Below are 70,746 nucleotides of genomic sequence, written 5' to 3' on the forward strand. Positions count from 1 at the left end.
TGAGTTGTGGACTATTCCCCGGGTTGTCTGTAAATGTAACTGAGGAAGGCCCGCGTTTAACAGTTCACCTAAATCACCCCGTCCACCCGACCCTCTCTGGGACCCCAGAGTGTGGTTCTGCACAGTGTGCTAGGGCATCGCTTAGGTACCCGGACACCCAGGAACTCAGGCGGGGTCTCCCCATACTGTTTGCTCCCCGAAATGCCCACCTAGTCCTGATTCTATCTCTGTTGTTTTATTATTTTCTTGTGCATTTTAAAAAAAAATTTTTTTTAATGCTCATTTATTTTTGAAAGAGACAGAGCGTGAGCGAGGGAGAGGCAGAGAAAGAGGGAGACACGGAATCTGAAGCAGGTTCCAGGCTCTGAGCTATCACCACAGGTCCCGACTCGGGGCTCGAACTCATGAACCGGGAGATCATGACCTGAGCTGAAGTCAGACGCTCAACCAACTGAGCCACCCAGGCACCCCATTTTCTTCTGCATTTTAATCCCCACCCTCTCTCTTATTTTCCTCCCTACTGCAGACAACTCTTCCAGTTTCCAAGAACTACTCGTATGAGCACTTTTACTCATTTTTAGTACTTGTTTTCTAAGATGCTATCACGGGAGCATAAGTTTAGTAATTTTGAGAGAGAGAGAGAGAGTGAGTGAATGGGGCAGGGGTGAAGGGCAGGGGGGAGAGAGAGAGAATCCGAAGGAGGCTCCATGCTGTCAGCACAGAGCCAGACTTGGGGCTTGATCTCCTGAATGGTGAGATCATGACCTGAGCAGAAACCAAGAGTCAAACGCTTAACTGACTAAGCCACCCAGGTGCCCTGGGAGCATAGGTTTGTAATGTGCATAACTGAAATGGTGTTTCAGGCCCCATTGTGTTTATTGTTCCTATACCCAGTTTATAAAACTGTAACAGAGTGTCCCTTTGCTTCCTGGGAGGGTTTATACGGAGCTCCCCCGGCTCTCATCTCATTGAGCAGGATGGAAATTTCTTCCCCTATCCATTTCCAGGACACTGGTTGCTTGCTTGTGTTTTAAACAAACCTGCAATTAATTTGAGAAAGTCCTTCTAGGGGCGCCTGACCAGCTCAGTCGATAGAGTGTGCAACTTTGATCTTGGAGTCATGAGTTCAAGCCCCATGACGGGTGTAGAGGTTACTTAAAAATAAAAAAATAAAAAGTCCTTCTAATTGCTCTCCAGCAGGCTACCCCAGTCTATAACCTCTATCCCTGACCAATCCACACCATTTACCAGCTTTTGATCATTGTTTCCTTTCTGAAGGGCATACAGACAGGTCCCTTCCTTCATGGTGTTCATTTTTTTCTTTACTTTTTAAAAAATGTTTATTTTTCAGAGAGAGAGGCAGAGTGCGAGTGGGGAAGAGGCAGAGGGAGAGGAAGACACAGAATCCCAAGCAGGCTCCAGGCTCCAAGCCGTCAGCACAGAGCCCAATGCGTGACTTGACCTCATGAACTGTGAGATCATGACCTGAGCCGAAGTCAGATGCTCAACTGAGTCACCCAGGCACCCCATCCTTCGTGGTTTTCAAAATATCCTTATTCTGTATATATTTTAGAATAGTTGAGAATTTCTTGCATATTATTCTCTCTCTCTCTCTTTTTTTTTTTTTTTTTTAGTTTATTTATTTTGAGAGAGAGAGAATGTGAATCCCAAGTAGGCTCTTTGCTGTCAGCAGAGAACCTGACCTGGGGCTCAAACTCACAGACCTCAAAACTATGACCTGAGCTGGAATCAAGAGTCGGACGCTTAACCGTCTGAACCAACCAGTGCCCCTTTATTATTCTTTTGTATGATTTTTGGGCAAAACTTTAGCTAGTCCCCTCTGACCCACCTCAAGAAAGCCCAGTTAGCATTCTGATCAGAACTGTTTAGAGTTTACAAATGAATTTGGAAAAAGCTGCTTCTCATTAGACTTTTCCATTCATGGCTTTGTTATATCTCCCTGTATATTCAAATATTTAATGCCCCCCCATAACAGTTTACCATTTTATGCAGAATAACCTTGAAGATTATTTGCAGATTTGTTCTTAGAGTCTTAAACCTTTTTTTTTTCCCTAGTTACTGGTGAATAGGTCTCTCTCTCTCTCTCTCTCTCTCTCTCTCTCTCTCTCTCTCTTTTCTAAGTAATCTCTACGCCCAACTTGGGGTTCAAACTCACTACCCTGAGATTAAGAGTCCCATGCTGTACTGACTGAGCCAGACAGGCACCCCTACTGAGGTGTGACTACATTATTTTCTTTGACTAATCTAGGATTAATTTTGCCCCATTCACGCATAAGCATGTTTTAAAATTTATTGTTACATCATATATATTTTATAAAGTCAAAAAAAATTTTTTTAAGTTGATTTATTTAGGGGTGCCTGGATGGCTCCGTCAGTTGGACCTCCTACTTCGGCTCAGGTCATGATCTCGCGATTTGTGAGTTCGAGCCCCGCGTCGGGCTCTGGGCTGATGGCTCAGAACCTGGAGCCTGCTTCGGACTCTGGGTCTCCCTCTCTCGCTGCTCTTCCCTGCACGTGCTCTCTGTCTCAAAAAAAAAAAAATAAACACTTAAAAAAATTAAAAGAAAAAAAAGAGTTGGATGCTTAAGTAATATAAAGTCAAATTTTTATCATCCTTATGTAAGTATGCATTTTATAAAGACTCCGTTTTCTTCTGGTTTTGTGGATGTGGGTAGTTTCTGAGCTGCTAGCTCCCCGGCACCACCCCCCCTCACCCCTGTTCTGTCAGCCCAGCAAAGGACAGTCTCTGCAATAGATTCTGATTTCGGGGAAGGGTTTCTGTGTTCTCTGAGGATTTTGTCTAATTCTGTTTGTTCTTCAGGACCCTAATGCTTTCCCTCTGCTTTTTTCTCCCTCCCAGACTTAGTCTGCAAAGACTCGGGTTGCCCTTTGTTCCCTCCTTCTCCCCCGGATGCAGAGTCCTGAAGGAGCCACCCGGATGTGCGTGCGTTCACAGGTGAGAACCCAGAACACAGGGAAGGGACTTGTCTGCTGGGGAACCTCCTGCATTTTCACAATCAGGGTGGACTTTTCCTTTTATCTCTTCCGTGCAATTTTTTCCTGGACCAGACTTGCTCACTGCACAGGCTCAGAAGGAACATTTAGAGATTTGGATGTATTCTCTTTTTTCTTCTTAGCTTGTGTTTTGAAGTTTGGCCATTGTCTGCCTTCTAATTAACCCAACTTCCAAATGTGCCACATAGCATCGTACATCAGAGTCACTCACCATGCCGTCTCTTAAGTCCCAGGACTTATTTTTGAAGTTTGAGCATTTTGACCATCTCCATCCAGTTCTTTCCCCACCTACCACTTCTGTTAACTGCAAATCTGTTCTCTGTATCTACGTGTTCAGGGTTTTTTTTAAGATGCCACCTGTACATAAAATCACATGCTATTCATCTTTGACTTCTTTCATTTGGCCTAAGTGCCTCCAGGTTCACTTAGGTTGTTGCAAATGGACACATGGACAGTTTATAGCTGAAAAACATACTGTTATGGGTAGAGACCACATTTTCTTTATCCGTTTGTCCATCGATGGTCACACAGGCCGTGTCTGTGTCTTGCCTAACGTAAGTAATGCTGTAGCGAAAACGGGGCTGCAGATCATGTTACGAGACAGTCCCGGATAGATTCCCGGAAGCGGGGTTGCTGGACTGTGGTACTTTTATCTTTCACTTTCCGAGGTGAAACACCATACCGTTTTCGGGAGCGGCTACACCAGTGTGCATTCCCCAAAGCAGCGCAAGCGGGTTCCCCTTTCTCCGCGTCCTTGCCAACATCTGCTGTTGCCTGACTTGTTAATGTTAGGCATTCGGACAGGTGTGAGGTAGTATCTCATCGTGGTTTTGATTTGCGCTTCCCTGATGATGAGTGATGTTGAGCATCTTCTCATGTGTCTGTTGGCCACCTGAATGTTTTCTGGGAAAAATACCTGTTTCAGTCCTTGTAATCAGACTGTGTCCTGTTTCTTCCTTTTTTTTTTTTTCTTTCTTTTTTCTTCTATTGAGTTGTAGGAGTTCTTTGTTTTGTCTTGTTTTTTTCAATGTGTATTTATTTTTGAAAGATAGAGACAGAGCGTGAGTAGGGAAGGGGTAGAGAGAGAGGGAGACACAGAATCTGAAGCAGGCTCCAGGCTCTGAGCTGTCAGCACAGAGCCCCACGCGGGGCTCGAATTCATGAACCGTGAGATCGTGACCTGAGCCGAAGTTGGATGCTTAACCAACTGAGCCACCCGGTTGCCCCAAGTTATAAGAGTTCTATATATACTTTGGGAATATTTGCCCCCATTTGGTCCATTGCCTTCTCATTTTGTCGATGGTTTCCTTTGCTGCTGCTTGCTTTTTAAGTTGATGTAGTTTCACTTGTTCATTATTGCCTTTCCTCTCGGTGTCAGATCCAAAAAATTCATTGACAAGACAATGTCAAGGAGCTGACCCCCTGGTTTCCTCTAGGGGTTTTATGGTTTCAGGGCATTATTCCATTTTGAGTTGATTTTTGCATATGGTAGACAATAGGAGCCCAGTTTCATTCTCGTGCACGTGGCTGTGTAGTTTCCCCAACACCCAAATGTGGGCTTTGAAACAAATGATGCTGGGATGTCTGATTAGCCACTCGAAAGAATAAAATTGGGCCAAAACTGTACACACCACACACGAGATATACATTCCAAATAGATCAGGGATCTAAATGTAAAAAAAGAAAACCACAAACGTGCAAAAGAAAATGGGTGAATTCCCGTATTTACTGGAGGTAGGCTGAAGTTCTCTCTCTTTCTCTCTCTCTTTTTTTTTTAATGTTTTTTAATGTTTATTTTTGAAAGAGTGAGAGCAGGGGAGGGGCAGAGAGAGAGGGAGACACAGAATCCAAAGCAGGCTCCATCCAGACTCTGAGCTGTCAGCACAGCTCAAAACCACAAACTGGGAGATTAACCTGAGCTGAAGTCAGGTGCTTAACCGACTGTGCCACCCAGGTGCCCCAAGGAAGTTTTCTAAGTATGACTCAAAATCAACAAGCCATAAAAGCTTCATTAAAAAGGAAGGGAATTGAGGGGCGCCTGGCTGGTGCAGTCGGTTAAGTGTCCAACTTGGGCTCAGGTCATGATCTCATGGTTTGTGGGTTCGAGCCCCGCATTGGGCCCTGTGCTGATGGGAACCTGGAGCCTGCTTCAGATTCTATGTCTCCCTCTCTCTGTCCCCTCCCCCACTTGTGCTCTGTCTCTCTCTGTCTCTCACAAAATTAATAAGTGCTGGAAAAAATTTAGAAAAAAAAAGGAAATTGTGACACATATTATAACAGGAGTGAAGCTGGAGGAAAGACTCAGTGAAATAAGCCTTTAGATCAAGGACGTGATGATTCTACTTCTGTGAGGTACTCGGGTTGTCACATTCCTGGTGACCGATGGTGGAATGGTGGGCGCCAGGGGTTGGGGGGAGGGGAAATGGGGGGCTGCTGTTTAATGGGGACAGAGATTTAATTTTGCACCATGAAAAGAGGTCTGGAAGTTGGTTGCACAATAATGTGAGGGACCGAGCTAACACACTGAACCATACACTTAAAAGTGGCTGCGATGGTTTTATGTAGCTTTTGCCACAATTAAAAATAAGTAAATTTTTAAAAACCTTACATGGCCGGGGCGCCTGGGTGGCTGAGTCGGTTAAGCGTCCAGCTTCGGCTCAGGTCATGATCTCATGGATCGAGGGTTTGCGCCCTGGGTTGGGCTCTGTGTTGACAGCTCGGAGCCTGGAGCCTGCTTCGGATTCTGTGTCTCCCCCTCTCTCTCAAAAATAAACATTAAGAAAAAATTTTCTTTTTTTAAAAAAGAAGGAAAAACAGACTGAAATCTGCTAGGAAAAGGGTCACTCCCCACAACCTTCTATGACCGGGTTTATTATATTCCGACATTACAGATAAGAACGCTGGAGATTCAGAAAATCTGGAGCAAAACCCAACTTTATTTGCAAATTGACCACCCCAGTATGCAGACAGTTTCTTCTTATGGGAAAATTAACATGTCAGATTGGGTCCAGAGGGCTCTGGTTTCCGCAGGATTTTTTTTTCCTACCAGGGAAAAGAACACAGAGGACTGAATGTTTCTAACCCGTACATTTGGGTGTGGAAGCACACCCGAAGGGAAACGGGGGTGAGAAGAGAAGGTGGAGGGATCCCCTGTGAATTCGGTGTGACCTACGGCGGTAACTGTTGAAATCTATGGGCTTAACCATCCTGACGGCTTTTGGGAACCTCCAGCCTGCTCCTGTGGTATAGGGATAGCCTTCATCGGGACCAGCTAGCAGGATGCAGGGAGGCAGAGTTGTTCCGCACAGGACCAGCTAGCAAGCAGGGGGCTCCGGCTATCCATCAGACAGGGAGAGATACTGATAAAGGCAACTGAACGTGTTGGAACTCTCCTCCAGACACCCATAGGCTTCCATGACCTGGCTTATGTCGTAAGGGGCGGAGGACAAGGCGGGGACTGTAGCCACCAGCCTGTCCAGCTCAGGATCACCCTGTGGAGAAGCCCCATCTGGGTTCCCGGTGCCTGGCCCTGAGCCATCAGAAACTCTGGGGAGAACAGGCCGCCTGTGGGAAAGGCGTCTGGGTGCCCTGGGTCTGTTCCTCTGGGCTGCGGGGGTGGGGGCTGGGATCCCGGCTTCTTGGTCTTTCTGGATACTCTTTCTCCATTTAACCCGGCGGTTCTTAAACCAAACCTGTGGAGAAGACAGAGGACACAGGTCCCGGAAATTGATCCTTTGTCTTCCTTGGAGAGCAGGTTCTTGTGGGGGAGGGGCTTCTGCCCACTGTATCTGAGGCGGGGTAGGAGCCGTGTCTCACCCGTGGCCAGGGTGGCGAGGATGGAGAAAGAAGAAGAAAGAAGGGAACGAGGCAGGGCTTGGACCCCAGAGCAGGAGTGGGGAGGCAGCGGCCATATGCCGTGAGCTCTCTGTGGGGTGAAGGGTCAGGACTTCAGAGGACAGAATAGAGTATGGAGTCTGGCCTCAGAGTCCTTGAGAAGGGTCTTTGGTAGTCTTTGGGAAGGATCCACACAAAAAAAGGAGCATTCCAGGGGCCTTTGGATGGCTCAGGCAGTTAAGCATCCAGTTTCGGCTCGGGTCATGATCTTAACGGTTTGTGCATTCAAGCCCCAAGTCAGGCTCTGTGCTGACAGCTCAGAGCCTGGAGCCTGCTTTGGATTCTGTGTCTCCCTCCCTGTCTCAGCCCCTCCCATGCTTGTGTGCTCTGTCTCTCTCTCTCTCTCTCAAAATAAATAAATAAACTTAAAAAAAAAAAAAAGGCATTCCAGAAGGGATCTGATATGCCCTCGGTGTGATTCTAGCTGGAGACCTCTGGCTGGTTTCTTATCTGCACCCTCACTGAGCAAGCCCCAGGGACAAGCCTCAGCAAACAGTGGCCCTTCTTCTCTTTGGGGCTTTGTGGAAGGCACAGTTTAGGACAAGTGCTCCACACTTAGAGAGAGTTCCATCTTTACAACTTAGCGGGCTTGAACCTGGGGGAGCTACCTTGCCATTCTGAGCCTCCGTTTATCTCCTGTGTCAATGGGTCTGTTTCTGAGGGTGAGAACACAGAACGTGTCTAGCACAGGAGTCAGGTTATTAGCACTTGCTCCCTAAAGGGAAGATTAGTCGTGATTATTTGGTCATGGGGCAGAGAGAAGGGAGAGGGAGGGAGCAGGCATGCAGGAGAAGGGTCTGGGGAGCACGCCCCCCTCCAGAGGGTCAGACCTGCACCACGGTGTATTGTAAGTGAATCTTTGAGGCCAGCAACTCCTGGGTGACATAATCTGGGAACTGGGTGAGGCTAAACAGAGCCTCCAGTTCCGCCTTCTGATGAGAGGTGAACGAGGTACGCTCTCGGCTTCTCCTCTTCGGTTTGGCTGTGGAGAGGGGGACGTTTGGTTAGCCCGCACCTGCCATCTCTCCATGCACGATGATCACAGACTCTAGAATGCAGTCTGTCCCCTTACTGTCCCTGTCCCCTTACTGTCCCAGCTGTTTGCCCTGGCACTTTGTTTTCCACTCAGCTCTGACTCCCTTGAAAATCTGTTCTAAACAAGAGAAGACCAGGCCCGACCCCCAACCCGGGCGGTTCAGTCAGTTAGGCACCTGACTCTTGATTTTGGCTCAGGTCATGATCTCATGGTTTCGTGAGTTCAAGCCCCCTGTTGGGGCTGCTGACAGTGTGGAGCCTTGTTGGGATATTTCTCTCCTCTCTCCTGTCTCTTTCTCTCTGTCTCTCAAAATAAATAAACTTAAGAAAGCGAGAGAGAAGACCAGTTTTTGAGTGCTCTGTCTACTTTCTGTCTCCCACTGCTGGAAATTGGCATCCTTTTTGCTTCGTTAGAGGCCACAGTTTGTTCTTTTTGATTCAAGGAAGCAACGTCTTCTAGATGTCTCACTATCCCCTGTTTGTTTATTTTTTAAAAAATTTTTTAATGTTTATTTATTTTTGAGAGACAGACTGAGTACAAGCAGTGGCGGGGGCGGGGGGTGGGGAGGGCAGAGAGAGAGGGAGACACAGAATTGGAAGCATGCCGCAGGCTCCAAGTTGTCAGTGCAGAGCCTGATGCGGAGCTCGATCCCACGAACCATGAGATCATGACCCGAGCCAAAATCAAGAGTTGGGCATTCAACCGACTGGCCCGCCCAGGCGCTCTTTTTTTACCAAATTTGGCCCAACAAAAAGTTTAGACTCTGAGACTTTATTAAGCTCAAAAGAAAATTAAATAATCACAGTTCCACCCAAAATATGACATGGGGGATAAAATGGGTACAGTCTACTAATTTTTAAGGAAAGATAATTCCACGATCTAATAAATTATTCCAGGTGAAACAAGGGGATAACTTCCCAACTGGTGTTGGGAACCCATCACCTTCAGTGGTGTGCTCGAGTCGGCTCATACTGGCTGGCAAACCTCAATGCGTTGGCAGCTTGAAATCCACCACTTTTGAAGTATTTTGGGGAGAGACAGCATGAACGGAGAAGGGGCAGAGAGAGAGGAAGACACAGAATCCAAAGCAGGCTCTAGGCTCTGAGCTGTCAGCACAGAGCCCAACGTGGGGCTCGAACTCACGGACTGTGAAATCATGACCTGAGTCAAAGTCGGACGCTCAACAGACTGAGCCACCCAGGCACCCCTTGAAGTATTTAAATCACTGTAGTTGGCAAATACAAATTAGGGCCCCTCATGGCCACCTCCAGCTTACCTGCTCTCTGGTCCGCCATTTCTGCTTGGCTATTGGGGAGTCGTTGTTCAAGTGTGCTATTCTCAAACGTTCTCTGAGTGGGAACAGAAGGGGTGTAAATCCAACCATGCCCTTCCTACATTTCTCCAGACCCACCCTGCCTCTTCTGAAAGGCCACTCCCTCACTCAGTCCACTCAATAAAAGCTTCCAGAGCCCAGTGTAAAGAACACGGGGGTGCAATGGGGCCCCAGCCAGTGGCCGCATTAGTAAGACCCCAAGACAGTAGGGGAACAGTAAGTGCATATATAAAGAAAAGACCAGTTTGGCTGGATTTTGTCATGATACTGGCATGATATGAAATGTTTTTATGGGACTAATTCTGGAAATATTCTTGGGTGTCACAACTGAGTGGGGAGGAGGAGAGAAATACTACTGACTTCTAGAAGGTAGAAGCCAGAGATGCTATTAAGCATCCTACAATGCACAGAACAGCCCCCTACAACAGAAAATTATCCAGTCCCCGATGTCAGTAGTGCCTGGGATGTGAAACCGTCATTGAATCAGATCTTTTTGCCAATATTTAAATTTGAAGTATTTCCTACAATACCTCTGCATCTATTGAAAGTTGTGTCATATTGTTAGCAATGAACCTGCTACGTCGATGATCATCACATACACTTTATAATACAAAACCAGTCCTGGGTTGCTAAGGTCCGCATCCCCCCCTGCCCACCGTCGGTCATTTGTTAATATTAAATTGCTATTTTTGTTAATCATCATTGATCTGGACCAAAATTTTGCTTAATTGATTTCACATCTGCGTTAAGAAATGTGTCTGCCCATAATTTTCTTTTTCATAATATTATTTTTTATTTTTTTCTTCATAATACTTTTAAAATTTGATGTCCAGGTGACTCCAGGCTCATGAATTTTTGTGTGATTTTTCTTTCTTTTTCAATCAGTGACGCTATCTAGCTATCGTGAGGATTAGGAAAGAGGTAGGTGAGCTGAGGGGAGCCTTTGCTGTATTGTGGCCTCAATTATTTTTAGAAGTGCAAGGTCTGAGTTCAATTCAGTTAGTTAAGTACTTCAAGAATTGACAACCCACAGCCCATTGGCCAAAGTTGATGTTGGCCCTTTGTTTACATTCTATAGTCTGGTCTGCAAAACAGAAAATATTAACTATCTGCCCCTTTACAGAAAAAGTTTGGTGATCCCCTGGTCTACTTCATTATAGGTCAGTCAATGGGGTCATTGTTTTTCTTCCTTTTCTTTCCTTTTTTTAAAAATATTTTTCCAGAAAATTGTCCAATTTTTCTGTTTTTGCATTTATTAGCCAAAAAATTTTATATTCCTTTTCATACTTCATTTTAAGCTTATTTATTTTGAGGGGAGAGAGCATGAGCAGGGGCAGGGGGAGAGAGAGAAGGAGAGAGAGAATCCCAAGCAGGCTCCACCCTTGTCAGCACAGAGCCGGAAACAGGGCTCAAACCCACAAACTGTGAGATCATTACCTGAGCCAAAATCAAGAGTTGGACACTTAACTGACTGAGCCACCCAGGTGCCTCAAATTTTCATATTTTATTTTTAATAGTCTCTAACACATCTCTTTACATATCTCTATTTTTTTAATTTTTAAAAATTTGATTTATATGTATTTTTTCTAATATGTTTTTTGGTGCCTTTTTCTATGTTCTTGTTCAGTATTTTATTAGCCCTGAAAGAGCTCATTTTATTCATCCTTTTTTTTTTTCCAGTGTGAGCATTCTCATATTTAATAGCATCTTTAAAATAAGTGTCACCACCTGGTTCCAAAATGAAATCTGTAAATAGTAATATAAGTTTGAATGAGGCAAGTGTATGTTTGCAAGGCTCATTGGACCGAAGGAATCTCTTTGGCAGGTAACCTTGTAGAACTAAGGGATTTTTGTTTATCAGAGGCTGTGAGATCTCTGTAAGGAAACCACAGTTTCTCTCCAGGTCCTTTTGATACCCCTTTTGATCTGTCCCAGTGAAGCTATTGGTTTACTTTTTTTTTTTTTTTAATGTAAGTTCTGTACCCAATGTGGAGCTTGAACTCACAACCCCAAGATCAAGACTTGCATGCTCTACCGACTGAGCCAGCCAGGCGCTCCTTTGTTTTCCTTAAGACATCCTCATACCTTTTAGTAAAATCTTCAAAGCAGATTCGTAGTTTATTATGAAGTCTGACGAGTCGGGGGTCACTAGCTATTTCAGATAGAATCACCTGGGCAACTTCCACCAGCCCCTGATTACCTACAGATCCCTAGGGTGCCGTCTGAAATATTTTGGGGTCTGCTGGATCCTGCAGGGTTGCAAATACCTACTGTTGTGTTTTCTGCATATCTTCAGTACCAGCTTTGGTTGGATTAAGATGATCTCCTCTTTGTGAGTGACACCGATCCTTGTCTTAACATAAGGGAGGAGAATGGTCAGAATGGGGCTTCTGTTTGAATTGTTCCGGAAGTTCCCCACGGCCATGACCGTCTGAAGGGAAGGGTATACGGTAAAGATCATAATTGTCGTCAAAATCTGTGATTCTGTCCTTCATCCCATGTGTCAGAGTATGGCTCCCTTTGGGTAATCCAAATACATGCTTCATTAGGATCTAATCTGAGTAATCCTTGGTGACTTCCACCACAGGCTCTCCAGATCTCCACAAAGTTGCTGCACTCTGTGAGAGATCTCTGCACATGCGTTTATTGCAGGCTGTGCCGTCCAAAAATCCCAAACTTGGTGCCATAAAGACCAACACGAAAACAGGAACTCTCTATTGTGCTCTTTTACTTTAATTTCTGTTCTTATTTTATCACTGCCTACTTTCCCATTTTAGTCATCACTCCTATGTCTTTGGGTTTATAAAAGCTTTAGTGGCGCCTGGGTGGCTCAGTTGGCTAAGCATCGACTTTGGCTCAGGTCATGATCTCGCGGTCCGTGAGTTCGAGCCCCATGTCAGTCTCTGTGCTGACAGCTCAGAGCCTGGAGCCTGCTTTGGATTCTGTCTTCCTCTCTCTCTGCCCCTCCCCTGTTCATGCTCTGTCTGTCTCTGTCTCAAAAATAAATAACCATTAAAATTTTTTTTTGAGGCTTTGGCTATAAAAACTCTAAAGTACAATTACTTTGCTGTCCCATGGTCCTACATTTCTCATTTTCTTTTGGTTTCCAGGTGGATGGGGGCTCCCATCTTTGAGTTTACTCCTGTTTGGTGTTTTTTTTTTTTTAATTTCATTGTGTTACTTTTTTTTTATTGTAGTAAAATATACATAGCATTTACCGTTGTTTATCATTTTTAAGTGTACAGGTCAGTGCCAACACGTACGTTCACACCTTTGTACAATGATCACCACTGTCCGTCACCAGAACTTTTTCATATTCCCAAACAAACTCTGTCCCCATTAATAAAACAATAACTTGACATTTCCCACACACACACACCCCCACGCCCTGACAGTTACCATTCTACTTTCTGTCTGTATGAACTTGACCAATCTAGGTACTTTGTCTAAGTGAAATTGCACAATATTTATACTTTGGGGAGCAGCTTGCTTCACCTCAGTGTTTCACAGGACATCTTCAGGGCTCATCCATATGGTCGCATGTGTCAGGATTTCCTAGCTTTTTGAGGCTGGATAATAGTCTATTCTATCGTATCTATACATCACATTTCGTTTATAAGTTCATGCCATTGATTGCTATGTGGATTGTTTCTATCTTTTGGCTATTGCATTTTAAGTTTATTTATTTATTTTGGGAGAGAGCATGGGAGGGGCGGAGAGGGAGAGGGAGAGAGAGAGAGAATCCCAAGCAAGGTCCACAGTGTCAGCACAGAGCCCGATGCGGGGCTCAAACTCACCAACATGATCTCAAGTGAGATCATGACTTGAGCTGAAACCGAGAGTCGGAAGCTTAACTGACGGAGCCACCCAGGCTCCTACCCTCCCCCCGCTTTTTTTTTAGAGACAGCGTGAGAGGGGTGCCTGGGTGGCTCAGTTGGTTAAGTGTTGGACTGTGGGCTCAGGTCATGATCTCGCGGTCCGTGAGTTCGAGCCCCGCGTCGGGCTCTGTGCTGACAGCTCAGAGCCTGAAGCCTGCTTGGGATTCCGTGTCTCCCTCTCTCTCTGTCCCTCCCCCACTCGTGCTCCGTCTCTGTCTCTCTCTCTCTGTCAAAGATAAATAAACATTAAAAAAAAAGAATAGAGCATGAGAAAGCAAACAGGGATAAAGGGCAGAAGGAGAGAGAGAGAGAGGGAGGGAGGGAGAGAATCTTAAGCAGAACCTGACTCGGGGCTCAATCCCAGGACCCTAGGATCATGTCCTGAGCCCAAATCAAGAGTCAGACGCTCAACGTACTTAGCCACACAGGCATTCTGCATTGCATTTTTGTTATATGCATTGCTTTGGAAAATAGGGTCCATGTGATATCACTTGCGTGATGTGTTGAGGCTTCTTTAGTATGCTGTTATTTTTAGTAAGATTGACTGTATGAGGGAAGAGATTATGAATTCTGTATTCATAATCCATAAGGAATGGTTACCTCTGGAGTAACCAAATTGTACTCAGTCACCTACAGAATGAGAGAGGCTGGGAAGGGGTAAAGGTAGGGGGGGCTTAGACAGGAGTCTCAAGGGAAATGTTTGATTTTAAAAAACATGGAAGCTCCCAACATCCACGTTTATAGGAATGTGCAGCAATATTGAGATGACGTAATAGGAACAGCAATTCTGTTTGCTCGTTTTGGGGAGGAAGGCTTTTTTTTTTTTTCCTGCTGATTGATTACTCTATTGCTATAGGTGTTAGGTTTTGGGCCAGGGACCATTCTTCCAGGAGAGGAGACTCACCTGGCCCCCAAGCACTAAATGCTGAGAACACCCTGCCCAACCCCTCCCGACCCCAGAAATGTCTCCAGACCTCACCAATTATCCCCTGGGGAGAAAAAAAAAAAAAACACCCCTGATTGGAAACCACTGTTCTAGGTGATTAAAAACCCAGGGTCTTCTTTATGTATCCCTTTTACCCTTCGTGGTACGTCCCAGAAGTTCAATAAACATAATACATATTATGCTTAAATATTTGCTGAAGGAATGACTGATTCCCAGGAATTCCCAGGAGGTGAAATTACTTTCCTTTGAGGATTTGGCATTTCCCTAGTCCTGGTGACGGACCAAACAGAAAAGTAGTTTCAGAAAACAGGTGAGGGTGTGTCTGACCCAGACCAGCTCCAATCAGAGGGGCTAGGGTGGGTCTGGGCGGAGAAGGAGAGAAGGGAGTGAGCTTTCGGTTTATATAAGAGCCCAGCAGCCCAGACCTCCCTGCCTGAGACTGGTCGTGGCCTTCCTGCTTTCTTCTTTGTGAGTATCAGCTGTCTCTTTTTTTTTTTTTTTTCCCCCTTCCTTCCCCCATCTCCCATCTTGGAGATGTTTCCCTTACTTCCTGCATTCTGATCATGCACTGACGGCTTTTCCCCCGCCCCTTGGCCCCTGTTTCCCCAGCTCCCAAGCTCCCAAGCTTTCTCAAGGACTCTCCCCATGTGGTGTGTTCGCCATCTTTCTGGGGTTCTTGCCTACAGGTGCCCCGTGGGTGTAGCTGGGGTTCATTTTTCAAGGGTGTTTAGGGTAGGAGTGGCCTTCAGGGTAGTAAGGCTGTTCCAATCATCCATGTGAAGGCCTAACTACAACCGCCCCCAAGTTCCTAAGTTACCCACCACCGTGGTTAAATTCCTTGGGCCTGGGGTGACGGATACATACATGGGCAGTGTTCTCCTTAGCTGAGCTATTTCTGTGCTAATCGGGCGGTTTGCGTGAACTTTGACTTCTAATAAATCTTCACTTTAGTGTACCGCTTCCCAGACTTCTAGGGTCAAGGTGGGTTTAATCCAACCCTGCAAGCGATTTCTGCCTGGCAGGTGGGATGGTTGGCGTTCCTTAAACACAGTCTGTGGTACTCAAACTGTGGGGGCACTTTCTGTTCTAAGTAGGAAAGTGCCGCCATTTTTTGAGTGTCACCGATTGGGAAGATCCCCTCGGAACCGTGGGGTGGGTCCTTAGAAACCCGTCGGGTTCTTCCGAGCCCAGTCCGGGCTCCCTCTGGGCAATGCTCTGCTCTCCCGTGGTACTCAAATGTGGAAGCACTCTTCAGACAAATCAGTGAAAAGTGCTACTATATTTGGGTGTCACTGGTGGGCACCATCAGCGGAGTCCCTCTTGGTGTCGTCAGACTGTCACAGCTTATGTATCAACTGCTGAGCTCTCCAAGGCAAGTGGGGTGTCGGGGCAGAGAATGGGCTGGAGATCTACCTTTGGTTTTTGCGAGGTCAACACCTATGACCTGGCCATGCATAGCGCCCCTAATGCGTTCATAACCTGAGACTTTTTTCTGCACCTAGATGTCCCGGTGGTGCCTCCAGCTAGGAGGCAAATCCTTCGCAGTGCTCAGACTGGGATACACAAAATGGGGGCACTTCCCGTTCTCTGTCTGGAAAGTGCTCCCATTTTTGTGTGTCCTTGTCTGAGGAAATCCTCAACGTCCTAGAGCTTGGAAAGCTGAACTTCCCAGCCTGCTGTCCTGGACCCAAGCTGCGGCTTCCAGCCCACCCATCCCTCCAGCAGGCTGGCTCCCCCCACAGCCATTTGTTCTAATGGAGTGTGGTGTACAACCTTTAGCCCACGGGTAGCAAGAAGCCAAGGACCGGTTTTCCCTCTGATGCCTGTGAATGCCTTTTCCCTCTGAATGCCTTAACCCCTTTATTCTACGTTGAGTCCCAGTTCAGGCTCTTAGAACGAGCAGAGGAGGGGCAGAGAACGCCAAGCGTGGTCTGCTCTGGCAACGATGCGAGGCAACGCGAGGATTAGGACCCGAGCTGCAACCGAGTCCACATGCTTCACCGACTCAGCCACCACCCAGGCTCTCCGGTCCTATTTTAGCCTTAACATCTCCAAATGGTGAAACACTTCAATAAAATAACCATGATTTTGTGTGGGTTTGTGGCTTTGTTTAGAAATGGGCCCTTGGCTTTTCGGCAATGTGGGAGGGAAGGGCTGGATCATCTCTGCTCCCCCCGCCCTTACACCTTCAGTAAAGGAAGTCTTTGACCTTAAAACAGGTTTTGTAGAACATGAGAAACCAATTGAGCCCTGAGAAGTCCTGGACTTCCCCACCATAGTTATAGGGACATGGGTGAAGTGTCCTCCATTCAGATTGGCTACAGGCAAAGCCAAGATTGCACATTGGGAAAGAATCACAAGGAAAGGGGGTGTATCTTAGAGCTAAACGCCTAATTGCGGGTTCTTCAGTGAGTGGGTTAATGGTACCAAGCGAACACTAGCTTGGTTGCTCCTAAGACCTTGAGGATGTCAGGGCGGCTTCCATTTCAACACTTGCCTCCTAGAGGGCTGTGCCTGAAATTGGCTCACACCAAGGAGCAGTCTTGCCCCAGCATTCTAGACCTTGTCAGACCAGGATCCCCTCCCACCACTCCTCTTCCAAGGCATGTTAACATATTCCTACAGCCCCAGACATGTGCATAGGTCTTCCTGGAGGCCACCTAAGGGCCTGGGTGGTGAGTGGGCCAGGTTTCTCCTTGTTCAGCTTAGCAAAGGGTCTGGGGCATGGTTTGTGGGGTTGTAAGGGGCTGGAGGACAGACCAGTCAAGGGCGCTCAGGAAGGAAAGGCCTTGGTTTCAAGAGTCAAGTGTTAATGAGACCCTGATGTCCACAGGAATGTCTGCAGAGTCGGAGTTAGCTCCCTTTTCCAGGCCTTCATGGGCTCCAGGGTCACTTTCCTCCATAAGCTCCAGGTGCTCCCTGCTAAGTTCCAGCCTTAGGCTAATGTCTTCATTTCAGCACACGCATGGTGTCCTTGGGCGTTCCTGGGATCAATCAACTGGCTTGGATTGAGTCCCTCTCTCCAGTCCCCAACTAGGAAAGTGGTTTCGCCCGTGTCCTCTGCAGCATGGGACAGGTCACAGGCCAGCCTACAGTGGGCTAATCCCGGTGAGGTATCCGGCCATCGGGCAGGACCGAGTGCAAAGCAGGACTGCAAGGGAGTGGGTGGCGGGGCTGCTGGCCTGACCGGTATTCTCTGGCACCCGGCCCGGCCTTCAAGACTGTCTAGCACCCTCACGGCACCGCTAATCCTCAACTTTGCCACAAGTGCCATTTCGGCTGCAGGCCCGGCTGGAGGGGGCTGTCTTGTGTGTTACAGGATGGATCCCCAGCATTTGGGGAATCCTGACATTGCCAAGTATCCCAGGGAGGGGTGCAAAAATTGCCCTCGGCTTAGAGCCCCTGCTCGAGAATCCTCAGGTCCTGTCCATGACCGTAGCATCCCCCAAACTGAAGCTCCAAGCTCCAGGCTCCAGGATGCCGTGACCCAGTCCCCAAGCAGACAGGATCCATCCTGCATGGGAGCGCTCATCACCGTTGACCAGCGGGGTCCTGGGATGCTCTCCCGCTGCCCTGCCTTCAAGAGGAGAGCTAGAGCCATTCAGCAGCCAACGTCCAGGTGAGGTCTTGTGCCCCGAAGCACATCCAGCCTTCTGTGCGTCATTTTGTTCAGGTCCATCCCAAATAACCTGAGGACACAGCGGGAAAGGTCATCCCAGGCCCAGGCTGCGGCATTCCAAGGTAACCTCAAATCTCTCACACGTCCTGCCTTGTTAACATAATCCCATCATCCGGTACTTGGTTGGGAACCGAGTCCCATGGGGAGGTAGGCTGGACTCTGAGCTACCACACTATCCCAAGTCTCTAACCTCTTCACTGGTTTAATTTGTGGCCATCGTTTTTTTTTTTTTTTAAATGTTTTTCTTTATTTTTGAGAGAGAGAGACAGAGCATGAGCAGGGGAGGGGCAGAGAGAGAGGGAGACACAGAATCCGAAGCAGGCTCCAGGCTCCGAGCCATCAGCCCAGAGCCCGATGCGGGGCTCGAACTCACGGACCGGACCGCGAGATCGTGACCTGAGCCGAAGTCGGACGCTCAACTGACTGAGCCACCCAGGCGCCCCAATTTGTGGCCATCTTTAAGAAGAAGCAGCCAGGGTTCCCCCCTTTTATAGATGGGGATATTGAGGAGCGAAGAGGCCGGAAGGCCTCCGCATCCCACACTGCTTGCATACATTAGTGCATGAAGGAGACGTTTCCGAATCTTTTGGCCTACTTGCCCATCTCCAATGGGCGTCTCGATTGTTGACCCTCACTCCCAACTCCAAGCCCCAGGCCCCGCCTCCTTCAGAACCAGAAACCCGTCTCTCACCAGAGCACTCGAAGTTTGCAGCCAGGATGACTCAGCCCTTTGCACAGCAGCCTGACCCCCGTATCCCCCAGGGCGTTGTTGGTCAGATAGAGCTCCGTCAGGGTCTGGCTGACGCCCAGGGCGGAAGCAAGATGCTCACAAGCTTTGGCTGTGAGGCCACAGCTATCCAGCCTGTGGAAGACAGTGGTGGAAGCAATATAAGGAGCTGCTTTGGGGCAGTGTCTTCAAGGGGATTCAGGGTGATGGTTTTAGGAGACCGATTTCAGAGAAAGCAGAGTGGTGCCCAGCCAGTCCAGGTTAAGGCCAATGTGCTGGAAAACATTTAAGGGAAGCATTTAAGGATGGTTCTCAACTCACAACTTCATCTCCATAGGTTACCCACTGATTTCGCAGTCCTACCCATTCCCCTTTATGGTAATTCGATCCCCGTCTGTCAATGAAACCCCGGTCTCAGTCCGGGGTTCACACTGTCCTTGAGCTCAGGATCCAGGCCTAAGTCGATTGGTTCCCCTGTCTCCAAGTCACCATGAATGGTTTCAGTTGGACACAGGGCCCACCCAAAACCAGTGCATCAGACCCATACTTGATTTCCCGAGCTTTCTCTTTCAGAACTTACACCCGGTAAGAAGTTGTGTTTCGTCAACAAGCAGGATCAAGGCAAAGCTTATTTGAGAAAGGAGCCAATACAGCAACGAGGGGGGGAAGATAATGGAGATCAAGAATCCCAAATGCCTAGATCAAGCCATACCTGAAGCCAATTTTCAGTTACATAAGTCAATCTCTCTCTCTCTTTTAGGAGCCAGTATGAATTGGGCTGCCACCTGCCCAAACAATATGCCATCTGATTCTCTCTAATTTCCAATCTGCCTCCCACTGTGTTTCTTTCCTGAATTCTCTGCCTTTCCGGTAACAATAAGAATGGGTAGCACCTACTGAGGCACAACGGTGTGCCGAGCACCTTGCTAAGGGCTTTGCGTTTACTTCATTTGTTCCTCACAGCAACTTTTGAAAGAAGTAGTATCACAGCAGGGATGTTAAGTGGAAATATTTTAATCTTAGTTTGGCTGAGGCTGTGAGGCGAGAGATGCCAGCTCCCAAAACGAGGTACAAGACAACAGCTCGGGACTCGCAGAGGAAGAGAAAAAACCAGCTTGCTGAGGAAGAACCACCCACGTCACAGGTGCAGGGGGGTCAGGAGAGGAAGATGAGGGTGCAACCTGTAGACGGGGTGTGCAAGGAGGTCGGTCGCCACGGGCAGGCGCCTCCCCGGGGTGGGGGTGGAGGGTCCCTGTAAGAATGCGCATATGATCCCCGGGAGAGGTGCCTGCCAGATGGGGGGTGGGGAAAGTGCTGTCCCTGAGCCCCATCCCCCCGCCCCCATCCTGATGCCCACCTACCCAGACCAGCACATAAGCCAGAGCCTCGGAAATGACAATAGAAACAGTCCCTCGGGGTGGAAGCCAGGCGAGTTTTGGGGACAAAGAAGGAGGAGGAGTGATAATTCACATTTGACTGAAATTCACACTGGAACAGATTGACTTTTTATTATATAAAGGTCACTGAGAAGCCAAGAATCTGCCCAAGTAAATGTCAGCGGAGAAGAGGAAAGTTTACAGAAAATGTTTACAGGCAACGATGGAAGGTAAAGTGAGGCATTTTTATGTTTGCCTCCTGCAGAGAATAAATTACCGCCTGAGCTCTCTGCGGGTTTTCTCTCCACCTCGGGGCTCCCGCTGGCCCTCTTCCAGAGCGGGGGAGGGATGTCCCTCCGATAGAAGCACAGGGCAGAGATCCGCCCCCAGCCGGAGACCGCCCCCGCCAGGCCACCAGTCCCGACGCCCAGGGCTCAGCTCACCACAGTTTCTGGAGTCTGCAGGTGGGGTGTCCCAGCCCCTCGCACAGCGGCCACATGCCCCTGTCGCCCAGGTCATTGAAACTCAGATCCAGCTCCCGTAGGTGGGGGTTGACCTGGAGCACAGCACCGAGACCCTCACAGGCGGCCGAGCCCAGCCTGCAAATGCCCAACCTGGAAGACAGAACGCACAGAGGCGAGCTGAGTCACCCCAAAGGCGTCCCCGGGGAGGGTTTCTTTCTGTCCAGCTGCCCGTGCAGAGAGGTGACCAGACACCATCCCCCCCCCCCCCCCCCCCCCCCCCCCGACCAACCACCACCGGAGGCAGAAAAAGGGAGAAGCAAGGGGCAGGTGGGTGGGAAGACGGGAGGCAGAGAGAAATAGCAAAGAGGGAAAGAGGAAGGAAGGAACACAGGGAGATGGTCCAGAGGAAGGATGATATTCAGTATGGGTTGGGTATCCATCCAATGAGTGTTTGTGTATCAGGTTCCTCCAGCTGCTGTAACAAGTTTCCACACCGGAGGCTCACAGGTAGACACTGACGGTCTCACGGCTCTAGAGGGAAGCCTGGCCCCGCCCCCCGCCCCTGGCAGCCGAGAACCTGGTCCAGCCTCTCCCCAGGCTTCTGGTGTTCACCAGCCATCTTTGGGGTACACCTGTCCTGCACAAACATCACCCCGTCTCTGCCTCCATGTTCACACCGCGTCTTCCTCCACATGTGTCTGTGTCCAAATTTCCCTTCTTCATGAGGACACCTAATTAGGGGCCCCTCCCTGCTCCAGCACTCATCTGAACTAATTTTATCTGCAAAGACCCTGGAATGGGGGGGGGCGGAGCTATATCCTTACCCAGTTTCTTTTTCTTTTTTAATTGATTTTTAATTTTTTTTTAATGTTTTAATTTTTTTGAGAGAGAGACAGAAACAGAGCACAAGCAAGGGAGGGGCAGAGAGAGAGGGAGACACAGAATGTGAAGCAGGCTCTGAGCCCCATGCAGGGCTCGAACCCACGAAACTCGACATCGTGACCTGAGTCAAAGTCGGACGCTCAACCGACTGAGCCCCCCACGTGCCCCAACGTGGGAATTTTTTTATACAGATGAGCCCATAGCAGTAAGTGGTTTATAAGGGTCTTTCTTTTTTTAAATTGTATTAATTTAGTTTAAGTAAATTAAAATATACATTTTCTTACACCCAACATGACGCTCAAACTCATGACCCTGAGATCAAAAGTCACATGCTCTTCTGACAGCCAGCCAGGTGCCCCAAGAGCAAGTAATTTAAGCATAACTTCGTCTGTTTCTCATGATAGCCACTGGGAGGAGAATGCTATTACCATCTGTTGTTAGGACACGTGGGGTGCCATGCACTGCTCAAGGTCACAGAGCTGGGGTTCACTTAGCCACTGTCCTTGCATACTGTTGCAATCAAAAGACTATTTGGGGGGACTTAAGAGAGTCAAAAATGCTATGTCAGAGGCACCTGCGTGGCTCAGTCAGTTAAGGGTCCGACTTCAGCTCAGATCGTGATCTCATGGTTTGTGAGTTCGAGGCCCGTGTTGGGCTCTGTGCTGACAGCTCAGAACCCGGAACCTGCTTCAGATTCTGTGTCTCCTCTCTCTGCCCCTCCCTCACTTGCACACTCTCTCTCTCTCTCTCTCCCTCCCTCTCTCTGTGCCCCTCCCCTCTCAAGCATGCATGCATTCTCTCTCTCAAAAATAAATCAATATTTTTAAAAAGTGCTATTTCACTGTATAGTATTTTTTTTTCCAGATTTTCAGACATTCCTGCCTGTCCTTAGATATGGCTCCCATAGGGCGAAAACCTGAACTCTCCTTTCCTTTGAGGGTGTCCGTGTTTCCCTCAGGCAACATGTAGATCTATAGACATATAAACATCTGGTTGACCTGCTGTGTGTGGACAAGGGAAAGAACCCAGCCTCAGCCAATAAGAGCCACATTGGGGTAAGTGGAGAAATGCCTTCTAAAACATTTTTTTATAGGGACACCTGGCCGGCTCAGTCAGAGGAGCATGCGACTCTTGATCTCGGGGTGGGGAGTTCGAGCCCCACATTGGGAAAAGACAGGAGTAAAAAATAAATAAACTAAAAAAAAAAACAACCTTTTTATGCATTCTAAAATGTAATGGCAGAATAAATGTGTATGAATAGCTGAAAATTTGCAAGAAGAAAACGCAAAAGGGGCGCCTGGGTGGCTCAGTCGTTTAAGCGTCCGACTCTTGGTTTAGGCTCAGGTCATGATCTCATGGTTTGTGGGTTCAAGCCCCACATGAGGCTCTGTGCTGACAGTGCAGAGCCTGCTTGGGATTCCGTCTCCCACCCCACCCCCACCCTTGCCCCTCCCCTGCTCAGTCTCTCTCTCTCAAAAATAAATAAGTAAACATAAAAAGAAAAAGAAAATGCTAAGGACAGGATTTCCTTACTTTATTAAATGGCTTTGCAAAAATTAAAGAAAAAAACTGAACCCCACCTCACCACACAGGTAAACACAAAGAAGAAACTGAGAACACCCTTGACATTGTACCGGCAAAAGATTTTCTTTTCTTTCTTCTTTTTTGTTTTAAGTTTATTTTTTTAGTAGTCTCTACACCCACCGTGGGGCTTGAACTCACCCCGAGATCCAGAACTGTAAGTACGTTCTTCTGAGCCAGCCAGGCACATGGCAAAGGAATTCTTGGACTCCTCACAAGGATATAAATCATAGAAATGCACACGGATCTGACCTCAAAACATACAGATTTGTGCCTGAGGAAAGCATCCACAGACAATTTGACAGGCTGAGGACCTACCGAGCAGACGTTTCCAAGATACGCACTCAACGGAAGATTAATATCTAAAGCGGGGAACATTCGCAGAGCAAGGCAAATATAGAACACGTACCAAAGACACAAATAAATTATGCAATTAGGAAATTCACAGAACAGGGAAACCAAAAAAGCCGATAAGCACACGAAGAGATACTCAACACTGAAATGCCGTTTAAGAACATTTTACACCCACCAGGGTGTTAAAGATAGAAAGTTGAATAACCATCAAGATACCAGCAAAGTAGCTTTTCCTAAATAGCGGTCGGAAGTGTAAACCTCATCTTTCTAGAGAGCTATTCAGATCAGGTGGAGATGTCAAATTCAGTCTGAGTGTGTGACTTGACTCCAGGTTGGGGGTGGGGGCTGGGGGGGGCATTCAGGAAAGGACACACAAGAATGAACATCACAGCAGAGCTGGGGACGGGAGCACGGCTCCGTACTATCCGGTGCGTGCAAATAACTGAACGCAGGTGAGCTCAAAGGGACGCCTTAGATATGTCTGCACCAAGCACATCCTCAGTTATAAAGATGAGTGGGGGAGGGGGAGAGGTTGGTGCGCTGTATCATTTACATAAAGACAGGAGTGCCTACAGAGGAGCTTTGGGGAGCGAAGGAAGGAGACTAAATTAAAACAGGGGCCTGTGGGGGGCGCCTGGGTGGCTCAGTTGGTTAAACATCTGACTTTGGCTCAGGTCAGGATCTCAAAGTTTGTGAGTTCAAGCCCCACATGGGCCTGTCAGCACAGAGCCCACTTAGGATCCTCTGTCCCCCTTCTCTCTCCTCTCCCACCCCATGCATTCTCTCTCAAAAATAAACATTTAAAAATTTAAAAAAATTATATATATATATTTAAAACACACACAGCGGTGTGTGTGGTTCCATAGTGATAGTGTGGACCGGATGCAGTAGAGAAAAGAATGAAGAAATGGGGCATTTGTCCAAATGTAACAAAAGCAATAGAAGCCAGGCTGTGCACAATGTCTTGAAAGAAAAAAAACAAAACAAAACTTCTAGCGTGAATGACATCAGATAATAGATGAGACTTTTGTAGGACAGACAGAGTCTCCTTTGGGACTATAGAGAAAAATGACTTTTTTTTGGAAATTGACAGCCTTCTGCATTTTCTTTTTGTTCCTCGGTTTATTCAGCCATTCCTTCTTTTTTTAAATTTTTTTTTTTCAACGTTTATTTATTTTTGGGACAGAGAGAGACAGAGCATGAACGGGGGAGGGGCAGAGAGAGAGGGAGACACAGAATCGGAAACAGGCTCCAGGCTCCGAGCCATCAGCCCAGAGCCCGACGCGGGGCTCGAACTCGCGGACCGCGAGATCGTGACCTGGCTGAAGTCGGACGCTTAACCGACTGCGCCACCCAGGCGCCCCAATGTTTATTTATTTTTAAGCGAGAAAGAGAGACAGAGCTTGGGCAGGGGAGGGGCAGAGAGAGAGGGAGACACAGAATCGGAAACAGGCTCCAGGCTCCGAGCCATCAGCCCAGAGCCCGACGCGGGGCTCGAACTCGCGGACCGCGAGATCGTGACCTGGCTGAAGTCGGACGCTTAACCGACTGCGCCACCCAGGCGCCCCAAATGTTAATTTTAAAAAATAGACTTTATTTTTATTTTTTTTAGTTTTTAAGGTTTATTCATTTTTCAGATACAGAGACCCAGCATGAGCGGGGGAGCGGCAGAGAGAGAGGAATCCGAAGCGGGCTCCAGGCTCTGAACCGTCAGCCCAGAGCCCGACGCGGGGCTCAAACTCACGGACCGCGAGATCGTGACCTGGCTGAAGTCGGACGCCTAACCGACTGCGCCACTCAGGCGCCCCTACCGAAGTCTTTTTTTTTTTTTTTTTTTTTTTTTTCAACGTTTATTTATTTTGGGACAGAGAGAGACAGAGCATGAACGGGGGAGGGGCAGAGAGAGAGGGAGACACAGAATCGGAAACAGGCTCCAGGCTCCGAGCCATCAGCCCAGAGCCCGACGCGGGGCTCGAACTCACGGACCGCGAGATCGTGACCTGGCTGAAGTCGGACGCTTAACCGACTGCGCCACCCAGGCGCCCCTCAGCCATTCCTTCTTGTAAAAATATATTAACTAGGGGCACCTGGATGGATCAGTCGGTTGGGCATCTGACTTTGGCTCAGGTCACGAGCTCATGGTTCACCTGTTTGAGCCCCGAGTCAGGTTCTGTGCTGACAGCGTGGAGCCTGGAACCTGCTTTGGATTCTGTGTATCCCTCTCTCTCTGCCCCTCCCCAACTAGCACCTGGTCTCTGTCCCAAAAATAAATAAAAGCTTTAAAAAAATAAAAAATATATTAACTTTACTAGAATTAATATTTAAACACTGACTCTTGATTTTGGCTCAGGTCATGATCTCATGGTTCATGAGATCAAGCCCTGCGTCGGGCTCTGTACTGACAACACAGCCTGCTTGAGATTCTCTCTCTGCCTCTCTCTGTCAGTCTCAAAATAAATGAACTTACAAAAATTTTTTTAAATAAATAAAATAAATTTAATTGAGCGTAAGCTCAAATTAAATCCCCAAACTGAGAACCCAGACCTTATTTAGGGGTTAAGGAAGGAATCCATGGGGATGAAGCATTTGTTTGGAGTCCTAACAGATAAAACAGATGTTATCCAGGAAACAGGAGGAATAGCAAAGTAGGAGGGCATCCCAGGAAGAAAGGACTGTGTGTGCAAAGGTCCTGTGGCAGAAAAATCTTTGAGGCAGATGTAGCTAGAGGTTAGGAGAAGAGGGAGTGACCCCAGTGAGCCCAGATAGAAGAGCAGACTCAGACGATGGTGAGGAACACAGGACTCACCGGAGGGTCTGGAGTCTACACTGGGGATGCCTGAGGCCCTCACACAGCAGCAGCACCCCGGGGTCCCCCAGGTCATTCAGGCTTAGGTCCAGCTCCCTCAGGCTGCAGTTCACACTGAGGATGGACGTAAGGTCCTCACAGGCAGCAGCAGTAAGGTCGCAAATCTTCAACCTGTAGGAAATCCAATCCAACACGTATTATGAGTGTTTTCTATACAATGCTAATTTTATCTCCCCTACCCCCAATCTTAAAAGTAATGCATTTTCTTTTTTTAACATATTTTTTTTAATGTTTTATTTCATTTTATTTTTGAGAGAGACAGAGCGTGAGCAGGGGAGGGCAGAGAGAAAGACACAGAATCAGAAGCAGGCTCCAGACACTGAGCGTGTCAGCACAGAGCCCGATGCGGGGCTCGAACTCATGAACTGTGGGATCATGACCTGAGCCGAAGTCGGACGCTTAGCCAACTGAGCCACCCAGGCGCCCCAAAAGTAATGCGTTTTCAAAGGAACAATTCATTGTTTAAAAATGGGCAAAGGGGCGCCTGGGTGGCGCAGTCGGTTAAGCGTCCGACTTCAGCCAGGTCACGATCTCGCGGTCCGTGAGTTCGAGCCCCGCGTCAGGCTCTGGGCTGATGGCTCAGAGCCTGGAGCCTGTTTCCGATTCTGTGTCTCCCTCTCTCTCTGCCCCTCCCCCGTTCATGCTCTGTCTCTCTCTGTCCCAAAAATAAATAAACGTTGAAAAAAAAAAAAATGGGCAAAAGTGTGAGTAGACATTTCTTTGCAGAAAAGAAACAAACGGTCCAAAATCACATGAAAAGATGCTCAGCATCGCTAATCATTAGGAAAACGCGAATCAAAACCACCAGGACGTACCACATCACATCCATTAGGACAGCTATTGTAAAAAATAATAATAACGTTTTTTACGAATTTCAAAAGGCCCCTGAACACCACGAATGTTGGCAAGGGTGTGAAGGAATTAACTTTATGCACCGTTGGTAGGAAGGAATAATGGTGAAGTGAGTGTGGGAAACAATACAGCAGCTCCACAAAAAATTAAACACAACCCTATGCTCCATCCATTCCGCTTCTGGTTACATAGCCCAAAGAATTGAAAGTAAGCGCTCAAAATAATATTTGTGGCTCAATGTTTACAGCATTTTTCAAAATAGCCAAAAGGCAGAAGCACTCCAAGTGTCCACCAAGGGATGAACTGAATGGATTCAACTGTGGTATATCCACGTAATGTGATGTTATTCCGCCTTAAGAAGGAAGGAACTTTTAACGCAGCGATGTGAATGAAAGTTGAAAAGATACTAAGTAAAAGAAGCCAGTCACACACACACACACAGGGCACACAAATATTTTGTGATTCTAGTTACATCAGGTACCTACAGTGGTCAGATACCATAAAGACAGAAAGTAGAATGGAGGTTATCAGGGGCCGGGGCAGGCAGATGGGGAGGCGGTGTTTAATGGACAGTCTCAGTTTTGCAAGATGAAAAAGTTCAGGCGATGGATGGTGGTGATGCTTTGCGCAACAGTGTGAATAGCTTAATAGTCTTTAAGTGAATAGTGAATAGTGAAAAGTGAATAGTGAATAGTCTTCATAGCTTAAGACCATGAAGCTGTATGCTTCAGAATGGCAAAATAGAACGCATGCCTGGCTGGGTCAGCCGGTAGAACACACGGCTCTTGATCTCTGGGTCGTGAGTTTGAGCCTCACGTTGAGTGTGGAGATTACTTTTTATTTATTTATTTTGAGAGGGGGCGGGGCAGTGAGAGGGGGAGAGAGAATCAAGCAGGCTCTGCGGGGTCAGCACAGAGCCCGACGTGGGGCTCGAACCCACGAACCGTGAGATCGTGACCTGAGCTGAAATCAAGAGTCGGACGTTCAAGCGACTGAGCCATCCGGGCGCCCTGAAATTACCTAAAAAATGATAAGATGGTAAATTTTATGATACGTGTATTTTATTTTCTTTTTTCAGTGTGACGCATTTTCTTGGCTAAACTAATCCAGAAAATACGGAACAGCATTTCTGTGCTCATCGTGTGTGATTCCTCAACCTGTCTTTGATGCTCCGCCATAAATTAGCAGTAATGTGTTTGGGATGCACCTGAACTGATAGAAGTACAGAGCAGGAAAACACTATTGCCCCAAAACCAATCCTCAAAGGTGTCCTCCGTTGACATTTAGCACAGCGTCTTCCTATATATTGAAAGAGAAGACACAGACGGAGTCCTGGATTTACCACGTGGGACCCCGGACCCAGCTGTGCCTGAAACCAGTATTTCCCTCTGGACTTCTCGGTGACAGAAACCAACAAACTCACTCTCGTCTCCAGCCACACTGAGATGAGGTGTCTGTCCGGACAACCACAGGGATTTTTGTGGATGCCTTTATTGTAGGGAGCTCTGTGGCATTTGACACTGAGGTGAGTATTGCCTTGATGCTTATTTATTTATGATTTATTGTGGTAAAATATATGTGACACGGGGCGCCTGGGTGGCTCAGTCGGTTAAGCATCCGACTTCGGCCCAGGTCATGATCCCACAGTTCAGGAGTTCGAGCCCTGCATCGGGCTCTGTGCTGACAGCTCGGAGCCTGGAGCCTGCTTCGGATTCTGTGTCTCCCTCTCTCTCTGCCCCTCCCCTGCTCATTCATGCTCTGTCTCTGTCTCTCTGTCAAAAAAAAAAAAAAAAAAAAAAAAAAATATATATATATATATATATATATATATATATATATATATGTATGTATAAGTGACATCAAATTTACCATCCTAACCTTTTCTTTTTTTGGCCCCGTGAAGAACTCACCACAGGATCTGCAGTCTACACACTGGATACCTCAAGCCTTGGCATAACAGCCTCAGACCCAAATCCTCCAGCGAATTCCCCGCCAGGTCCAACTCCACTAGATGCTGATTGGTGCTGAGCACAGAGGCGATCTCCTGGCAAGCGCCGGCCTCCAGCTCACACTTCCTCAACCTCGGGAGGGAAGAGACGTTGAAGAGGCTGCCATCTTGCTTTCCTGGCTCCTCCCCTGGCCCGTCCAGTCACCCAACACGAACCTACACACGTCACCACGGCTCAGAGATGAACAAGAGGCCATCGTCTCCAGCAGGAGTATCCTGTCTAACGAGGCAAAGGGCTAAGCAATTACACTCCAGGGAAGGCAGTGCCACGGAGGCAGGAGTGAGCCACAGCTCACGGCAGGATCTCCAGAGCTCAAGGTCTGGGTGGGTCTGTCTCTGCCACTCACTAGCTCTGCACCCTCAGGCAAAGTGTCTGCAAGTCTGTTTCCTGTTTCACGTGGTGCCTTAGGTTCACTGCCTGTAATATAAGGATGGTGGTTGCACCTGCTTCCTAAGTTTCTCAGGAGGAGCACAAAATTTGCTAAGGGGACAGGATGCAGAACCACGCCTGGCATACAATAGGTGCTGGGACGGTGAGCTACTGTCTATTAGAACCATCGTGGTAGCTCAGTGGGTTAAGCGTCCGACTCTTGGTTTCAGCTCAGGTCATGATCTCAAGGGTCCGTGAGTTCGAGCCTCAAGTCGGGCTCTGTGCTGACAGTGTGGAGCCTGCTTGGGATTCTCTCTGCCTGTCTCTCTTTCTCCTCTCTCTCTCTCAAAATAAATAAATAAACATTAAAAATACAATACAATACAATACAATAAAATAAAATAGGGGCGCCTGGGTGGCTCAGTCGGTTGAGTGGCCGACTTCGGCTCAGGTCGCGATCTCACAGCTCGTGAGTTCGAGCCCCACGTCGGGCTCTGCGCTGACTGCTCAGAGCCCGGAGCCTGTTTCAGATTCTGTGTCTCCCTCTCTCTCTGACCCTCCCCCGTTCATGCTGTGTCTCTCTCTGTCTCAAAAATAAATAAATGTTAAAAATAAAAAATTTAAAAAAAATTTAATAAAAAAAAAGAGAAAAAATAAAATAAAATAAAATAAAATAAAATAAAACCTAACTCATGTTTGGCAACCTGTGCACAGTTAGGGAAGACTCTCTGGGGGGTTGGGATGGTTCTCAAAGGCTAAGTAGGAGTTCCCTCAGAGGAATGAGATGGGACGTGGTAAGAGATCATAGAAAATATATATACTGATCTCTGCCCCTGTTCCCAGCACAGAGCTCCTGAATCCCTGTAATTCCTAAGTGGTAAGAACACCAGGATTGCGTCTTGGGATGGGTGGGCTCCCGGATTGGCCTGGGCACCAGAGAGGCCAAGCCCTGATGAGAAGCTTAGAACGTTCAGCCCTGCCCCCCCCTCCTCCAGAAGGGAGGGGCTGGAAATGGAGTAATGATCCATTCACCACAGGAGGAAGGCTCCCTAAAACCCCAATAGCGGGGCACCTGGGTGGCTTAGTTGGTGAAGCAAACAGACTTCAGCTCAGGTCATGATCTCACAGTTCGTGGGTTCGAGTCCCGCTTCGGATGAGCCCCACTTCTCCCTCTCTCTCTCTCTCCCTGCCCCTCACTCACTTGTGCTCTCTCTCTGTCTGTCTCGCAAAAAACAAACAAGCAAAAACAAACGATAGCACATGGTTGGGAGATTCCAGGCTGGTGAACACGTCCACCCCATCCTCACCGGGAGGGCGGTGCACCCAGCCCCGTGAGGACAGAAACTCCTGCTCTCGGGACCCTCCCAGACCTCCTCCCATGCACCTCTCCCCCTGGCTTTCAACTGTATCCTGTATCATACAGGATCAATAGTTATCATCAACCTAATAAACTGAGAAACCTAAGTGTTTCTCGGGAGTTCTATGAGCCACTCTGGGAAATTAATCAAACCTGGGGCAGGGGTTGGGATAGAAGCCAGGTGACAACTTGGATTTGTAACTGGCGTCTGAGGCTGGGGTGGAGACGTGGCAGGGGGGTGGTGGGGGAGCAGTCTCGTGGGGGGGAGCCCTCACCTGTGGAGCCTGACAGCACCTCCGGGCAGACGGAGGCAGAGTGATTTATATAGGACACCCCACTGGTGTTGCATAGTTGCTTGCTGTGGGAAATCCCACACATTGGTGACCAGAAATATCAGAAGCAGTGTCCTCTGTGGGAGTGGGGCAGACCCCCAGGGGACGCTAGGTGGCTTGTCCACAACCGTGGCCTTGCGGCGAGAAGGGACGGCACGGCTAAATGTCACGAACTCACAGGAGCTCGGCGTGAAGACCCCTCGGGGTGTCGCTGACCAGTAAGGTGTGGGGTCTGCGAGGGTGAGTGGCCTGGGCACTCCCCACAGTGGACGTGAGATGGGTGGGGTACAAGGAGGCCAGGGAGGGGTTCCCTAAAGCTCAAAGGGTCCGGGGCAGGAGTCTACGGTCTCCGGGCAGCCCTACGGCACAGACCAAGGACCGGTCCGGGGTGCAGACTCACTGAATCGCCTGCAGCCTGCATCTGGGATGCCGGAGCCCCTGACACAGCATCTTCACACCCGGCAGCCCGAGCCCATTGCCGCTCAGGTCCATCCTTCTTAGATTCTGATTGGCCATCAGGGCGGCCGCGAGGTCCCGGCAGGCAGAGGGAGCCACACAGCATCTCTTGAGCCTGGGCACGAGGGAGGGGACAAGAACCAGGTCACTTCCTGTGGTCAGAGGGTGGGTTCTGCCCCTCGTCCTTTCTCTCCCTCCTTCTTTTGGTCTAGACCTGTTTCCCCCTTCCTTTATTTTTTATTTTTTTATTTTTATTTTTTAACATTTATTTATTTTTGAGACAGAGAGAGACAGAGCATGAACGGGGGAGGGGCAGAGAGAGAGGGAGACACAGAACCGGAAACAGGCTCCAGGCTCTGAGCCATCAGCCCAGAGCCCGACGCGGGGCTCGAACTCACAGACCGTGAGATCGTGACCTGAGCTGAAGTCGGACGCTTAACCGACTGAGCCACCCAGGCGCCCCCCCCCCCCTTTTAAAGTAAAAGAAATAGGGGCACCTGGGTGTGACTCAGCCCGTTAAGGGGCTGACTGTTGGTTTCGGCTCAGGTCATGACCTTCCAGTTTGAAAATTCAAGCCCCGCATCGGACTCTGAGCCGACAGTGCAGAGCCTGCTTGGGATTCTCTTTCTCTCTCTCTCTCTCTCTCTCTCTCGCTCTCGCTCTCGCTCTCTCTCTCCCCCCATTCATGATCTCTCCTCTTTCAAAATAAATAAATAAACTTAAGGGGGGAAAAAAAAAGGGGAAACTGGACACAGACTCGCACATGTGAGGACACGGGGAGAAGACAGCCGTGTGCAAGCCAAGGAGCGGGGCCTCGGAGGAGACCGACCGTGCCCACACCTGGGCCTGGGACTTCTGTCCTCCAGATCCCCTAGGCTGTGGGGCTTTGCTAGGGCAGCGGAAGCAAACACCACCACATACTCTTTCTGACTGAGCCCCGTGAAGACGGGGTGTATGTGGGGGGCCCATCAGAAGCCCGCAGACCCGCCTGGACTCACCTCAGGCTCTGAAGTTTGCAGCTGGGGTGTCTGAGCCCTTCACACAGCAGCCTCACGCCCCGGCTGCCCAGGGCGTTGTGGTCCAAGAGCAGCTCCCGCAGATGTGGATTCGTGCTCAGAGCCGCAGCGAGCTGCTTGCTGTAGGCATCTGGCAACACGTTCGTCTCGGGTCTGCGTGAAGGAAAGACAGGACAGAGCGGAGCTGGGCCAGACTCCGAGCAATGATTATGTCACGCTCGTGTGTCCCTTTCACGATTTACAAAGTGTCATCTTTCTGTTTTACGTTAAAAAAAAAATTTTTTTTAGTGTTTATTTATTTTTTTAAATGTTTATTTATATTTGAGAGAAAGAGACAGAGGGCAAGTGGGGGAAGGACAGAGAGAGAGAGAGGGAGACAGAATCTGAAGCAGGCTCCAGGCTCTGAACTGTCAGCACAGAGCCCGACGCGGGGCTTGAACTCAATGAGCCATGGGATCTGACCTGAGCCGAAGTTGGACGCTCAACTGACTGACCCACCCAGGCACCCCTCTTTATGTTTTACTTTTTTTTTTTTTCAACGTTTATTTATTTTTGGGACAGAGAGAGAGACAGAGCATGAACGGGGGAGGGGCAGAGAGAGAGGGAGACACAGAATCGGAAACAGGCTCCAGGCTCTGAGCCATCAGCCCAGAGCCTGACGCGGCGCTCGAACTCACGGACCGCGAGATCGTGACCTGGCTGAAGTCGGACGCTTAACTGACTGCGCCACCCAGGCGCCCCTATGTTTTACTTTTTAAAGGTACGCTCTGTGCCCAACGTGGCTTTTGAACTTCCAACCCTGAGATCATTAGTCTCACCCCCTTCGACTGAGTCAGCCAGGCGCCCCCTACATTTGCATTTAAAATATTCCGCTCTAGGGGCACCTGGGTGGCTCAGCAGGCTACGTGTCTTCAGCTCAGGTCATGATCTCACAGTCTGCGAGTTCCAGCCCCACGTTGGGGTCTGTGCCGACAGCTCAGAGCCTGGAGCCTGTTTCAGGTTCTGGGTCTCCCTCTCTCTCTGCCCCTCCCCCGTCATGCTTTGTCCTTCTCTCTCTCAAAAATAAATAAACATTAAAAAAAATGTTTTTTAATTTTCCACTATAGGGGCCCCTGGGTGGTTCAGTCGGTTGAGCGGCCAACTTTGGCTCAGGTCATGATCTCATGGTTCATGAGTTCAAGCCCCGCATCAGGCTCTGGGCTGAGAGCACAGAGCCTGCTTGGGATTCTCTGTCCCTTCCCCACTCACACTCTCTCTCTCTCAAAAATAAACAAAAACATAAAAAAAAAAAAAAAAAGAATGGCCTGACTCACATGATACAGGGTAAAACATGCAGCCAGTAAGGTCTCCTGATTTACTTCTGGCTGTATAGTCTGTCTTAAAACCTATGCTTAGGGGCGCCTGGGTGGCCCAGTCGGTTAAGTGTCCGACTTCGGCTCAGGTCACGATCTCACAGCTCGTGAGTTCGAGCCCCGCGTCGGGCTCTGCGCTGACGGCTCAGAGCCTGGAGCCAGCTTTGGATTCTGGGTCTCCCTCTCTCTCTGCCCCTCCCCCGCTCATGCTCTGTCTCTCTCTGTCTCTCAAAAATAAATAAATGTTAAACAAAAATTTTTTTTAAAACCTATGTTTATAATATATTTATAATTATTACATATAAGGTTATACTCATATGCAATTATATATATTTATATATTTTATGTAAATATATATAAATACATATATAATGTAAATATATAATATAAATAAATATATAAAATTGTGTGACCCCCCAAACCCTAGAGGCCTTAACTATGACAGAGTTATATGTACCGGTGGGTTTAACAAATCATTGCACACAGAGTGTCCACACTGTTACGAAAACATCACGGTGTAAAAGTGACATCAGCACCTGTTGATTTCTGACCCTGTACGCAACCAACCCACTGTTGAGCCTTTACACGAACCCAAAAAGGCAGGCATTGAAATCCCATTTTCCGCATAGAAAGACTGAGGCTTGACAAGCAGAAGGGACTTGCGCAAAGCCGCACAGCTAGGGAGCAGTGGAGCTGGGATTCTAAGCCACGTGCGCGTGACTCCAGACCCCGGGCTATTGGCCACCATGACCTTCTTGCGTCCCGGAGCACAATAACGTAAAGTCCTGGGCACATGGCCCCACAGAAAAGCATTTAGTGTGCATTTATGGCATCTAGGTCAGTGCGGAAGCTGGTTAGCAGAACTGTGATTCCACATGGGATGAAGATTCGTGAAGAGCCAGGCAGCACGGTCACCGGAAGTAAGCCTCCAGTCAGAGTGAGATGTCAGCACATCGACCCTGTTATCTGTATCCCCTGGTCCTAGACACCTCTCCTTCCTGGATTGTCACACGGCTTAAGTCAGAAGCAGACGTCTGTCAAGCCGACTGGGAGACCCTGTGAGCCGACCCCCACCCACTTACACGTGATTCATGCACAGCTCAAGACCCCTGCCCCCCTGCCTCGAGGAGGGGTGGGAGGTACGTCTGAGTCCCATTGGTGACGAGCTGGATGGGGTTCCCTTTGTCGGCTGCCTCCCTTCCTTGTCTTCTCGACTTACTGGGACCACCTCCCAAAGAAAGTCCTCTAGGGGACCAGAATATGCCACCCCCAAATACGCCACTTTGGCATAAGGATTATTTTGAGTTTGAGGCAAACGAGATGCAGAAAGAAATCCCATTCCGACCACTTGTGAAAGTGACGACTCCCATAGGGCCCCTCTCCTGGGGAAGTTTTATGGCCACGAAGGTGGAAAAACCTCGAGCTGAACGAGTCTGAGAAGGGTCCCTGATGCCCTGCCCCACCACCATCTGGCTCTTCTCTGAGAGCAGATCAGTCTCCGGTGTGAAGAATCTCCTCCCTCCACCAGAATGAAGGGAGGGATCCTGATGACCAGAGAGTGAATTCAGGACCAAGAAGCCTAAATAAACAAACCTTATTACTTCTTCACTATTGACTGCCCCCAGCCCAGAGTGCTTTGTCTTATCAATTCTTTTTTTTTTTTTTTTTTTTAAGTAAACTCTACGCCCAATGTGGGGCTCAAACTCACAACCCCAAGATCAACAATCACACACTCCACTGACTGAGCCAGCTGGGCGCCCCTAATTTCACAGATTTTTTTTTGTTGTTGAAGTTTTTATTGACTTGTTTTTAGACACACAGAGAGCGTGAGTAGGGGAGGGGCAGAGAGATAAGGAGACAGAGGATCCGGAGTGCTGTCAGCACAGAGCCTGAAGTGGGGCTTGAACTCACGGAACCGCGAGATCAAGACCCGAGCCAAAGTTAGATGCTTAACCGACTGAGCCACCCAGGCTCCCCCAGAGATCTTTTAAGGTAGCTCTCTCTACGTAATGACATTTATAAAGCTGATTCAAAATTCAGCTTGACATGTCCTCAGATGGCTTGTCAATTCTTTGCAAGTTGATTGTTTTTTTTATCTGAATGTATGAGAGCTTCCGGCTCTGATGCAGGCTTTCAAGCACATGTAAAAATTCATTAAAACGTGTCTGCTTTCCTCCTGTGAATCTGTCATATGTCAGTTTAATTCTCAGGCCCAGCCAGAGACCCAAAGAGGGAGGAGGAGGATTTTCCTCCCCTACAGCTCCAGGACGGACCTGTACAAATACACCTTACCCCATCTGTTTCCCCCGTATTTTTGCCTTCCCACAGTTAACCTCCAGAGAAGCTCACTGTCCTTTTCCTTTGTCTTGCCATATCTCTAAAAATGTATTGTTCTTGTGTTAGGACACTATAAAAACCCAGGTTCTAGCCAGCCCTTTGAGTTACTCATCTCTGGGTACTCCCCCGTGTAAGTGCAGATGAACTAATAAACCTTTTGTGTGTGTGTGTGTGTGCCCAACCTGGGGCTTGAACTCATGACCCCAAGATCAGAAGTCACATGTTCTACCAACTGAGCTAGCCAGGTGCCCCGGAATTAGTAAACACCTAACGAACTTCTCTTTGTTTTTCTCTGTGAATCTGTCTTTTGTGAGTTTAATTTACAGGCCTCTGTTCTGCACCTAAGAGGGTGGAAGGAAGGAAAAAGGATGACTTCCCTCTCTTATTCTACTTACATTCAAATCCTTTTGTCTAAGGGTTATTCCTTGGGGAACCCAAACCAAAACAAAGTCTTAGTGGGGCACCCGGGTGGCTCACTTCGTTAAGCATCCGACTTCGGCTCAGGTCACAATCTCACGGTCCGTGGGTTCAAGCCCTGCATCAGGCTCTGTGCTGACAAGTCAGAGCCTGGAGCCTGCTTCAGATTCTGTCTTCCTCCCTCCCTGCCCCTCCCCCACTCACACTCTGTCTCTCTCAAAAATAAACATTAAAAAAAATTTTAATTAAAAAAAAATATTAGCCAAAAAGCTCAAAGAGTCACTTCCTGAGATCTTCCTTCCTTCATCCACCGCCTTCACACCGCCCAGCCCTCCCTGTCGCCGCCTATCACCCCGCCCTGTTTTATTTTCCTCATAGCAGTTCTCTCTATATGAAACTACCCTAATGATCGAGTCTTGTTTGCTCGTTTGCCTGTTGACTTATTTACTGCCCTTGGCTCTCTCCCTTCCCATGAGGATGTTAGTCCTGGCAGGGGGCAGCAATGGCGTGTTCACCGCTGTCTGGACTCTGTAGGAAAGTGCCCGTGATAACATTTGTTGGCTGGAAACACTGTCCTTGACAGGGGCCCCAATTTAGTCCTAACGAGTCCTGTTTAGGAGCAGGACACTAACCTGGACACTGTTGACAACGTGAGGACCAGACCATCCTGTGTTGTGGGGGGCCGTCCTGGGCACGGTGGGATGTCTTTTTTTTTTTTTTTCTAATGTTTATTTATTTTTGAGAGACAGAGACAGAGAGAGAGCATGAGCGGGGGAGGGGCAGAGAGAGAGGGAGACCCAGAATCCGAAGCAGGCTCCAGGCTCTGAGCTGTCAGCACAGAGCCCTACATGGGGCTCCAACCCACAAGCCGTGAGATCATGACCTGAGCCGAAGTCAGACGTTTAACCAACTGAGCCACCCAGGCGCCCCCCGTGGGATATCTTTGTAGCATCCCTGGCCTCTTCCCTCCAGATACCACAGCAACCTCCCCTCCCCCCACCTCCTCTAGTGGTGACCACCCAACCCTTCCCCGGACATTGCCAAGTGTCTCCTGGGGTGGGGGCAAAAATCATCCCCAGCTGAGATCATGAACTTGGAGAGCGAGCCCCACCGGGTACTTACGACGGTGCGGGTAGCACCTGGGGCCCAGAAGTCCATTTCCCGCCATCGTGCTCTTCCGGGCTGTAGGCAGCCCCGCGCAGGCGCACGGTCAGGGCGTTCCTGCAGTTTTTCACGCACAGGGAGGCAATCACGTGCTCCATCTTGGTGGCGATGTTGCCGACGACAAGCACTCGAAAGTGGCTCAGGGCTTGTTGGATAAACTCCTCCTCCTGGATCTCGTACAGGCAGCTGAAGAGCTCCAGGGAGCCCTGCTGGAGGGTGGAGCCCTCGCTCCGAGCTTTGCTTTGGATCCAGGCCAGCAGCTCCAGCTTGACGTGAGGCGAGACCTCCCAGCAGAGACTCTTCTCCAGGTAGCTCCTTGTCTCCTCGTTCAGGAGGCCAAACAGGAAGCGCACGGTGAGCCCCAAGAAGCTCCTTCCCGAAAACCCGTACTCCGCCAACAGCCTCGTCACGCTCTGCTCTGGGCTGGACCCGGTCTCCCCGGCGCCCAGGATGTAGTACATGGCGGCAAAGAATTCCTGGAAGCTGAGGTGGATGAAGCTGTAGAACTTTTCGCAGCTGATGTCCTTCTGGAAGATGTTCATGTTGAGGAAGGAGGAGACATCCGCCCCATCGAGGCCATGCTTCCGGAGGTCCTGCTCCTCAAAGAGGATCTTCTGATTCCAGACGCCGTCCGCCGCCAGAGAGCACAGCGCCCTCTGGTTGGCGGGGGGGTGCAGGGTGGGGCTCCCCGGCTTGGGCTGCATCAGACTCAGGAGGTAGAGCAGGTACACGGCCGTGGTGGTCCTGGACGTCTGTCGTAGGAGCCCCCCGTCCTCCAGCTGCTGCTTGAGGCAGGTGCACACGACCCAGCACACCATGGGGACAAAGCACAGAGTGAACAGGGGCTCGTTGTCCCTCATGAAGCTGAAGACTTGAGCGGCCTGCTCTGCATTGTGGAAATACTTGTAGCAGTACTCCCGCCTCTCGGCCTCCGAGAAGCCCAGGATCTCCACGTGCCTGGGATGCTCCAGCAAGCGCTGGAGCTTGTCCAGAGCCGTGGGCCTGGTGGTGACGATCATGGACAGCTCAGGCAGCAGCTTCTTCCCAAGCAGGCTGCCGAGGAGAAGCTCCGTGGGCCGTTTCTCCTCCCAGCAGAGGCACCAGGGGCCCTGAGGGTGGTGGAAAGAGGGTTTCAGCTCGTCGAAGCCATCGATGATGAACAGGAGGCGCTCGGGGACTCGGACAAGCTCCTGGAGGGGCACGCTGGGCTCCGGCCAGCAGCTGGAGATGAGGTCCCGGGCGCTCTGCTCCGAGGTGCTCTGGTTCATCTCCCTGCAGTTGATGTAGAAGAGGTAATCAAACCTGCCTTGGAAGAGCTTCCCGTCGGCCCAGTCGAGCATCACCTTGTGGGCCAGCATGGACTTGCCCATCCCGGCCGCTCCCTGCAGGACCACAGTGCGCGGGGGCTCGGGGCGCTCCTCGTCCGGCTCAAAGAGGGTCTCCATCTGGATGAGGCTGGCCTGGTGCCCCACGGCTCTTGCCTGTCCCCAGCCTGTGTCCAAAAGCTTCTGCTGGGCCCACATGGGAGTTGAGTGCTCCTTCACCAGGAGGAGGCGGGTGTACCTGCGGCTGAGGTTGACGCATTCCCCGAGGCGCGCATTTCGGTCTTGCATCAGCCGAAACTTCCTGCGGACGTAGTCCTTGTAGGTTTCCCGGGGATCTAAGGGAGGGGAGTGAGGAGGGGGGTCCATGGGAGACTCATCAGCCACTGTTCGTGGATCGGCGGGCGAAAGCAAACCACGGTCTCTTGGTGCCTATTTGTTCTGCAATATCCTCGGGTTGCTTTTCTGGATGGAGCCTGGGGGGCTTGGTACTGTTCTCATGGGAAGCAAAGGCACTAACAAGGGAAACTGTCCTCAGGCACAGGAGTCTATCCTGGCGACTCAAACGGGGTGTCCACGTCCTGGAGCACCTCCAGCACCTGCTGATGGAACACAGCAAGGGCACCTAGAGGAGGCTGTCAGCCTCAGCCACGGGTTCACTCGAGTCCTCCCGGGGAAGACACTGAAATCCCACATGGGCCCACAAGGAGCTGGTCGCAAATGGGAAAGTGAGCCCCACTCCCCAGCTACAGAACCCCGAACTGTATCCCTACCAGGACTGCTGTCTGATTTGCCTGCACGCTGAAGTTTGAGAAGGCAGCGCTCCCAAGGTTTCTGCCTTTGAAAAAAGGCCGGTGTGCATGGACACTGGAGAACTTGTCTGCGCCCTAAGCCCCTTGCTAAATGTCTCTTTGGGGAAATCTACTTGGTATAGATGTGAATGCACGATCTAGAACAGTGGTGCTCACCAGGATGATTGTGTCTTCCCCTAGGGGGTTTCTAGCAAGGTCTGGAGATATTTTGGGCCCTAGCAACTGAGGGGTGGGGCACCAGCTACGACCATCCTGTGGGTGGAGGCCAGGGTGGCTGGGGGGCTAAGTCAGTTAAACATCTGACTCTTGATTTCGGCTCAGGTCGTGTCTCACTCACAGTTTGTGAGTTTGAGCCCCACATTGGGCTCTGCAGTGACAGTGCAGAACCTGTTTGGGATTCTCTCTCTCTGCCCCTCCCCTGCTATCTCTTCCTCTCAAAAAAAAAAAAAAAAAAAAAAAAAAGCAATCATCCTTTTGTATTTGAATGTCCCCAGAGGTCCATAATATTGGACCTAAAGGAATGGTTCCTGCCTAAAGGAAGGTTAAAAAAGAGATCTAAATTTGATCCCGGGACTCTCTCAAAAGGAATGCATGCACTCTTTTATTTTGAATTCTAGGAAAATACACATAACATAAAATGTAGGAAGGTTAAAAAAGAGATCTAAATTTGATCCCGGGACTCTCTCAAAAGGAATGCATGCACTCTTCGGCCAGGTCACGATCTCGCGGTCCGGGAGTTCGAGCCCCGCGTCGGGCTCTGGGCTGATGGCTCAGAGCCTGGAGCCTGTTTCCGATTCTGTGTCTCCCTCTCTCTCTGCCCCTCCCCCGTTCATGCTCTGTCTCTCTCTGTCCCCAAAATAAATAAACGTTGAAAAAAAAAAAAAAACACTAACTCCCCATTCCTCCCCCACCCCCAGCCCCTGGTCCACTCTCTGTCTCCAGTGTGACTTATTTAAGTACCTCATATAATTAATGTGTATTGATAAATATCAATACTTCTGAGTTTATAAATATACCATTTGCACTTCTCTTTCATCAATGGTGATTCTATTTCATGTAGAAAGGTTTTTTTTAATTTATTGTATTTATTTATTTTTTTATATTTTATTTTTGAGAGAGAGAGAGAGAGAGCACTAGTGGGGAGAGACAGAGAGGGAAGGAGACACAGAATCTGAAGCAGGCTCCAGGCTCTGAGCCATCAGCATAGAGCACGATGCGGGGCTCGAACCCACGAACCGTGAGATCATGACCTGAGCTGAAGTCGGACCCTTAACCGACTAAGCCACCCAGGCACCCCTACATTTTTTTTTTTAATTGAACAAAGATAATTGTGACAGTAATGCTTGGATTTTGTAGAAGTCCTAGTCTTTTCCTGTAGAGAAAGGGCTCTTATTTTCAGACATGGGGAATATTAGGAAAATAGAAAAGTTTAAAATAATGATGAGAACGAAAATGGAGTTACCACATATTGGCCATGTGCTATGCCCAGTGCATAAAGACACCCTTGAAAGATGTCCAGAATCATTTGTGTTCTTGTTGACAATGATACTCTCTGTCCAGCAGCCCATACTCATTTCTTCTTCACCAACAGTCCCAATTTTATTTTTTTTTTAATTTTTTTTTTCAACGTTTATTTATTTTTGGGACAGAGAGAGACAGAGCATGAACGGGGGAGGGGCAGAGAGAGAGGGAGACACAGAGTCAGAAACAGGCTCCAGGCTCTGAGCCATCAGCCCAGAGCCCGACGCAGGGCTCGAACTCACGGACCGCGAGATCGTGACCTGGCTGAAGTCGGACGCTCAACCGACTGCGCCACCCAGGCGCCCCAAATATAATATATTTAATTGTAAGTTTATATAAGTGATTATTATTTTTTAAAGCTTATTTATTTATTTTGAGAGAGAGAGAGAGAGAGAGAGAGAGAGAGAGAGACAGCATGAGCGGCGGAGGGGCAGAGAGAGAGGGAGAGAGAGAATCCCAATCAGGCCCTTCAGCGCGAAGCCTGATGCAGGGCTCAAACCCACTATCCATGAGGTCATGACCTGGGCTGAAACCGAGAATTGGCCACTTAACTGACTGAGCCACCCAGGTGCCCCTATATAAGTTATTTTTAAATTTTTTTTTCAACGTTTATTTATTTTTGGGACAGAGAGAGACAGAGCATGAACGGGGGAGGGGCAGAGAGAGAGGGAGACACAGAGTCAGAAACAGGCTCCAGGCTCTGAGCCATCAGCCCAGAGCCCGACGCAGGGCTCGAACTCACGGACCGCGAGATCGTGACCTGGCTGAAGTCGGACGCTCAACCGACTGCGCCACCCAGGCGCCCCAAATATAATATATTTAATTGTAAGTTTATATAAGTGATTATTATTTTTTAAAGCTTATTTATTTATTTTGAGAGAGAGAGAGAGAGAGAGAGAGAGAGAGACAGCATGAGCGGCGGAGGGGCAGAGAGAGAGGGAGAGAGAGAATCCCAATCAGGCCCTTCAGCGCGAAGCCTGATGCAGGGCTCAAACCCACTATCCGTGAGGTCATGACCTGGGCTGAAACCGAGAATTGGCCACTTAACTGACTGAGCCACCCAGGTGCCCCTATATAAGTTATTTTTAAATTTTTTTTTCAACGTTTATTTATTTTTGGGACAGAGAGAGACAGAGCATGAACGGGGGAGGGGCAGAGAGAGAGGGAGACACAGAATCGGAAACAGGCTCCAGGCTCTGAGCCATCAGCCCAGAGCCTGACGCGGGGCTCGAACTCACGGACCGCGAGATCGTGACCTGGCTGAAGTCGGACGCTCAACCGACTGCGCCACCCAGGCGCCCCTTTTTAGATTTTATTTTGAAGTAATCTCTACGCTGAAAGTGGGGCTCTAACTCACAACCCAGAGATCAAGAGTCACATGCTCCACTACTGAGCCAGCCAGATGCCCCCGGAGCTGATGCCTGATACCAGCCATATGCTGTCCCTTCACAAGCCCCAGAGGATGAATCACAGTTTGGCTAAACCAGTTATGAACAATCTCATTCCCTGTTGCCAGTGGCTGGTCTGGGAATGTGCCCCAGTTCCAACCAATGAGGTGCAAAGGGATGACCACCGGGAAGCGGGAAGCTTGTTGAAAAGATTTTATGGGTGGATGGATGGGTGAATGGGTGGCTCAGTCAGTTGAGCAACTGACTCTTGATCTTGGCTCAGGTCACGATCTCACAGTTCATGAGTTCGAGCCCTGCACTGGGCTCTGTGCTGACAGTGTGGAGCCTGCTTGGGATTCTCACTCCTTCCTTCTCTCTCTGCCCCTCCCCTGCTGTCTGTCTGTCTCTCTCTCTCTCTCTCTCAAAATAAAATAAATTAAAAAAAAATGATACTCTCATGAAGAGGAAAATCTTTTGTCTCTCTTTTTTTTTTCCCTGCTTGGAATTCACTTGCATGAAATGCTTTGGTTGCCATCTTGCAACCATGAGGTGACAAATCTTAGGACAAGTGTAACAGAGGAAGTTGGGGATTTGATGGTGTTGCTAACTGGCCACATAAGGCAGAGTTTATGTGCAGAAACCACCCATGTCAAGATGTCTTATTATGCTTTTCTTTAATGCAAACATTAAATTTTTTTTTTTTTGCTTGATCTAGTCCATTGGACAGTCTGATACGTGTAGCCTTGTGTATTCTACCAGATACACGGCTCATGACTCACCTTTCCTTGGAGTTCCAGGAAAGACTTCCAGACAACATACTGACTGGCTCTCCAGTGAGGATGAGCCATCAGGTGGAGTATCTGGAAGAGAAATTTTGGAAGATCAGCTAGCATATATCTGGCTAGCTCTCAATAATATTAGCTACTTTGAACGCCTGAAGCTAATATAACTTATATGTCAATTAAAAAAATACTAGTTACTATTACATCAGACTGTTTACATGATAATTCTCTGTCCACCCACACCCCAGAATGTTTGGAATTCACCTCACATGCATTACTGTTGAAAACACTTGCTCTCCATAACCCACTCTCCTTCCTGGGTACACATTGTGGGGATCAGCACCTCCATCGATCCAACAAATCCTTTCAGGCAGGAAGTTGTGAGTCAGCTTGGATTTCCTCCCTCTCCTTCAGTCCTTGCCCACACCTCATCCATCTATCCATCCATTCATCCACCCATCTATCCATCCACCCATCCATCCATCCTTCCATCCATCCACCCATCTATCCATCCATCCACCCATCCACCCATCTATCCATCCATCCATCCATCCATCCACCCATCCACCCATCTATCCATCCATCCATCCATCCACCCATCCACCCGCCTTCCATCCATCCACCATGATCCATGCCATCATCCAGCCCATCCATCCATCCCTCCATCCATCCACCCATCTCCATCCACCCATCCACCCATCCATCCATCCATCCACCCATCCATCCATCCATCCATCCACCCATCTATCCATCCACCCATCCATCCATCCTTCCATCCATCCACCCATCTATCCATCCATCCATCCATCCATCCATCCATCCATCTATCCATTCATCCACTCATCCATCCATCTCCATCCATCCAGGGACCCATCCATCCATCCATCCACCCATCCACCCACCCATCCATCTATCCATTCATCCACTCATCCATCCATCTCCATCCATCCATCTCCATCCATTCAGGGACCCATCCATCCATCCATCCATCCATCCATGCATCCACCCATCCTTCCCTCCATCCCTCCCTCCCCCCTCCATCTATCCATCCACCCACCCATCCATCCATCCATCCCTCTACCCATCCCTCCATCCATCCACCCATCCATCCACCCATCCATCCACCCATCCCTCCATCCACACACCCACCCATCCATCCCTCCACCCATTCCTCCACCCATCCACCCATCCATCCACCCACCCATACATACATCCATCCACCCATCCCTCCATCCATCCCTCCACCCACCGACCCATCCATTCACCCATCCACCCATCCATCCACCTACCCATCCTCCCATTCCATCCATCCACCCACCCACCTACCCCATCCATCCATTCATCCAGCCATCCAAAAAATATACCTATTTTGGGCACCAGTGTTATCCATGCATTTTCCTAGCATTGGATACATAGCAATAAGCGAGACACAAGGTCTCTACCCCGTGGACCTTACTCTCGATGGTGTGGAGAGTTGAGCACATAAAAAACAAACTTTTCAGGAGAGCCTGGGTTGCTCAGTCAGTTGAGCATCTGTTACTTTTGGCTCAGGTTGTGATCCCAGGATCCTGGGATTGAGCCGTGCATCGGGCTCTGTGCTGAGTGTGGAGCCTGCTTAAGATTCTTCTCTCCCTCTCTCTCTCTTTCTCTCTTTCAAAAAAAAAAAAAAAAAGCAAACACTTCACAAAACTTCAGATAATGATGGAAATTGTCTTTACAATGAAATAAGAGTACATGACAGAGTAATTAAGAGTAGTTTTTAGTTTGGGTGGACAAGAATGGCTTTTCTGTGGCTGTATTGTAAGATCAAATATTCCAAGTGCTTCCTGGACATCTTTGATCTCACAGGACCTCAGAGTGTAAGCCTCAGTGTGAGTTCCCGTGCTCTGGTCAGGTGTGTCCCCACCTAGTGACACAGCCTGCCCCCTTGGCTTGTGTTCCTACTAGAATTGGACCAGCTGCCTCATCCCCACCTCCTAGACCGACTGCACCTCACTGGTCCTCATTCTCCCGAGTTCCAGTTCCCTGCTGGCCCGTGAAATTATCCAGACAAGCCAACATTGTCCTCTTCCAACAATCCCAAAGCCCCCACGCTCCTCTGTCTACAAAGGCTGCCTCCTGCAGCCCCTTGAGGTTCACTACCTTCCTGAAATCAACCCAGTGGGACTCCCATGGTGCAGCTGTGAGTGTATGAGACAAATGTTAGTCTCATCTGTACTGTGTTTGGTGTCTGTGTTCAGCCATCTAAAACTACTTAGGGTGGGATATGTCTCCTTCACCAGTGGGGTGAATAGGGGGTGATCAGATCAGAGGATAAGGTACTTAATCTGAGATCTGAATGGCAAAGGGCCAGATATGTGAGCAGGGCCATTCTAAGCAGAAACAAAACAAAACAAAACCAAAACAAAACAACCTAAGGCAGCAAGTATAAAGGTCCTGGGGAAGAACACAATGACACAACAGCAATGAGCTTGGGGTAAGTGCTGGGTGGGTTTGGAGAGACTGGCTCAGCAGGCCTTGTAGGAACACCTTGAGCAATTTGGATTACAATCTACTCACAACAGGAGGCTACTGGAGGCTTGAAAGCAAGGGAGGGGGTGATTTAATCCATGGTTGTAAAGATTATTGTGCCTGCTGAGTGGGGAAAGCCTGTAAGGAGAGGTGAGGGGTGAGGGGCAAGCATAGCAGGTGGCAGTCAGCCACATGCAAGGTGGGTCACCCGCTGGGCGCTGGGCACAGAAGTGGGGGGGAAATGCTTAGAGCTGTAAGTGCTGGGATTTGACAAAGCCTGGATGTATGAGGTTTGGGCAAACAAGGGCTCCGATATGATGCCCCAGTAAAACCAATCAAAAGTGATAGGAATCAGACTTCGCACTTATTCGGATGGCAACTTTAGAGAAGCAAAACAGGGGCGCCTGGGTGGCTCAGTCGGTTAAGCATCTGACTCTTGGTTTCGGCCCAGGTCATGATCTCATGGTTCATGGGTTTGAGCCCCACATCGGGTTCTGGGCTGACAGTGTGGAGCCTGCTTGGGTTTCTCTCTCTGTGTGCCCCTCCCCAATTTGCAGGTGCTCACTTTCTCTTTCTCTCTTTCTCAAAATAAACAAATGAACATCAAAAAAACAAAACAAAAAAGCTAGAAACAAAGGAGGCACCGGGCTGGCTCAGTCCGTAGAGTATGCAACTCCTGATCTCAGGGTGAAGAACTTGAGCCCAACATTGGGCATCTCTAGGGATTACTTTAATTTTTTTTAATGTTTATTTATTTTTGACAGAGAGAGAAACAGAGCATGAGCAGGGGAGGGGCAGAGAGAGAGGGAGACACAGAATCTGAAGCAGGTTCCAGGCTCTGAGCTGTCAGCACAGAGCCCGACACAGGGCTTGAACTCACGGACCGTGAGATCATGACCTGAGCCGAAGTCGGATGCTCAACCAACTGAGCCACCCAGGTGCCCCTCTAGGGATTACTTTAAAGAAAAAAAGAGGGGCGCCTGGATGGCTCAGTTGGTTAAGTGACTGACTTCAGCTCAGGTCATGATCTCGTGGTCCATGGATTTGAGCCCCATGTTGGGCTCTGTGCTGACATCTCAGAGCCTGGAGATTCAGATTCTGTGTCTCCCTCTCTCTCTGCCCCTCCTCCTCCTCTCTCTCTCTCTCTCTCTCTCTCTCTCTCTCTCAAAAATAAATAAGCATTAAAAAAAAATTTTTTTTTAAAGAAAGGACTCAGTCTGGAGAAATAGTTATCAGTTCTTAATGCTGGGAGAAGTTTAGATGGAATGGGAGAAGGGAGGGGCTTTACACTTGTACATTATTTGAATTTCCAATAAGGAGTTTGTAAAAGGACGCCTGGGTGGCTCAGTGGGTTAAGCGTCTGTCTTTGGCTCAGGTCACGTTCTCACAGTCCGTGAGTTCAGGCCTTGTGTCCGACTCTGTGCTGACAGCTCAGAACCTGGAGCCTGCTTCAGATTCTGTGTCTCCCTCTCTCTCTGCCCTTCCTCCACTCACGCTCTCTCCCTGTCTCTTTCTGTCTTTTTAAAAAAAATTTTTTTAACGTTTATTTATTTTTGAGACAGAGACAGGGCATGAATGGGGGAGGGTCAGAGAGAGAGGGAGACACAGAACCAGAAGCAGGCTCTAGGCTCTGAGCCATCAGCACAGAGCCCGACGCGGGGCTTGAACTCACGGACCAGGAGATCATGACCTGAGCCGAAGTCGGACGCTTAACTGACTGAGCCACCCAGGCGCCCCTCTCTTTTTGTCTTAAAAATGAATAAACATTAATTAAAAAAAAAAAAAAAAAGCATTCCATGTTTTATCTTGGCAGCTCTTGCCTGGAGGCAACTGGTGGTTTCCTGAGCCTCAGTTTTCTCACCTCTATGATAGGTGTAATAATAATCACATCTAGGGGCGCCTGGGTGGCTCAGTCGGTTGAGCGGCCGACTTCGGCTCAGGTCATGATCTCAGGGTCCGTGAGTTCAAGCCCCGCATCGGGCTCTGTGCTGACAGCTCGGAGCCTGGAGTCTGTTTCGGATTCTGTGTCTCCCTCTCTCTGACCCTCCCCCGTTCATGCTCTGTCTCTCTCTGTCTCAAAAATAAATAAACGTTAAAAAAAAATAATCACATCTATCACACAACATTCACAACACAGCGCGCATCATTACGCAACGTGCATGCCTTGTTATAGGAGGAAATCAGAAGCGTCTGATCAGCAGCCCAACTATCTCTTAGGACAGACGACACGCCCCTCGAGGACGAGGGGTGGGACAGGGCAGAGGAAAGAACTCACAAAGAGGGTATTGCCTCCAGGGCTCTACGGATAAGTAGGAACTTTCCCCGGCAAAGACCTTGGAGCCTGGGCATTGCGCACCCAACGCGGCCCCAGCAAGGCCAAGGGCAGAGGCGAGAAGCCAAGGAAGGGAGCTGTCGGGGTGCGGCCTGACCGCCCAGCGCCTCCTTACCCCTCACCGGGTCCTCTCTCTGTCCTCTCTCCCACAGGTCCCGCCGGTGGATGCGCCGGAAGAGGCCCAGCGCCAGGGGCCAGGCCGCGCCCGGCCCGCAGTGAGCCACCAGCAGCTGTGCGGTGTCCAGGGGCCCCGCTGGCTCCAGCTTCCCCCAGGGGATCCTGCCCCCCTCAGCCTCCGGCAACGCGCCCAGGTACAGCTTGAACTTCTTCAGCTCCACGGCCTCCAGCTCTTCCAGGTAGGCCGAGAGGCGGCAGAGGCTGTCGCTAAGCGGGGCTCGGGGCATGGGGGCGTCGTGAACCCCAAGGGACAGCAGACGGAGCCTGGAATGTGTCCACACGAGGTGTGCGATTCCAACATGCCCACCGTCTGATCCGCCGCAGGCGAGACCGGAGGAGCGAGAGAGGACAGTCCTTGTGATGAAATAGAGCTTCCTCACCCTGCAGGTGACGTCTGGGCCCCACGCACCGGTGGGTGTTCCCTTCCAAGAAGAGGAAGCTGGGCAGATTAGGAAATCCCAGGAGTTGTCCACCGCGAGAAAGAATTTCACTTCTGCTCCCTCTTCCCGGCTCCCCACACTCCTTCCTACCTCTCCCTGCCCGTGGGCCTTTGCAGTATCCTCAAGCTAGTCACTGCCCTCCTGGTGGTTAGACCCCCCATTCTGCTGGTATCAGGCTTGGACAGGCCACCTGCATGAGCAGATGGCCCGTGAGCAAGCGTGAGTGTGAAACATCAACCCGTGTGGGCAAACCTCTCTTCTAGGTGGAAACGTTACAAACCTGACCGCAGGGGTCTGCTATTTTCTCTTTTCTCTGTCACGAGACTGCCATATCCCAGGGGGGGGACTGTGTGGTAAGTAGGCAAAGCAATGGTCCCCCCAAGGTGTCTGTGTCCCAATCCCCGGAGCCTGTGATGTGCTACCTTACAGAGCAAAAAAGACTTTGCAGATGAGACTAAATGTCAGGCTCATGAGACGGGGACATTACCCTGGATGGTTCAGGTGGGCTCAGGAAAGTCACAAGGAGGACCAGGGTCAGAGCGTAAGGGCGATGGGAGCAGAAGGAGGAGTGATGTGATGATGGCTGGAAAAGGCGACGAAACGGATTCTCACCCAGAGCCTCCGACGGAACAGCCTGCTGATGCCCCGATTTTAGCCCTGTTTCAAACTTCTGACCTCCCAAACTGTAAGATAGTCCACATGTAGAGTGGACGTGTGATTTGTTATAGCAGCACAAGGGACTGATACGGACTCTTTTTTCTGCCTTGGGCGAGGAATGAAAAAGATACAGATGAAGCCACAGCTAACAGGCTCCCGGGGACCATGTATGTGAACAATGTTGCTATGGGTCCTGTGTATGTGAACAATGTTGCTATAGGGACCTTGCACGTGAACAACGTTTCCATAAGTCAGGAAGGTGGGGCTCATTGGTTACTGCCAGTACCTCAGCCCAGACTGACTGGCAGAGGGACATAATTACTTTAGGAGACAGTCAAAGCAGCATTGTTTCACTTAGGATGCGGTGGGCTGGAACTAGGATTCCCAATTCCAATGCCTTAAACAAGGAGGAGAAACAAACCACAGCTGCAAGAAATAATATGGATAAAGCCTGTGGGCATAATGTGAAGCAAGGGAAGCCAGATATTAAAAAGTGTGTTCTAGGGGCGCGTGGGTGGCTCAATCGGTTAAGCATCCAACTTTGGCTCAGATCATGACTTCATGGTTTGCGAGTTCGAGCCCTGCGTCGGGCTCTGTGCTGACAGCTCGGAGCCTGGAGCTGCTTCAGATTCTGTGTCTCCCTCTCTCTCTGCCCCTCCCCTGCTCGTGCTCTGTCTCTCTCTGTTTCTGAAAACTGCATAAATCTTAAAAAAAAAAAAAGATATCGGTTACCCTGGGAATGGGGTTCAACTGAGCCCCAAATAGGGTTTTGTTGTTGTTGTTGTTGTTTGAATATTGTATTTATTTTTGAGAGAGAGAGAGCACGAATGAGGAAGGGGCAGAGAGAGAGGAGACAGAGGATCCTACGTGGCTCTGCTGACAGCCAAGACTCTGATGTAGGGTTTGAACCCATAAACCGTGCGATCATGACTTAACTGACTAGCCGCCCCATAGCCCAAACTATTTTGATCACCGTTTTCTTCCCAGCAACTAGAAGAGCACCTGGAATACAGTAAATGCCCCTCTTATATTTGATGAGCCGTATAATGAATGAATCACACATGTATATAGCATTTTATGTGACTCAAGATGGAGACATTACCTAAGGGAGGGCACAGTTTGGAGAAAATAGATAAATAAATATATTTTGTTAAACTATTTGGAATGGACAGTAAGACTTTAATCTTTTTAATGTTAATTTATTTTTGAGAGAGAAAGACACAGAATGCGAGTGGGGCAGGGGCAGAGAGAGAGAGAGACACAGAATCCGAAGCAGCTCCAGGCTCTGAGCCGTCAGCGCAGGGCCCGACGCGGGGCTCGAGTTCACGGACCGTGAGATCGTGACCTGAGCCGAAGTCACCCGGGTGCCCCCCTTGCCTCACTTTCATATGGAAATGGTGAAGTGCTTGATGAAGGGTGGGGAATTTCATGGAATGTTGTGCAGGAATTTTTCAATTATTATTACTGGTCTGGATTTATCAGGAGGATAAGACAGTAGACATGAGGCAGGAGACAGGGAATCAGGAACGTTATTCCGCCAGGACTCAGAGAGATGAGCGGCCCCCACAGGGAGCAGAGAGTCCGTGAGTGTTTCTGTGCAAGAAGCCAGCGACCACCTGACTTGCACGCTGGGGAGAGTTCTTGCGGACTTTCCAGGGTCGGTGGTGCCACATGGAGATCCCACAGGGGCCCCTCTCCCGGGCCCCGCACCTCTCCACCGCACCAGCAGAGTGACCCTGGGAGAGTCACCTTACCTTGACTCCAAACCTCTAAAGGCCCAGCAAAGGATGGAGAAATAGGTCGCAGGACAAGTCCTTACATAACTTTTGTAAAATGGGAATCTCAGAGGTGAGGTATTGGGCTCTGACCCTCAAACGTGACCTACTTCGATCTTCCGACTTTCACTAAGTACTGCGGCCGCCAGAAGTCTCCCCGATAGACGAGCAAATTCTCTGCCTCTGTGGGACTTCCTGTCTAATGGAGACAAAATGAAGGAACACAAATAAACAAATACACAAGCGTGTGGATTTCAGAGTGTGGAAGATGCTACGAAGGGGACAAAATGCAGACTGGAGAGTTCAGGAAGCCTTCTGCAGGACATGGTGTGTGAAGTGAGTCTTGAAGGGTGAGCAGGGTTCAGCAGGGGAGGGAACCACAGCTGGGCAGGTTGCGGGGGGGGGGGGACGCTGAAGGGCCAGGGGGGTCTGGCAGGTAGAGGGAGAGCAGGACAACTTCAGGAGATGAAGTAGGTGAGAGTACCAAGACAGGTCAGAAACACCTTGAGTGATGCTTGGACTCAATCCCGAGGGCAATGGGGAGCCATGGAACATTTTTTTTTTTTATTGAGGTAAAAATACACACTGCATAACATTTACCACTTTACCTATTTTAAAACGTACAGTTCAGGGGCACCTGGGTGGCTCAGTTGGTTCAGTGTCCGACTTTGGCTCAGGTGATCCCTTGAATCATGAGTTCGAGCCTCATGTCGGGCTCTGTGCTGACAGCTCGGAGCCTGGAGCCTGCTTCTGATTCTGTGTCTCCCTCTCTCTCTGCCCCTCCCCTGCTCATGCTCTGTCTCTCTCTCTCTCTCTCTCTCAAAAATAAATAAAAACCTAAAAAAAAATTCTTTTAGGGGCACCTAGGTGCCTCAGTCAGTTAAGCATCTGACTTCCACTCAGGTCACGATCTCACGGTTCATGTGTTCAAGCCCCGCATCAGGCTCTGTGCTGACAGCTCAGAGCCTGGAGCCTGCTTCAGATTCTGTGTCTCCCTCTCTCTCTCCCCCTCCCCTGCTTGCACTCTGTCTGACTGTCTCTCTCTCAAAAATAAATAAAAACATTAAAAAATTTTTAATAAAAAATAAACTAAAAAAAAATGAAACCATATAATATGTGACCTTCTATGTCAGGCTTATGTCACTTAGTAAAATGTTTGAATTTTTTTTTTTTCAACGTTTATTTATTTTTGGGACAGAGAGAGACAGAGCATGAACGGGCAAGGGGCAGAGAAAGAGGGAGACACAGAATCGGAAGCAGGCTCCAGGCTCTGAGCCATCAGCCCAGAGCCTGACGCGGGGCTCGACCTCACGGACCGCGAGATCTTGACCTGGCTGAAGTCAGACGCTCAACCGACTGCGCCACCCAGGCGCCCCAAATGTTTGAAGGTTCACCCGTCACAGGGGGCTTGAACTCATAAACTATGAGATCATGACCTGGGCCAAAGTCAGATGCTTAACCAACTGAGCCACCCAGGCGCCCCTAACCTGGGTTCTTTACGAGTTAGATATGAGCTTCCCTGAATGACTCACTCTCTGACCTCCTTCCCCACCACTGTCGCAGGAGGAAAAAGATTTCTAAGAATGCAGAGGGGAGGGCGGAGGAAAGCTGAATCTATAACTACTTCGTACATCTCCTTTCAAATAAGTCCTTTCTTCTCATGGGAAGGAAGACAATTGGCGATATCTGGGGACTTGGGTAGTTCAGCACTATTTTTACAAACACAGGAATGAATCCATCCCAGCCTTGGGTCCAAGGGCCTCAGGGTCTAAAGACAAGGAAAGACGATTTTTTATGACGGTCAGTTTAGGAAACACTGAAAACGTTTCCTCAGACTTTTTTTTTCCCCCACCAAGAAAATGTGATTGCTCTGATTACAAAAATGTCATGTCTTTAATATACAAGATTCTAGTGTGTTAATAAGTGGAAAGAAACAGGGGCACCTGGGTGGCTCAGTTGGCTAAGCGTCCAACTGCGGCTCAGGTAATGTTCTCACGGTTTGTGGGTTCGAGCCCCGCGTCGGGCTCTGGGCTGACAGCTCGGAGCCTGGAGCCTGTTTCCGATTCTGTGTCTCCCTCTCTCTCTGCCCCTCCCCCGTTCATGCTCTGTCTCTCTCTGTCCCAAAAATAAATAAACGTTGAAAAAAAATTAAAAAAAAAAAAAAAATGTCATGTCTTTAATATACAAGATTCTAGTGTGTTAATAAGTGGAAAGAAACAGGGGCACCTGGGTGGCTCAGTTGGCTAAGCGTCCAACTGCGGCTCAGGTAATGTTCTCACGGTTTGTGGGTTCGAGCCCCGCGTCGGGCTCTGGGCTGACAGCTCGGAGCCTGGAGCCTGCTTCAGATTCTGTGTCTCCCTCTCTCTCTGACCCTCCCCTGCTCGTGCTCTGTCTTTCTCTGTCTCAAAAATAAATAAACATTTAAAAAAATTAAAAAAAAAGTTTCTCTCTCTCTTCCTCTGTCCCTCCCCCATTTGCATGCTCTCTCTCTCTGAAAATAATAAATAAATAAATAAATACAAACTAAAAAAAAAGAGATGCTCTTAATGTTTGAATAAATGAATTACGTAAATAGATGAGGAAGTGAATGAATGAATGAGTTTTTTCCAACAATGGAGTGCATTACTGTTATCTCACTGAATCTGCACCACCCTTAAGCAGGGACTGTCGTACCCATAGTACGTAGGAGACAATAAATCCATAGAGTTAACTTGATCAATGTCACATGACCAATAGAGTTAAAGGCAGAATCAAGTCTAAACCCAATCAAAGCTGGGGTGATAGTCCCCACCTTGGTTCTCAGCTGGAGGTGAACATTGTGATCTCCTGGAGAACTTTTAAAAATTATATGTAAGATATATGTGTATGTGTGTATATATATATATATATATATATGCACACACACAAAGTTTTCAAATATACATAATGTGAATATTTGATATTTCATATCTATATACGAAATTGTAATTACATACAAATCATAACTTATAAATATGTGAACATAATATGTATATTAAATTGTCCCCTTTTGGGGCGCCTGTGTGGCTCAGTGGGTTAAGTGTCTGACTTTGGCTCAGGTCATGATTTCACAGCTCCTGAGTTTGAGCCCCGCTTCAGGTTCTGTGCTGACAGCTCAGAACCTGGAGCCTGCTTTGGATTCTGTGTGTCCCTCTCCCTCTCTCTCAAAAATAAATAAAACATAAAAAAAACCATTTTTATTACTCTGTATTTTCTTTATTTTTAGTTTATTTATTTATTTGTTAATTTTAATTTAAATCCAAGTTAGTTAACATATAGTTAATAATGATTTCAGGAATAGAATTGAGTAATTCATCATTTACATATAATACCCAGTGCTCATCCCAACAAATGCCCTCCTTAATACCCATCACACATCTAGCCCATCCCCCCCACCCACCTCCCTCCATCAACCCTCAGTTTGTTTTCTGTATTTAAGAGTCTCCAGGGGGCACCTGGGTGGCTCAGTCAGTTAAGCATCCAACTTCGGTTCAGGTCACGATCTCACGGTTCCTGAGTTCGAGCCCCACATCCGGCTCTGTGCTGACCCCTCAGAGTCTGGAGCCTGCTTGGGATTCTGTGTCTCCCTCTCTCTCTGCCTCTCCCCACCTCTCTTTCAAAAATAAATAAACGTTAAAAAAAAGAGAGAGACTCTTATGGTTTGTCTCCCTCTCTGTTTTTATACTTTTGCTTCCCTTCCCTTATGTTCATCTGTTTTGTTTCTTAAATCTCACTTATGAGTGAAGTCATATGATGTTTCTCTTTCTCTGCTGACTAATTTCGCTTAGCATAATACCCTCCAGTTCCATCCACGTAGTTGCAAATGGCAAGACTTCATTCTTTTTGATCGCCGAGTAATAATCCATTGTATATAGACACCCCATCTTCTTTATCCATTCATCCATCGATGGACATTTGGGCTCTTTCCATACTTTGGCTATTGTTGATAGTGCTGCTGTAAACATTGGGGTGCATGTGTCCCTTCGAAACAGCACCCCTGTATCCCTTGGATAAATATCTAGTAGTGTCATTGCTGGGCCATAGGGTAGTTCTATTTATCTTTTTTTTTTTTTAATGTTTATTAATTTTTGAGAGAGAGACAGAAATGGATTTGCTTTTACAAGAGATGTGACAAAGTGCTGAGTCCTTAGGTAGCACTGGACGAGACCAGGAGCTGCCCCGGGGTGGGGGGTGTCACAGCAGAGGTTTACATTTACCCTTGTTGTCAGAGAGAGAGAGGACGTCGAGTGCCACGGCTGCTGTCGGCACCCCCAGCATCACCAGCTCACAGACAACTGGCCATAAGATGGAAATCACCCTTCCAGCCTCCAGATGGGGAAACCGGGGCCCGGAGGAGCGTGCACCTCCATTGCAGAGCTAGACAGTGAGGGACATGCGTTTCAAACTCAGATCTGTCTGGCTCCAAGTTCCAGCTTTTACACCCTTACTGACACTTACCCACCAGGCGACTCCTCCAATTTGGGGGATACTGACGCCCAGAGAATTGGAGTCCCCTGCAGACCATCATTTAGCATCCCCGAAGCTGTCAGCTTCAGCTGGTCACCGCCCCCACTGCCCAGTCACAGCTTCGTGGGGGGCCAAGCACAGGGGTTGTGAAACTTCCTGCAGAGCTGTGTCCTCACTGTCTCTGACCGCAGACCCTGGCAGGAAGTGCCCAGCCCAGCTGGCCCCTCCCCCACGGGGCTGGGGACAGTCACCTCGAGCCTCGCCCTCCAGGACCCCACCGTGCCTGCCCTGACCGACCAGGAAGAGAGGGCCACTTGCTCATGACATGGAAACTTCATAGCACGAGGCGCCTGCTATGCTCCTAACATCTCAAACCAGGTCATGTCTTGCCGTTACGAGCTCCCTTAGAACGCCAGACATGTCCGCCACGGAACTTAGCATGGTTTGGGGTTAGACGCCGTCCTTGCGTAGTTAGCCTATGACCACCAGGAACCAACCGGTGGGCTGACCAAAGCAGGTTTGCTCCAGAAGAACTGGGGTGAGGCTCGAACTCTGGAAATGGAGAATGGATACCTCCTGTCTCCTCTCCCCACGGTCCTGGATCCCCAAACAGTGACAATCTCCGGAACACCCCCTCCACTCTGCAGTGGACACATTTTGACTTCACAACGTACAGCAGTCCTGCCCCTGGACTTCCCCATTCTTTTATGCCCGAAGGAGTAGAAGAAAGCCACGCCAAGCTGATGTAACAGAGAATCCCAGAATGCATATGGCTCCGTAAGACGGGCCTTTAGTGAGGGAGGAGTATGAGGTTGGTGCACGGCCAGCAGGTGGCTCTGTTCCAGACTCATCGCGGACCAGGCTGGTGGATGGATGCCTCCACTCTACTCAACAGATTGCTTCCACACCTCCGCGACTGTTGTCACCATACCCAGGCAGCAGGAAGATGGGAGGGGGGAAAAAAAAAAAAAAGGAGAGCAAGCACTTTTCTGAGGAAACCACGATCCATAAATTACACAGTTCATCCGCCGTCTACCCTAAACCTCCCCAAACTGGGCCATCCTGTGCCCAGATAAACTTCAAAGGGTTCCATTACCCAAGTAGAGATTGGGGAAGCCGAATGACGAACAGCCTCCAGCATTACCGCCAGAAGGTTGTGTTTTTCTAAATAAATAAATAAATAAATAAATAAGGCAAGCAAGCAATTTTTTTCCATCTTCCATTCCCCTGGAATGCACGACTATAACCACAGTCAGCTCTTGAACTAGCATTTTTTTTTTCCTCCCTACTCATGTGGGGAAAAAAATTGCCTTCGCTGGAAACAACAACAACAAAAAAACCCCAAACAAACGCAAAGCAAGTAACAAGCAGTCATCTGCAAAGCTGATGCCCTGAGCTTCTTAGAAGAAAAGTTTCTTGATCAGCAAATCTCTGCACCAGCTCAGTGCTAAGGCAGCAGACCAAAGGGGCTCACAGGGGTGACATTGTGGTGTTGGAGAAGGCGGCCCCGCTGTTGAGGTCCAGCCTCCTGGTCTGTGTGGGGTTCAGGTAGGCAATGAGGCAGCTCCGGTAGCTGAGGGAGACCGCTGGGTGTGGGAGAGGTGGGCCTAGGAGGACTTTCAGTGGCCCCCTGATGAAGGCAGGTGCAGGACAGTACTCAGGACGCCACTGGAGGACAGGCTGGCCACGGCCACCTGGTGCACCTGACAAGGATGTACAAACCACCAGGAAGGGCTCCAGCCTGATGAGAAGCCTTGAAAGAAAGGTACCTTTGTTCTCAGGGTTGCTCAGAGGACATAACTGCTGTGATACGGCCCTTCTTAGCAGGGTGAGGATGTGCAGGTAAACATATATTGATGGCCCAGCGTCTGGGGAAGCAGTGAATCGAGAAGTCTGTGATATTGTGATTTATAAGAAAGAGCTGACACTCAGGGGCACCTGGGTGGCTCAGTCGGTTAGGTGTCCAACTCTTGATTTCGGCTCAGGTCACGATCTCACGGTTCGTGGGTTTGAGCCCCATGTTGGGCCCTGTGCTGACAGTGTGGAGCCTGCTTGGGATTCTCCGTCTCCCCCTCTGTCTGCCCCTCACCCACTGGTGCTGTCTCTCTCTCAAAATAAATAAACAAATTTATTTATTTATTTTTTCATGTTTATTTTATTTTTGAGAGAGAGAGACAGAGCACGAGCAGGGGAGGGGCAGAGAGAGAGGGAGACACAGAATGTGAAGCAGGCTCCAGGCTCTGAGCTGTCAGCAGAGAGCCCAGTCACTGGAACTCGCGAACTGCGAGATCATGACCTGAGCCGAAGTCGGACACTTGACTGACTGAGCCACCCAGGTGCCCTAAAATAAATTAATTAATTAAAAAAGAAGAAAAAAAAGGCACACACTAACTCCCTCAAAGTGGCTTAACAACAAAAACATGAAGGTCCCTATCAGTGGAGCCCAACGGATAGGAAAAAAATCAGTTGATTCTACAAATGTATATTTCAGACCTTTTATTTGTTTTTTTAAGTCTGTTTATTTTAGGAGAGAGAGGGAGAGAGAGCACTCAGGGGAGGGGCAGAGAGACAGAGGTAAAGAGAGAATCCCAAGCAGGCTCCACACTTTCAGTGCAGAACCCCACTAGGGGCTTGATCTCATGAACTGTGAGATCATGGCCTGAGCAAAAATCAAGATTGGATGCTGAACCACCTGAGCCTCGCAGGTGCCCCTATGCCAGGCCTTTTAAAAAGCATCAAACGATCTTATCCAAAATGTAGTGTGCTCTTGACTCAGGCCCTGGATACAAAGCACACTCATTTGACGGGCCGATTGGAGATCCCGTTTCCACAGAATTAACTCTACCCAGAATGAACGCTGGATACATCCAGCGAGTTGTAGGAGCAATTGTCCTGGTCAAAGTTAGTATGGAAAACTACTAGGACCCGTGCTGACTTGTACTGATAGCCGTCCCGGGCCACGCGAATCTGAAGGAACTCAAGGAAATCAGCAGACACAACCCAGGGCAGGTGGGAGTCATTCCTTACAGATGAGCACAGGAGGCACGAGTTACATAGTTAATGGTTACTGAAAATCATAAACAACGTCACATATTTTATTTATTTATTCATTCATTCATTCATTCATTCATTCATGTGATCGCTAGGCCCAGGTGGGGCTGGAACTCATGACCCTGAGTTGGAGAATCACATGCCCTTTGGACTGAGCCACCCAGGAGCCTCACACATAATGTTATCTTAAGACAAATTGCCCAGCAATCAATCTGGACCCCCGCCCCCCTCAAAAGTTAAAAAAAAACCCAAAAACCAGCTGGGCACCTTGGTGGCTCAGTCAATTGACTAATGCTCAGATCATGATCTCATGGTTTGTGAGTTCGAGCCCCATGTCGGGCTCTGTGCTGACAGCTTGCAGCCGGGAGCCCGCTTAGGATTCTGTGTTTCCCTCCCTCTCTGTCCCTCCCTTCCTCTCGCTCTGTCTCTCTCTGTCTCTCTGTCTCTGTCTCTCAAAAATAAATATACATGAAAAAAAAAACTACACTTATAAAAAAACAAAACCAGAGGGCGCCTGGGTGGCTCAGTCGGTTAAGCGTCCGACTTCGGCTCAGGTCATGATCTCGGGGTTCATGAGTTCAAGCCCCGCGTCGGGCTCTGTGCTGACAGCTCGGAGCCTGGAGCCTGTTTCAGATTCTGTGTCTCCCTCTCTCTCTCTGACCCTCCCCCTTTCATACTCTGTCTCTCTCTGTCTCAAAAATAAATAAATGTTAAAAAACAAACAAACAAAAAAAACCCGGAGCTCCGGAGGATAGAGGCCATCAAATTGGGGATTATTTCCCTAAGGGGACGAGGAAGCACGCCCCCTGCTCAGTTTTGCAGGCTGACCTCTGACCTCGGCCTGGGGGCCGCCCGCGGCTGCAGAGGGCCCGCGCCGCCAGCAGAGGGCGCTCCGACCCAGCAGGTGCCAGCCCGGCCGGCCTCGCGGAAGGAGCGCCAGCCAGGTGAGCCCGGCCCGTGCACTTGCTAGTGAGTCCCCGCCTCTAACCTAAGGCAGCGCTCCGGGAAGTGATCTCGGTGCTCAAGGCGGCAAAGTTCCTGTAACAGGATAAAACCGTAAGGAATGCGTTGAAAGATGCCATTGTTCTCACTGGAAAAAATCTGGGTGGTCACATGTCTAAGGATCTTGGGCGGTGAGGAGACACCTTTCTTCAGGAAACCATTTGTAGAAGTGATTGCCATCAGTGATTCAACTCTGGGTAAGGTAACTGTTTTTTGTTTTTTTTTTTTTTAATTTAAGTTTTTAAATGTTTATTTATTTTTGAGAGAGAAAGAGAGAGGCGGGGGGGCGGGGGAGGCTGGGAGAGGTGTGGGGGAGGGGGGGGTTGCAGAGAGAGAGGGAGACACAGAATCGGAAGCAGGCTCCAGGCTCTGAGCTGTCAGCGAAGAGCCTGACCTGGGGTTTGAACCCACGATCTGTGAGATCCTCACCTGAGCCTCGGACGCTTAACCGACTGAGCCACCCAGATGTCCTGACAACATTTTTATGTAAAGGCAGGACAAGCAATTAACTTCCTTAAAAGCAAGCAAGGGAGGACCGCCTGGGTGGCTCCAATCCCTAAAGCCTCTGACTTCGGCTCAGGTTGTGATCTCATGTTCATGAGTTTGGGCCTGTGTTGGGCTCTGTAACACAGAGCCTGCTTCAAATCCAGTCTCCCTCTCTCTTAAACATAAAAATAAACATCAAGAAAAACTTTCCAAAAAAAAAAAAAAGGGAGGGAGGAAGGGAGGAAGGAGGGAGACAGTTCAAAGGAGGGAAGGAGAAAGAGAGAGGAAGAAAACACCAGCTAAGCAAGTGTCCCTTCTGTCCACTAGTTGGGGGCAGTCCCAAACAGCACATAATGCCACCCTGAGACGAATCACCAGGAGTTAGTGGGGGCAGTCCCCTGGACGGCTTCCCCAGATAGACAATCCCATCTGGAGTCCCTTGGGAAGAAAGCAGCTGTGTGTGCTGATAAAACCCCTCAAGGAACCAAGATAAAACGTGTGGCCGACTGTCACCAGGACCCCCAGGGTCCCGATCTGTCCGGGCTCACCTTAGCCGAGTGCCTGACAAGTGCAGGAGGGCATAGAATGTTTGGCAACTGGTCCTGCTGGGTCATTTGTAACTGGATTCCTCTCACCTGTCGGTTCCATAGGGAAACCTGAAGCACATCACTGGGATCTCCATGGATTTTCCCAAATGCTGACAGGCAGATAAGGAAGTCCTTGCCAGGACTCCAAGGAAGATATGTTCTTCACTATTCAATAGTCACGGAGACAGTGGGGTGGGCACTGTCGTCTTGTCCCTGACTTAGGGTTAGCGTCGGGTGGTATTTTTTATTACAGCCTGTAATATTTACTCACTGAGATCCCGAACTTTAGGCTAAGATATCTACTATATTTGTTTATTTTTTTAAGGGTTATTTATTTTTGAGAGAGAGACAGAGCGTGAGTGGGGAAGGGGCTGAGAGAGAGGGAGACACAGAATCCAAAGCAGGCTCCAGGCTCCGAGCTGTCAGCACAGAGCTGGACGCGGGGCTCGAACCCATGAACTTCGAGATCACGACCCGAGTCGAAGTCAGACGCTTAACTGACCGAGCCACCCAGGCGCCCCTCTAGCTAATATTTTAAAGAACCATCACACTCTATTTAACTGTGTGTCAACATGAATAGATATTAAATGTTGTCAAATGCCCCTTTCGCGTATCTGGAGATGATCATAGGATTTTTTTCTACGTATCTCTGTTAAGATGATAAATTAATGATTTCCTAATTTGGGCCATCCTTGCATCCCCAGAAGAAACCCCACTCAGTCAAAATGGTTTTTTGCTTTTTTTTTTTTTTAACATGCTGCTGAGTACCAGTCTGTCCTGGAACACTGCACTGTGGTCAAAAAATTTGATGCTAATTCAATTTTCTTTCCCTTCTAAGTTAATTTGATCTATTGCTCAATTGTCGAAATAATTGTTTTCCTCTTAAAAAAACACGGAGGCGCCTGGGTGCCTCAGTCTGTTGTGTATCTGACTCTTGATTTCGGCTCAGGTTGTAACCTCTTAGTTTGTAAGTTTGAGCCCCACCACGGGATCTGTGACAGCATAGAGTCTCCTTGGGATTTCCTCCCTCTCTCTCTCTCTCTCTCTCTCTCTGCCTCTTCCCAATAGTCACTCTCTCTCTCAAAATAAATAAATAAATTTGAAAAAAATTAAAATTATAAAACCAATTGGTATTTTTTCTAGAATGCCTCATGCTGAGGCCTGTGGTGGGTTTTCCTAGTTTCATCCTGGGCCCTTCAATTTGAAGGCCCAAATCTCGTATTTGGGGACAGGTTTTTTTGTTTTTTTTTTAGATTCTGGCTTTTATTTCTGGTTTCCCTTCCTTGTTTTCCTCTTTAGCTGTCTCCTTGTCTCTCCTTTTTCCTCCCACTTTCTCGTGGACGGTTTCTAACCTCTTCATTTATATCTGGGTTGTTTTGTTGTGTTCCTCACTTTGGCCCACCACGTTTTCTGTGGGCCTGTTCATGCCTGGTCCCTTCCTGGACCTTGTCGCTGCCTCTTTCCGAGCGTCCCGCCCCCCAACTCCTTTCTGAGATTTCCTGAGTTCACAGGGCCTCTCGACATACTTGCTATTGTCTCTGTGCCGGGATGTTGTGATTCAGAACAAGAAGTCTGTATTGGGTTGAGCCCATGTGCTTGCATGGTAGACTTCATCGGGAGCCTCGCCCGCCTAGTTTTTACTGAGGATGTTGTCCGTGGGTATTTTTCTCTGCTGTGCCTGTTGTCCCGGTGTTGCGTTCTGTTTGTTGTTCGCGAAGGAATCCGCGAGATGGAAAACCAGATCCTCCTTGCCTCTCTCTACCTGCATTCATCGTTCCGTGGCTCCGTGCATTCATTCACTCGTCCCGCCACCCAGCCACAGTACTCCTACACCCACCCTTCCCAGCTGTCCGCAGGTGCGCACCTAACGATTCCCGGACAGCCACGAATCGGAAGCCTAGACGCAGGAGGGAGCTCTCCATACGCACCAGATGTCACTCCGCATTGCGGAACAACACAATTACTCATGTCTCTTCCTCAAACCGAACACTCAGGAAGAGGAGTAGGAACCGTTGGAACAGAGAACTCCCCGTTCCGCTCTTCCTCGGGCTTCCGTCGAGGGCCTTCTGCACCTCCGGGTCTTTGAGGCGGTGGGTGATAGCGGGTTAGGGCTGTCGCCAAGGCAGGACCCGGCGGACCTGTCCCCATGCGCCAGCACGAGGTGCAGGGCACAGGGGACCTCGGGGGAGGTCTGCGGAGTCAGTCACGGCTTTCCTTGCGTCCTGAAGCACGGTTTCTCCGCCTCAGCAGAACTGGAGTTTGGAGCTGAGTCATTCTTCAGCGGGTTGCGGGGGGAGCTGTTCTGTGCACGTGCAGCAACTGGGCCCAAAACTGTCTCAAGACGTCGAAGCCGCTGGGGCGGGTGGGGAGGCGTGTCTTAGTCATCTCTTACTCTTTCTGATGCTCTGACGTGTTGGGGTCTGGCTGACTCTGGAGGGACAGCCCTGGTGGGGGCTCGCTGATTCCTAGAAACATCAAACAGCTGGCCTTTGAGTGTGCCTCTTCCTATGCAGATCGCCCCTTTATTTTTATTTTATTATTTTATTTTTTTTAATGTTTTATTTATTTTTGAGACAGAGGGAGACACAGTATGGGGAGGGGAGGGTCAGAGAGAGAGGGAGACACAGAATCCGAAGCAGGCTCCGGGCTCCGAGCTGTCAGCGCAGAGCCCGACACCGGGCTCGAACTCACAAACTGTGATATCATGACCTGAGCTGAAGTCAGACGCTTAACTGACTGAGCCACCCAGGCGCCCCTCTTTTTTTTTTTTTTCTTTTTTTTTTTTAATGTTTACTTATTTTTGAGAGAGAGAGAGACAAGAGTGTGAGCAAGCAAGGGGCAGAGAGAGGGGGAGATACAGAATCTAAGGCATGCTCCAAGCTCTGAGCTGTCAACATAGAGCCCGACGTGGGGCTCGAACCCATGAACCGTGAGATCATGACCTGAGCCGAAGTCAGACACTAAACCGACTGAGCCACCCAGGCACCCCTATTTTTTATTTTTTTAAGTTGGTTACTTTGGGGACAGAGAGGAGAGACGGCATCAGCAGGGGAGCAGTGGAGAGACAGGCAGAGAGAGAATCCCAAGCAGGATCTGAGCTGTTGGCACAGGGCCGACGTGAGGCTCAATCTCACAAACCACGAGATCGTGACCTGAACCAAAAGCAAGAGTTGAAGGCTTAACTGACCGAGCCACCTGGGAGGCCCTTATTTTATTTTTTTAAAGACTTATTTATTTATTTATTTATTTATTTATTTATTTATTTATTAACGTTTATTTATTTTTGAGAGAGGGAGAGACAGAGTGTAAGCTGGGAAGGGGCAGAGAGAGAGGGAGACACAGAATCCGAAGCAGGCTCCAGGCTCCGAGCTGTCAGCCCAGCGCCCGATGATGCGGGGCTGGAACTCACAAACCGTGAGATCGTGACCTGAGCCGAAGTCGGACGCTCAACCGACTGAGCCACCCAGGCGCCCCTAGACTGTTTTTATTTTTAAGTAGTCTCTCCACCCGGCGTGGGGCTTGAACTCACAACCCTGAGATCAAGAGCCTCCCGCTCCTCTGAGTGAGCCAGCCAGGGCCCCCCTCCGACCACCCCTTTATCACACTCCGGGCCACTATTCTCTGCCCTAATCACCAGGGCCAGGTACCGGACAACCAGGGACCTCCCCTAATGGCCAAGAGCCCAACACAAATCTCTTCATTTGGCCTTACCTGTTCCTTCCCACAGACACCCACAATCAGGCTCCGCCCCCGTTTTTCCCTCCCTCTGCCTCTTGCCTCACCCTGGTGCGCCTCCCCCGCCCCACAGCATGGCCTGCCCCCTCCTTTTGGGATGTGGGAATGTAGCTGTGCCGTTTCTACTGCTGACACTTGGGACCCCAAATGCATGGGGCATCCCCCAATCCCCAACCAGCTCTCCACCTTCCTGGACACCGAGTGTCCCGTGATTCAGGTTGGTCCTGACACCATCTACCTGGAGATAGCATCAGACTCTGTGAGTTAAGGCTCAGTCTCACGAAACTGCTCCCCACTTCAGATGCCAGGTGCAAGTTCCAATTTGCCACCTTGTTTCTGACCGAATGGCTGTAAACCAGAGGGGTTCCCACCACCCCTTCCTCGGGGTTGAGAATTTGCCGGAATGGCTCATAGAACTCTGGAAGGTGCTTTGCTTGAGAACTAGTTTATTATAAAAGATGCAGGTCAGGGGGCCCCTGGGTGGCTCAGTCGGCTGAGCGTCCGACTTCGGCTCGGGTCATGATCTCGCGGTCCGTGAGTTCGAGCCCCGCGTCGGGCTCTGTGCTGACAGCTCAGAGCCTGGAGCCTGTTTCAGATTCTGTGTCTCCCTCTCTCTCTCTGACCCTCCCCCGTTCATGCTCTGTCTCTCTCTCTCTCAAAAATAAATAAACGTTAAAAAAAATAAAAAAAAAAATAAAACTGGTCGGAGGTGTCTGGGGGCTCAGTCGGTTGAGTGTCTGAGTCCTGACTTCGGCTCAGGTCATGATCTCACAGTTCATGGGTTCAAGCCCCGCATCAGGTTCTCTGCTGACAGCTCGGAGCCTGGAGCCTGCTTGGGATTCTGTGTTTCCCTCTCTCTCTGCCCCTCCCCCGTTCATGCTCTCTCTTTCTCTCAAAAATAAACATTAAGGGGCGCCTGGGTGGCGCAGTCGGTTAAGCGTCCGACTTCAGCCAGGTCACGATCTCGCGGTCCGTGAGTTCGAGCCCCGCGTCGGGCTCTGGGCTGATGGCTCAGAGCCTGGAGCCTGTTTCCGATTCTGTGTCTCCCTCTCTCTCTGCCCCTCGCCCGTTCATGCTCTGTCTCTCTCTGTCCCAAAAATAAATAAACGTTGAAAAAAAAAATTTTTAAAAAAATTAAAAAAAAATAAACATTAAAAAAAAGTAAAATGGCAGTATAATTGCACACAATATATCACACCGGTTTCAGGCACACAAGACAGTGATTCTGCAAGTTTATACGCGATGCTGTGCTGATCACACACGTGCCCTTGCCGTCCGTGATTATCACAGGTCTGTTCAGCAAACTCACTTCCTTTTGTAAACTTGGATCCTCAGAATGTTTCACAACAAACATAACTGTCTATTCCTAACAGCCACGGTTTCAAGGTTTCAAGTCGATAGTCTTTGGAACGATTTTTAAAAATCTATAGGTGCTCTGAAAGTATTGTCTTTTCTGATGGCAAGTAAATGCTTTTGACTTTAATGTTAAAGACCTTGGAATGTAGCTGTTTGCTAACTTTTTTTGTAAGCCATTTACACAAAGGTTAATGACTAATCCAGTTAAATCAACTCACTCACTGGTGTCAACCACTTTTTTTTTTAATGTTTATTTTGTATTTTTGAGAGAGAGAGAGAGAGAGAGAGAGAGAGCGAGCGTGCATGGGATAGAGTGCAATCGAAGGAAGGGTCAGAGAGAGGGAGGCATCCAGATATTTGGTCAAACGTTATTGCAGGAGTGTCTGTGAGGGTGTTTCTGGATGAGATTAACATTTGGGTCAAGCAGATCACCTTGTAGGATGTGGGTGGGCCGCGTTTAATCAGTTGAAGACCTGACTAGAACAAAAAATTCTTTTTTGGCTGACTGCCTTTGAGCTGGGAAATGCATTTCTTTTTCCTGCCTTTGTCCTCTTCTGGACCCTGAACCTGTCAGGCTTCAGACCAGATGTACACCATCAGGTCTCCTGGGTCTCCAGTTTGCTGAATGTAGATCTTAGGGTGTGTGTGTGTGTGTGTGTGTGTGTGTGTAAAACCATCCTTAGCATCATCCTATCAGCTATGACCACTGGATGAGCAAGTCTTCCAGGTGTGGGAGATTTCATTTCCTTCCCAGAATATCCCCACGGGAGCCCTTCTTCCTCCTCAAGTGTGCATCTACCTCCGCAGCAACCGTTTAATAATTCCAAGAGAGGCTCCTTTCTTTTAACCTTTTTACTACGTTCCGGGCATTCTTCCACATGCTTTTGGGAGACCAAGCTCCTAACTTGCACGGGAAACATGACCACAGCCCATTCTGAGCCCACATCCACCGGTGAGCCCCAGAGATTAGAGGCATGGCAGTTCATGCCTCACGGGCCTGTTTGCCAAAGTCTGGGATTTCAGAATTCTTGCCAACGCATGAGTAATCTTGTCCCTGTTTCGTGGATGCGGGCGGAAGACTCGTACTCCAGAGTCACAAAGGATCTGTTCCTCACAGCAGGAGGACCACGTCTGTGCCAGCTCCCCTGGCCCCCCATGTCCTACCCGGGCAACCCGGAGGGGCTCGGATGGGCTCTGCACGGGCAGTGGTTTGCATTGAAGCTGATGAACGCTAGCTCAGGGGTCCACATCTTGTAGAGCAACCTTGCTCTTTGACCCGGAAGGAGACAGCCCCTCACCCCTCAAACTCAGCCCTGAGAGATGGCCAGATACTCCATGGAGGGCCGTGCCTCATGGCCTACCCAGCAGCAGGCAGGGGGCCCACGGTCCACAAAGGACAGCCTCCTCCAACAACAGTGCCTTATTTACCTGTTGGATGTCTATGCTACCTTGCCGTGAACAGTTAGATGCCTCTCCTTACCTGAAACTACTCAGGTTATCTTGCCCACAATCGCTGGATGCATGTATCCTTAGCAGAGTGAGCCTAGGGGGGCTTGGGTGGCTCAGTCGGTAAGCATCCAACTTCAGCTCAGGTCACGATCTCATGGGTGGTGAGTTCAAGCCCCGCGTCGGGCTCTGTGCTGACAGCTCGGAGCCTGGAGCCTGCTTCGGATTCTGTGTCTCCCTCTCCCTCTGCCCCTCCCCTGCTTGTGCTCTCTCTGTGTCAAAAGTAGATAAATAAACATTAAAAGAAATAAATAAAGATTTTCGTTTCTTCAGGAAGCTCCACTCGTAATGTGGAGCTGGAACTCACAACCCCAAGATCAAGAGTCACAACCTCCTTGGACTGAACCAGCCAGGTGCCCCTATTTAACTTATTTTTATTTTAAGTGTATTTCTTTACTTAGAGAGAGAAGGAGAGACAGAATTCCTAGCGGGCTCCGTGCCCGTCAGCACACAGCCCAACGTGGGGCTCGATCCCACAACCCCCGGCGATCAGGACCTGAGCTGAAACCAAGAGTCAGATGCTTAACCGCCTGCCCCACCCAGGCCCCCCTGTTTTACTTATCTTAGAACAAGCAAACACGCTCCCACCCCCACACGCTTTAGCTTGTGATTCCTGCTCCCAACAATGCTCTCTGCTTTGAGGCATTCAGGCCCCAGGCAGAGAGGCGTTTTCTGATCACCTACCCTGGAATCCCTACCATCCGCTGTTTTGATTTCCTCCAAACGGTTCCGACGTCCAGCCGCAGGTCTGCGTGCTCCTGCGGGGAAGGTCAGTCTCCCCTGTGGAACAGCAAGCGAGCGAGGACCTCACGGGCACAGTGCACTCTGTTCATCTGTTCATGCTGCTGGGTGGGTGTCTCCCCTCGCCCCCCCCCCCACCCCGCCCAGCACACTGACCTCCACGCCCCTGCAGCCACCCAGTGGGGACACCTGCGTCTTCCCCCCCCCCCCCCCCCCGCCCCGGCCCCTGCCTCCCCTGGCCTCCTCACTTCCCTACCTGGCTTTTCTCCACCCAGCAGGATTATTTTAAGCACAGACATCAGGTTATGTCATGTGCAGTTTTAAGAGCCTCTCATTGCTTCCTTTTCCATTTTGAACAAAAGCCAGGCTTTATCGTGCCCCAAAACACCTTCCACAGTCCAGCTCCCAGTCACGTCAGTGGCTTTACTTCCTGCCCCCTGGTCGGCCATCTCTGTCCCACGCTGCACTGGCCTGGGACCTCGTTTCGGTACACTGCAATCGCACCCCTCCTTTGCAGGGCCCTTGAGATGATTCCTCCCTGCGCCTGAGATGTCCAGACTCAGTCTCTTCCACTCTCTACCTGGCTGGCTTCTCCTAATCCCTCAGTTCCAGCTCGAAGGTTAACCGGCTCAGATGTGGCTCTTCCCACCAGGTCAGTCACACGGGGGACCCCTCTCTCCAGGGACCCCTGTACACCCTCCCATGCATTGTATCTCTGCCCCTGTATTGTCGGTCTCTGTTGCCAGAATGTGTGTGCCCCTGATGGGCCGCATCTGTCTTCTCCTCGGCCACATGCCCCCTGCCTACAATGTCATCCTGTGCAGCCAGCAAATTGTTGCCGAAGGAGAGAGTAAAAGAATCTTTGGCATCTTCATCAATATCTAGGATAAATACATTTTCTCATCATAGCTCCTAGAGCATGATCTCAGCACAGGCAAGAGCCCCCCCCCCCCCCCCCCCAGGGCCCAGGGTCTCACATAAACCTTCACCCAGCCTCTTTCCTGAAATGCCCCACCGCAGACTCGGGTCTAGGAACACACGGAGAGACATCACGAGGGGTGAGAACCCCCCGGGGCCAACCCCGTCTCTCACTCTCCAGGCCTGAGTTTATCTGGGAAATGACACATGGTTTTGGAAACCTCCTAGGACCTTCGTGCCAGGAGAGGGAGAGATGTGGTGCCAGCCCTGGAGCAGCTCCCATGACGCACAGAACACTGGGTCCCGGCGACAGATGCCAGGGTGGAGCCCAAGTCTGCAGATCATGAACCCTTGGGGTCAAATTCTGGCCTTCCTTCCAGCTGCCTGTTTGGGGACAGATCAACTGCTACTGTTTATCAGTCTCTTCACCTTCGCCGGGAGCCAGGTGTCTGCTCCCCAGGGGCAAGCTCACTCGAGTCTCCTTCCAGAAGCATTTAGTCTCCATTATATGGCTCCCTGTTGGCCGGATTAAATTCCGTACCCAGCCTCGACTCCAGCATCACTTACATGGTAAACTGCAAAGTATAAAGTACTTTTGTACAAAGGAGAGGATGGTGAACACTTAAGAACGCAAGATTGCAACAATCAATGCCTGTGGACCTGGAGGGCATTATGCAAGGTGAGCTAAACCACAGAAAGACACAGAGCGTAGGTAGGCTATGGTGTGGAACCTAACAAAGCTGAACTTCCTAGAAACTCAGTAGAATGGTGGTTACCAGGAGGCGGGGGGGGGGGGGGGGGGATTGGGGAGATGTTGGTCAAAGGGTGCAAATTTGGGACTAGGAGATAAACAGGTCATGGAGATGGGCCCCACAGAATCCGGAGTATAGTTTGCAACACTGTATCATCAGTTTCAGAGCTGCTAAGAGTCTAGATTTTAACTATTCTCACAGCAGTGAAATGGTAAATGTATGACATGGTGGAGATGTTAGCTATAATGCTTTGGTGATAGTTTTGCAATATATAAATGTATCAAATCAGGTGACAGTTTTGCAATATATAAATATATCAAGGGGCACCTGGGTGGCTCAGTTGGTTGGGTGCCCGACTTCCACTCAAGTCATGATTTCACGGTTCGTGGGTTCGAGCCCCGCGTTGGGCTCTGTGCTGACAGCTCAGAGCCTGAAGCCTGCTTTGGATTCTGTGTCTCCCTGTCTCTCTGCCTCTCCTCACTCATGCTCTGTCTCTCTGTCTCAAAAATAAACATTAAAAAAATTAATTAATTTAAAAAATATCAAATCAACATGGTGTACAACTTAAACTCACACAATATGTCAGTTATATCTCAACAAAAATAAAAATGTTTAAGTTTATTAGAGACAGAAAGAGAGGGAGAGACAGAGAGAACTAGGGGGTGAGGGCCAGAGAGAGGGAGACAGACTCTGAAGC

General features: G+C 49.2%; 1 protein-coding gene and 1 long non-coding RNA gene across 9 annotated transcripts in view; one reads left to right on the forward strand and one right to left on the reverse strand.

Moving 5' to 3' along the window:
* Positions 1-15,383: 15,383 nt before the first annotated feature.
* On the reverse strand, positions 15,384-48,913 carry NLRP12 (NLR family pyrin domain containing 12). Of its 8 annotated transcripts, none has more exons than XM_030298225.1 (10): positions 48,497-48,912; positions 43,536-43,616; positions 37,672-39,373; positions 32,426-32,596; positions 31,372-31,542; positions 28,815-28,985; positions 25,993-26,163; positions 20,352-20,519; positions 18,494-18,664; positions 15,384-17,812 (listed from the first exon to the last, which is right to left on the reverse strand). In XM_030298225.1, the coding sequence occupies exons 1-10, from the start codon at positions 48,783-48,785 to the stop codon at positions 17,725-17,727; spliced, it is 3,183 nt and encodes a 1,060-aa protein (XP_030154085.1). In that variant the 5' UTR covers positions 48,786-48,912; the 3' UTR covers positions 15,384-17,724. The 8 variants fall into 8 exon arrangements, with proteins under 8 accessions (XP_030154085.1, XP_030154084.1, XP_030154086.1 ...); XM_030298224.1 differs by having other exon boundaries at positions 20,349-20,519; XM_030298226.1 differs by lacking the exon at positions 28,815-28,985 and having other exon boundaries at positions 20,349-20,519.
* Positions 48,914-69,546: 20,633 nt separating this feature from the next.
* Positions 69,547-70,746, forward strand: part of LOC115502739 — a 15,455-nt gene continuing 14,255 nt past the window's right edge. Inside the window, exon 1 of the long non-coding RNA XR_003965181.1 lies at positions 69,547-69,976. This is a non-coding gene — a long non-coding RNA (uncharacterized LOC115502739). The remainder of the gene's footprint in view (positions 69,977-70,746) is intronic.

Source organism: Lynx canadensis, chromosome E2 (assembly GCF_007474595.2).
Source record: "Lynx canadensis isolate LIC74 chromosome E2, mLynCan4.pri.v2, whole genome shotgun sequence".
NCBI lineage: Eukaryota > Metazoa > Chordata > Mammalia > Carnivora > Felidae > Lynx > Lynx canadensis.

Bases quoted from the DNA above. Each gene is read 5' to 3' on its own strand.
- NLRP12 (XM_030298224.1), bottom strand. From the start codon at position 48,785: ATGCCCCGAGCCCCGCTTAGCGACAGCCTCTGCCGCCTCTCGGCCTAC. The intron at 20,520-25,992 runs GTGAGTCCTGTG...TCTGTCTTCCAG, and splicing joins TGTAGACTCCAGACCCTCCG to GTTGGGCATTTGCAGGCTGG. The intron at 17,813-18,493 runs GTGAGAGACGGG...CTGTGTCCTCAG, and splicing joins TGCAAACTTCGAGTGCTCTG to GTTATTTGGGATGGACCTGA.